This window comes from Stenella coeruleoalba (genome assembly GCF_951394435.1).
Source record: "Stenella coeruleoalba genome assembly, chromosome: 19".
Taxonomy (NCBI): Eukaryota; Metazoa; Chordata; class Mammalia; order Artiodactyla; family Delphinidae; genus Stenella; species Stenella coeruleoalba.
The window spans coordinates 39,578,898-39,639,845 of NC_137165.1; the positions used below are offsets into that span (position 1 = coordinate 39,578,898).

At 54.0% G+C, this 60,948-nt stretch overlaps 2 protein-coding genes across 4 annotated transcripts; one reads left to right on the forward strand and one right to left on the reverse strand.

Annotated features, from left to right (window-relative positions):
* Positions 1 to 15,476: 15,476 nt before the first annotated feature.
* EPOP (elongin BC and polycomb repressive complex 2 associated protein) lies at positions 15,477 to 17,024 on the reverse strand. The gene has a single exon (XM_079904689.1). It carries the CDS (start codon positions 17,007 to 17,009, stop codon positions 15,870 to 15,872), a length of 1,140 nt encoding a protein of 379 aa, XP_079760815.1. The 5' UTR covers positions 17,010 to 17,024; the 3' UTR covers positions 15,477 to 15,869.
* Positions 17,025 to 40,318: 23,294 nt separating this feature from the next.
* On the forward strand, positions 40,319 to 60,715 carry MLLT6 (MLLT6, PHD finger containing). Of its 3 annotated transcripts, none has more exons than XM_079904440.1 (20): positions 40,319 to 40,664; positions 41,878 to 41,957; positions 42,446 to 42,500; positions 42,751 to 42,860; positions 43,851 to 43,954; positions 44,198 to 44,291; positions 46,531 to 46,686; positions 47,339 to 47,437; positions 50,145 to 50,283; positions 50,903 to 51,517; positions 51,974 to 52,155; positions 52,389 to 52,497; positions 53,715 to 53,781; positions 53,987 to 54,126; positions 54,618 to 54,815; positions 54,920 to 55,008; positions 56,139 to 56,488; positions 56,920 to 57,010; positions 58,029 to 58,385; positions 58,988 to 60,715. In XM_079904440.1, exons 1-20 carry the CDS (start codon positions 40,556 to 40,558, stop codon positions 59,027 to 59,029), a joined length of 3,186 nt encoding a protein of 1,061 aa, XP_079760566.1. In that variant the 5' UTR covers positions 40,319 to 40,555; the 3' UTR covers positions 59,030 to 60,715. The 3 variants fall into 3 exon arrangements, with proteins under 3 accessions (XP_079760566.1, XP_079760565.1, XP_079760564.1); XM_079904439.1 differs by having other exon boundaries at positions 46,534 to 46,686; positions 50,145 to 50,364; XM_079904438.1 differs by having other exon boundaries at positions 40,320 to 40,664; positions 50,145 to 50,364.
* The last annotated feature ends 233 nt before the right edge of the window (positions 60,716 to 60,948 follow it).

Below are 60,948 nucleotides of genomic sequence, written 5' to 3' on the forward strand. Positions count from 1 at the left end.
CTCCTGGACCACCAGGGAAGTCCCTGGGCAGTTCTTTATCGAGGGGGACTGTCCTGTGCATTATAGGATGTTTAGCAGAATCCCCGGTCTCTCTCTATCCTTTAGATGCCAGTAGCATCCTCTCCCCAGTTGTGACAACCAAAAATGTCCGCAGACGTTGCCAAATGTTCCCTGGGATTGGGGGGACCAAAATCACCCTAGCTGAGAACCACTGCTATGAGGTCTTTGAATGAGTCAACATATTCAGTAAGCTCAGGGTTCATCTTCAAGGACCCACGTTGTTCCATATTTTTGTATTTTAACCATGGTGAGGGCAGAAATCTCTCATCTAATTCCTTTCCAGCAAGCATAACCTTCCCTTGATGCCCCAGGTCCCCACTCTGAGCATGAGTCCAGCCCCTGGAGATTCTTGAGGAGTAATCAAGGTCACCCCCAAACTAAATGGCCCCAGCCTTGAACCCTTCGGGCTGGCATGTCTGCTTTTAAGCATCATTCTACCTCTCCTTCCCTTGTCATCAAGTTGTCACCTGTGGGACTGTCACTTACACTCCTAACTCTGCCGCCCCCCATTCCCTTTGATTGGCAGCTTCCAGGAGTTAAGAAACTAGATTTTGCAGATCAGTGTTTTTCTAACTGTGCTCTGCCAGGCGCTGGGAGCCCTGCAGGGTCTCTCAGAAGCCCCTAGGGGATGGTGGGAGGGATTGGAAAGGTTTCCAAGGAGCACAGCAGACAGATACCCTGGCCCTCCACCCCGGCTTCCACCACAGCAACTGGACTTTTCTCAGTTTTATTTCTTTCTGCTTCTGCATGATATCCTTTGGACCAAAAGTCCCAGGGGTAAAAAGCGTTTGCAAACTGCTGACCTAGATGGGGGGTATTGTGAGAGCAGAGGGCTGCCTAACATGTAAAATGTCTATGCTTTGGTGTGCAACTTGGTGGTGTCCATCGTGGTTGTTTGGAGGTCCTTTAAGCTTCTTTTCCAGCTTCTTATTAGTGGGTGGATGGTGGGGATGCCGATAGGAGGGCATCACTTTACATAGCGGCCAAGCCCTCTAGGTATGTGGGCAGGAGAATGGACCAGAGAGGCAGACCAGGCCTCCAGGCTTCCATATCAGGTCAGGATGCCTCTTCCTGGGTCGAGGAGGCAGCACAAACCCCAGGAAATGAGGGCTCTAATCCCCTACCTGCCCCCAGGGAGCAAAACAGAGAGTAATCACACAGAAGTGGAGGCAGAAAGAACTGAGGCGAGACACCAGGAAGAACTTTCCAGTGCAGCCCTGGGAGAGGAGCGGCCGTGCAGCAGCCAGCTCTGGGGCAGTGGGGTGTCCCAGTTGCAGGCTGGGGGATAATCGCATGCACACACACGCGCGCGCGCGCGCGCGCGCGCACACACACGCACACACACACACTCCTTCCTGGCCCCTGCCCCCAACCAGCGCTGAGTCCTGCACAGATAAAACTCCAGGCCCTGAAACTTGGCAAGGGGTATGGGAGCAGGGTCTGGGGCCATGCCCCATCCTCCCGTCTCTAAGAAGCCCTTTCTATCAGAGCCTCGCCAGACTGCGGCAGAATGTGTGGGGATCTTGTTCCCGAGGGGCTTAGGGGATGGAGCAGCCTCTCCCTCCCCTCCCCCCTACCTCCTGACCTCCAGGCCCCACTGAACCCTCAGGACACAGGCACAATCAGGCATTTCATGCCTCGCAAGGGTCAGAATGAAAGGCCTGTGTCTGTCTGCTCTCCCCTCCCCCTCTTCCATCTTCAGATTTTTCCATCTGCCCTAGGGCCAGAGCCTCGTCTTTCTCCCTCCTCTCCCCCTCCTGCCCACTAAGTTCTTTACAAATATCTGGGAACAGAAGGGATTGCTGTCAATATTCTGCACTGCTTGCCGCTAACTCAGATCTCCAACATGCCAGAGAGGGAAGGAAGATGCTGATTCTTCCCTGTCACTCACAGAAACCAGCCATCTCAATGGCACCCCAAGGTCACACAGCACTGGCTGTTCTCCTGCCCACCTCCTGCCTCCCACTCTGTCCTCCTCTTATCTGGGGGAAACCAGATAAGAGGATGAGCTCCTCGCCACTTCCCCATGGAGCCAAAGGGCTTCTCCCCACTGGAAAATCCCCAGGCACTGATGTTGACTGAGACCTGGAGGAGTCGCTGAACCTAAAAAGCAAGTTCACATCAGAGGTCAATGGCTGTGCCCCAAGAAGGGGGGCTCTCTGTGCAGGCTGGGGCTGCGGAACTCTGATGTGTTCTCCCCACCCCCACCCTGATACTGACGTCTAGACCAGCAGCCAGGAACTGGCGTCACCATTCTCCTGTCCCCCAGACATTCGTCCCACCGCCACCACCCGTGAGCAACCATTCCGAGGCCTGACATTCTGTCAGCTTCACACCAGCTCCCAGGGCCCCAGCCAGGAGCGCTTCCTGGATAAAATATTAAACATGCAAATCTGAGACAGTGCCTTAACGAGCGACAGACTGCACGACCACAGCCTGGCAAAGGAGACGCACGCCGTCCGGGGGTGGGGGGGTGAGAAGTATATATAGATATAGACTTTGGATCTATCTGTGCAACGTGTGTATAAGGCAGAGAACAGCAGGGATGGAAAACTACAGCAGCGGCCTCCAGCTCGGGTGGCCTGAGGTCGGTAGGAGGCTGGTGGGGAGGGAGGGTCAGGAGGGAGGATCCCCAAAGCCCAGCCCAGAGTGGAGGATGACAAAAGCCCTTTGTGCTTGGATTCTGTGCAGAGGGGGCCAGAGACTCAGGGCAGGGGAATGAGCATTTGGTTTTGGAGAAGGAAGTTGGTTAGAGGCAAGGTCTCAGGGAGGAAGTAAGGAAAGGTGAGAGACAGAGGAGGCAGAGGCCTGGGGGGTCACAGGGAGAACACCTCAACTCCCATGTGGCATTGGGCCGTCTTTCCTATGACACCCACGCTGGCCCGGGGTGTCGTGGAGCTCATATGGCATTGGGTCAGTGTGGTTCCACCTTGATCCAGATTGACATGAACTTGACAATGGTGCTGCTCAAACTTTAACGTGCACGTGCATCAAAGTTCTTGTTAACGATGCAGGTTCTGATTCAGAAGGTCTGGGTGGGGCCTGAGATTTTGCATTTCCAGCACGTCTCAGTGATGCCAGTGCTATTTGTCCACTGACCCCAAATGAGCAGCCATGATCTACGAGGAATTAGAACCTGGAGCTCACTTTGGCTCAGATGGGACAAAGAACCCACGGGATTCCTGAGGGGCCCAGGGTGTTGATGAAGATGGTGTCCAGCGGATCAAGGAATTAGAACCATATGACACCTGCCTGGGCCCAAGCTGACATGGAACTCCCAGCCCAGAATGTCAGGGAGCCCACAGCAGCCCACACTGAGGCGCCCACAGGGCCTGGAGTTGACATGGAGCCACTCCATGTCAACTAACTAATACAGGGCCTGCATTGCTCAGAGTATCATGGCGTCCACGAGGAATTCGACTGAAGTGGAGCCTGCTTTGGCCCAGAGTGAGATGGAATCCACAGTAGCCACGGGGGTCTGCACTGACTTGGAACCCTAAAGGACTAAGGTGACGCCACCTTGGTACCCAGGGCGACACGGAGCTCACAAGGGCTTGGGCTGATGTGGCCCTGGAAACAAAGCCCCTGAGCTAAAGAGGGCTGCAGTGGGGGCCCCAGACAGAGCAGGGGGCTCTCCACAGCCTCTCCAGGATGCAGAAGGCAGGAAGGGAGGGGCCGAAGAAGGCAACAGAGGGGAGGGGCAGGAGTCAAGGAGTGTGCCAGCTCTGGGGCTGCCGTGAGCCTGCTTGCCGTGGGCTGGGTGGTACTTGGCTGGGCCCCGGGTTGGAAGGCGTTGGAGAGAAGGTGCTGCTGCCACAGCAACAGCTCAGCTGGAAGAGGAAGTGGGAAGCCGGAGGCAGGGCAGGCACGGGGCCCTGACACGGGGGCACGTCTTTGCTAGAAAGGCCTGGTTTAGGGACGGGCCCACTGCCCTCTCCAGGACCCTGGCATTCAGACTCCCTGCTCCCATTATACACGAGGACGTGGGGGTTATGGGCTTAGGGCTTAGGGATCCCAGATCAAGGAGTCGCTAGCACTAGGGGAGCAGACAAAAGAACATCTCCCTGGTTGGGGGGAACTCAGGTCCCAGAGGAGTAAGGATTCTCACTCCCTGGGATAAGAGACCCTTCCCATGCAGCCAGACGCCAGGGAAGGGAGCCCTGACACCTTTGTGTCCTTCCCCAGGGGAAAAAATGCAGGTCCCCAAAGACGCCCCAACCGTATCTGGAGACAGATGGCCTCCATCTTTTTCTTAACCAAATCTAACCCTCGCTCTCCGACCTGATCACACATCCCTCAGCACTCTTCCCCACCCAGGTGAAGGGCTGCTTGGGGTCCACCTGCAGCTTCTCTTTATGCCCAGGTGGAGATAGAGGAGGACGGGATGGATGGAGGGGTGTTGCTATGGGATCTTGCTACAGCTGACCTGGTGGTATCAGGCAGGAGGAACGCCAGCCCTTTTAACAAGGTTTTAGAGACATTTTTCTTAACCAAAGCCCCAGACAGCTGGCTACTCCAGGCAACATCTGGCCCCCATCCCACCAGCCCCAGGCCAAGAGACCAAGAACACCTCCGCCCCTCTGCCTGCCTCCCCACCCCCATTCCTGGTCCCCGGGTGTTAAGGTTCTCCACATCTCCCACTCCCTTCTTTGGCTCCCTCCCTCAAGGGCAGGTGTTCTGAAGAGGCTAGGGGGCTCCCAGGTCCAAGGGTATCTTTCCCTGCCCTCTCCCCCTCCTCCACCCCGCCCCCTTTCCCCGCTCAGCCTGTCACTGCTGGAGAATCAATCCCTAGCTCCACCCCCGCCTGCACGCTGACCTCGTTTCTGCCTCGATGCAGAAGGGACACGTCCTTACACGCTCCTAGACACAGAGTGGTGCATGGCCCAGAGACGCATGCTCCACGCACTCAGGATAGCCTGAGGCAGGAACTTCGGCGCTCATTCCCAAATACGCTCAGACTCACGCGCGCACACACACGCAGGTCCATAGATACCTCCCCAACTCCGGAACCTGTCAGGGACCCAGTCACAAGCACACACACAGGACCAACGGACACATGTGGACAGACATATGGGCCCTCATAAGCCATAGACAATTCCCCACAGGGGCACCCCACTGTCTCCAGCTCCTGCTGCCAGGTCCTCTAGGCCAAAACAACATCAAAGGCGGCTCATGGCTGCCTCAGGCATGGGATCGGGGTCACCCCCAACCCAGGAATGTATCCTCAGTCTCCCCTCCTCTCTCCAGGGTGTCCACCTTTCATAACTGTAGGTGAATTATTTCCCTGTGACAGGACCCTATACCTCCATGAGAGGGACCAAAGGTGGGGGACACTCCACGTCTGTTTTCATGGCAACAAACAAGGTCCTGTGACCTCCGTCTGTGGCTATGACAAGAAGTGGGTAAGGCAACCCCACTGTGGGGCCGCTAGAATCTTTTTTTTTTTTTTTTTTTCGGTATGCGGGCCTCTCACTGCTGCGGCCTCTCCCGTTGTGGAGCACAGGCTCCGGACGCGCAGGCTCAGTGGCCATGGCTCACGGGCCCAGCCGCTCCGCGGCACGTGGGATCCTCCGGACCGGGGCACGAACCCGCGTCCCCCGCATCGGCAGGCGGACCCCCCAACCACTGAGCCACCAGGGAAGACCCCCGCTAGAGTCTTAATCCCTCTCAGCTGTTCCTCTGTTAAAACAAATGCTGAATTGCACAGGTAGGGAAATGAAAGGCTTTGTAAATTGTCAAGCTCCATGCCATAAATGTAAGAGATCACTGTTTATTCGGCCTGCTGATGTCTGTGCGGTGGACAGAGGGAAGATTCGGGCCACTGTCCGCCCTGCTTTTTCTGGGAGATCGCCCTGCCCACATCCCTCGTATTTCAAAGACTCTGGCCCTTGACTCCTAGAAAGCCTCTCTGACCCAAGTCTTGCTGTCATCTTGGGCAGCCTCGGGGTCCCGGCAAAACCCAAAAAGTAGGCAGCCTCCGCTGGCCAACCTCCCCTCCTCCCAGGCCTCTGCCTCCCTGCTTCCGCCGCAGCTGCTCTGTGCTCTCCTGACACCTTCACCCTCTCACACTTCTCAGTTTTCTACTGAGATCTTGCCCCGACCCCACCTTCAACTTCGGTCCCCATCCAACCCCTGGATCCATCACGTCATACCCTCACTCTCGTGGTCCCGGACTTCCTCTGCTTGCAGTGGGAAGAACTCCCGCCCTGGGCCCACCCATGTGCCTGCTGCACTCCTGGACCCCAGCCCTAGAGGCTAAGCTCAGCTGGAAAAAGCCCCGCACCCCAGAAGTTTGGCACCTCCACCGATTCCCAGTTTGCAACTGTCTCTGTATTGTTGGCAGATTCCTTCTGTCAGCTTGACATTCTCCGATCTCCTCAAGCTTCCAGCCAACTCTTCCCTGTCCCGCCCTGTACCCCTCAACCTAGTCCTGTTTCTCAGAGAAAATGGAAGCTCTCTAGAAAGTACTCCCTCCTCTCCCACAATTGCCAACGTGCCTTGAGTGTGTGTTTATGTTTGGGAACGCACATTTCCCGCCCTGTCCACCTAGCTCTGGGTCCCAGCCCCTCCCCCCCCACAGAGGCCTAACTCCCTCACTCATCATTTTTCCAGCATCTTCAACCCCTCCCTCTCCCCCAGCTCCACTGCAATCAGGCTTGATCCTAAGTCCCCTTCTAGATCATTCCCCAACTCTTTCCTTTCCTTCACATCCAACTTCCTCAAAAGAGATGCTTGCACTTGCTGAATCTACTTCTTTACCGCCCGGTTCATGCATCCACCCCCCGGCCCACCCCCCCACCGCTGCCCTTGCAGGGCCATTAGAGTCACCAGTCACCTCCTAGTTGCCAAGGCTGGTGGAGGTTCTTCATCCCCTATTTTATCTGATCCTTTTGCAACATTCAACACGGTTCCCCACTTTCTCTTTCTTTTTTTTTTTTTTTTTTGCGGTACGCGGGCCTCTCACTGCTGCGGCCTCTCCCGTTGCGAAGCACAGGCTCCGGACGCTCAGGCTCAGTGGCCATGGCTCACGGGCCCAGCCGCTCTGCGGCATGTGGGATCTTCCTGGACCGGGGCACGAACCCGTGTCCCCTGCATCGGCAGGCGGACTCTCAACCACTGCGCCACCAGGGAAGCCCCCCACTTTCTCTTTCTTGATACACTCTCCTCCCTTGGTTCTCGTGTTAGTTAGGATAAGTGATATTGTATTCATTAGGCCAACTTTTTATTTCATTGTGTTTTCATTTTATGTTGTACTAGTTATGTTAATAACTTTTATTAGGCTAATTAGTTACATTAGTTGGGTTAGGCTAAATTGTATTAGCTTAGTTAAGTTGTATTAGTTAGGCTAAACTCCGGTAACAGAGAGATCCAAAGAAGACAGCTGCTCAAAGAATGTAAAGTTTCTTACATTCCAGGTCCGTGAGGAACTCCCCTGCAGTCATTCGGAGACCCAGGTTCCCTCTGTGGTGTTGCTGCAGTGCCCCCTAGGGCTTATCGGTGACTCAAGACCAAAGATAGGGGACTGCCCTGTGGGGCTCCAGCCTCGGGAAGGGGGAAAGGGAGTGTACAGAGGGTTTACCTGGGGTCTTAAAGCCCAGGCGGAGAAGGGCTCACACCACTTCCCCTTGGCCTCCCACTGGTGGGGATGCAATCACACGCCCACACCTGGCAGCGGGGAGCTAGCTGGGAAGCGAGTCCACCAGGGCAGCCACTGGAGCGCAGACATTGATGGACGACTGGCAGGGGTCGCCAGAGTTTCCATGGCATCTCTCCTACCTCCTGGCCCTTCCTCTCATCTTACTTAATGTCCCTCAGGGTTCTATTCTTGGATCTCTTCCCACTGGACACACATTCCCTGATCATTCTTGTCCAGTCATATGCTGATGACTCCAAACATTTCTATCCCCAGCCCAAATCTCCCTCTTGAACAGCAGACCCACCAGGATACCAGGGCCAAAAGCTGGATTCAACCTAGACTCCTCCCTGCCCTCACCTCACACTCCATCCCTCACCAAGCCCTGGCAATTCTGCTTTATAAAGGCCCCTCCTCTCCTTCTCCCTGCAGATTCCCTCATTTTTGCTCACAGCCTCCAAACTCATCTCCCTGCCTCCACCCACCCCACAATACTTCACACCATCCTCCAGTGACACATGGGGCTTCAAGGTCCAATCCTGAGCCCTCGTCTCTTCCCACTTTTAAGTCTTTCCCTGAGCCCCACATCCAGCCTCCCAACCTCCATCCCCAAGGATGCCCAGGTGACTCACACGAGTACATCTCCGGCCCTCCCCGCTTCTCTGATCATCAGACATATCCCCTTGGACGCCTCAAGGGCACTTGGACTCTACATGCCCAAATCTGAGCTCAGGATGTTCCCCCTGCTCCCACCCAGCACAGTGTTTCCTGTCTCATTGCCTATCCAGGTCTAAAGCCAGAGTCCCAAGACTTGCTCTTGTCACCTCCCTCTCCCTTATCCCCCGGAACTAACCCTCGCTACATCCAGTCAATTGTACCTGCGTCCACTTCACTCCACATCTACATCCCCCCACCCCACCGCATCCATCCTCCCAGCCAGGCCACCATCACCTCTTGCCTGGACTCTGACTCCTCACCAATCTCCCTACATCTGCCTTTGTCCCCATTGTCCACACGGATGCCACAGAGATCCTTTCCAAATGCCACAAATCTTATTGTCACAGCCTTACTTAAAACCCATCTCTGTCTTCCAGTGTTGTCAGGACGGGCCCTGATCCTTCCCTTGGCCTACGAGACCATACAGGACCTGGCCCCACCCTGCCTCTGTGCAATCTCTCCTCTGACTGGGCTCCGGCCACACTCGGTTCTTTGACGTGCCTCCTTCTCTCCAGCCCCGGAACCATTATCCACACGGTTCCATCTGCCGGGAACACTCTTCCTCCCCTCTCCTTGTTGTTAACTGATAGCCATCATTCCAAGCTCATCTCAAGGATCATTTCCCCAGAGAAGCCTCTTCTGCTCTCCCTGACCAGGGTGAACCCTTCTGGCCCAGCCCCCGGCCCCTTACACTCGTCTCCTTCACAACACTTGTCTCAGCTGCGTGAGATTATTATTATTGATGATGACCAGTCCCACACACACTGGGAGAGGGCCAGGACCCTGCCTGATCTGCTCACCATTGTCCTCATCTCCTGTCACGTGCGCCCTGTGCTCCATGCAATATGATCTGTTCAGGAGGCCCACTCACTCAAGCCACAGATTCCTCCCTACCCTTCAAGGCTCCGCTCACGTATCTCCTCCTCTGGGAAGTCCTCCCTGACTTGCTCCACTGTCCCCTCAGTCGCAAGGATCTCCGTCTCCACGCTGGTCATGCTGTCCTGTGACTGCTTGCTCATTTGTCTCTTTCCCGTACTAAGCTGTGAGCTCTGGGGAGAGAAATATGTGGGTTTTGTCATTTCTTATCTCTAGCCCTTAGCCCATTGTCCAGAACAGTTAATGCCTGAGTAAATGTTAGCTCTCTTCACTGCCCCTCCCAACTCCTTTAAAACGATGCCTCACAGCTTGATACTTAAAGCTAAAAACTGGAAATGACCCAAACATCCATCAACAGAATACATTAACTGTAGAATATTCATACAGTGAAACACTACTACACGGCAATGAAAAGAATAACACACAACAGCATGATGAAGCCAACACGCATAAGGTTGAACAAAAGAAGCCAGAACCAGAAAGTACCTTCCATGTCTATGAAGGTGAAAGACAGGCAAAATAAACCTGTGGTGACAGAGGCAGCGTGGCGGGTATCTCAGGGGGTGGCGGGGGATTGCCTGGGAGTGGGCCTGGCGAAGTGTCCCAGAGGGCTGCAAACATTGCTCACCTAGACCTGGGTGGTGCTCACACAGCTACGTCCATGAGTAAATGTTAATCAAGCTGGATTTTTTGTGCGCTTTAAAGCAGATAATTTTCCCTTTTTTTTTTTTAAGTTCTATAATTGTGCAACAAATCATGGAGAACAGACCTCTTGTGTCTCAGAGCTACTTCCTGCTACCGAGTCCCCTGATTTTAGGTGATGATAACTGAAGCCCAGAGAGGGTAAACCACTCAGGTGGAGTTGCCCAGCACGTCTGTGGAAAGCCCACATCCTAAGGAGGGGACTGCCCATGCAACTAAAGGCTCTTCAGGGGCAGGCTCTGTGTCTTGGTGTTTCTGGCACAGAGCTCTGTGGTCTCCAGATATTGGAGGGGGCTACCCCCAGTCTGTAACTCGTTGCTACTGGGGTGGTGAAACGTGGCAGCAGTGTGGCCATTAAGAGCACTAACTCTAAGGGCACAATTCTGTAACTGTGTGGACTTAACCTTTCTGTACCTCAGTTTCCTCATCTGCAAAATGGAGATTATAATAGTACCTACCTCATCACGTTCTAAGGATTAGATGAGTGACTAAACATAAAGCCCTTAGAACAGTGCCTGGCCCCAAGCCATGTAAGTGTTTGCTATGATAACCTCTGTTGGGGAAAACCCAGGCAGACAGCCCAGAGTTAAACTTTGCTCTGCCACTGGCTGTGCCACCTCAGGCAAGTTGATTAACCTCTCTGAGCCTCCATTTCCTCATCTATTAAACAGAGCTAATAATACTTTTCTTTTGTTATAAAAGCAAAATAATGCATGCAAAGCCCCCGGCTAAGTTCCTTGTGTGCAGGGACCACGTCTTACTCATCCCTCTTCCCAAGCCCCAGCACTGGAAGGTACTCAATGGTCTGTAAGAATTATGCCTTTCCCACCCACCCTCGTCCAGCGTCCATCCTCCTTCTGGTGCTAGCAGACAGCTGCATCTAGCGGACAACTCTGTAACTGCATGCTGGCCAAGTTCCACTCTCCAAGCTGGGTGCAGTCCTTTAAATAAACCTTTTAAAATAGGCACTCTGCATTGGACAAGTATTTGTTAGGTGCCTGCTGTGTACAGGACATGGATCCAGGACCTAAATAAAATGAAGCAAGAGATACAAGATGACTGCAGAGGGGTGCAAGAAAAAAATCACAAACAATTATAACCGTATCATCAATACCCTACTTTTTTATCTTAAAGAAAATACATAGGGGGACTTGACACACTGAACAGTGTCTTCTTGGGAAGTTGTTTTTTTTTTTTTTTTTAACATCTTTATTGGAGTATAATTGCAGGAAGTTTTTACAATTGCAGGAATGATTTCCAAGTGGCCGTTTCATGTCAATGACTCTCAGTTAAGAACAAAGCAATGAAATGAAAGCTTAGGTCAGAAAGGTGATTCCCTTAGGATAGCCAGACTAGCTTCCCAGGTTCTTCATGGAGAGGAGGACTGGGGGTGTCCCAAAGCCCATATTCTTCCACCACACTTTACTACCCCTCCCCCAGACATAAGAGTGAAGAGGGTCTAGCGGTAGCACAGATCACATACAACTGGGGGGAATCAAAGAAGACTTCGTGGAGGAGACTGCATCTCACATGGGGAATGAAGGTAGAGAAAGAGTGGGTGGCTGGGGCAGGAAGGGCGTTCCGGTGTGATGGACCATACAGTGTACAAAGTGAAGTAACAGGGAAAGCCTGGACAGGAGAGTTAGGGCCAAGTCATAGAGGGCCCCAAAGGACAGGCCAAGGAGGCTGCATTTAATAGAATCAGGGGACCCACTGAGTAAGAAGGTAACCTAATCCGAGGAAGTCAGAGAAAAATCTGAGATCCAGAAACTAGTTAGGTGGCTACTGCAAGAGTCCAGACCACACCTGTGGGAGTTGCACCATGACGGAGACAGTAAGAGATACTGGCGAGGCTAGAAGCAGGGGGAGGTTCAGAAATTGGTAGCAGTGGGTCAAATGGGAGAACCCAAGGGAGAATTCAAGGTGCCGAGTCTTGGGGATATGATAAGGAAAAAGGCAGAGCTATAACCAGAACGTGGACTTGACCAGGAAGGGACTGATGTGAGCAGGGGGTGGAGACAATGAGCTGGGTCTTCAACAGGGAGAGTGTGAGTTGCCAGCGTCCACAGGAGACCTGGTACCAAAGCTCAGGAGAGGGGCTGGGCTGGAGGGAGAGGAGGCAGGTACCTATGCCTGTGATTTGGGAGTCACTTACCTCTGCCTGTGCCAGCTGAAGACTTGGAAGAAGACAAAAGAAATCACGTGGGGAGACATGGGGGCAGAGGGTAGATGTCACCTGGACATCATCAGTCTGCCTCTTTTTAAAGCTTCCTAGGGACAGAGGAAGCTGAGGAGGGACAGAAGACAGAGGGAACTTTGGAGAGAGAAAACCAGGAGACCTTGGTGCACGTCCAGCAGCGTCACAGGTCATAGAGTGATTCAGGGGTCAGGGAGGCCGGGAGGCAACCACTGGATTTGTGGTTGAGGGTTGTCCTGGGTGACCCTGGAAAGAGCAGAAGTCAAGCCACAAAGATTTAAAAGGCAAGAGGCAGAGGGTGTGGGGCAGCTGAGGATCCCAGGAGGAGGGAGGTGATGGTGAGCAGAGGTGGATTAGGGGGAGGCAGGAAAGGTGCCTTGGGAACAAAACTTAAGGAAGGCTCTCCCTCTCAGGGTCGTGCAGGTGGCCCTGATGAGGAGGGGCAGACACCTGGTCCCAGAGCTGTTGAGAGATAGAGACCCTCTGAGACTAAAGGAACTGAGATAACCCAGGAAGGGAACTTAGAGACCCAGACAGAAGCTAAGGCCCTTCGACCTCCACATCTAGGCAAAAACACAGTGGCCAGTGGTAGAGCCTCGGAGGACATGAAGGCTGGGGGAGGGGAGGGATGGAAAGAGGATGCACCGATAATCTGGGAGCAGGGGTAGGGGACTCCGAGAGAAACACAGAGAGAGAGTGGAGGAAACCAGGGAGGGAGGGAGAGCTTCCTCCGGACCCTCCTGGGGAGATCCTCCCCACCCCGCCTCAGTGAGTGTTAGGAGGAGGGAGAGTCCCAGGATCCTTGTGTCAGCCTGAGGAAAGCAAGGGGTCCAACTCTGCCTTTCCCCAGGCTGCTCCAACTCAGGGAGGCTTGTGGTCCCAACCCAAGAAGGTCTGTACCCCACACCGACCCAGCACACCACAGTACATGCTTCCTTCCTCCAGGAAGCCTGAGCAAGTTTTTCCATCCTGGGACTTAGTTTCTGTAGTGAGCTAAATGGTGGTACCCAAAAAGATAAGTCCCCGCCCTAACTCCACTGCCCTCAGAACTGTGAATGTGACCTTATTTGGAGAAAGGGTCTTTGCAGATGTAATTTAATTAAGGTTTTCATGATGAGATCATCCTGGATTATCCAGGTGGGCCCTAAATCCAATGACAAATGTCCTTATAAGAGACAGAAGAGGGGGAGGCCACGTGAAGCTGGAAGCGCAGGTTGGAGTAAGGCAGCCACAACCCAAGAAACACCTGGAGCCACCAGAAGCTGGAGGAGGCGAGGAGGGATTCTCCCCTAGAGCCTCTGGGGGGAGCACAGCCCCGCAGTCACCTTGATTTCGGACTTCTAGCCTTTAGAATTGTGGGAGAACAAACTTCTATTGTTTCAAGCCACCAAGGTTTTGGCAATTTGTCGTGGCAGCCCTAGGAGACCAACATAGTACCGTATTCCGTAAAATAACTAGAAAGATTCTAGGGATGCTTCCAGCCCTAAGATTCTCCAAATTAAACCGTTCAGCAAGGAGAGGAGTTCCAGGTCTGGCCAAAAGGTGTTTTTTAACTCACTGCCCAGCCCCCTTCCAGGTTGAGGATTAATACTTTGACTTGAAAGAGGAGGAAAGCCAAAGGAAAGGCATCCCCTCCCACTCCTCAGAGAAGAAGGAAGAGTCCCAAAAGGGTATTTCATGACCCACCACTCCTCTCCTTCGCCCAGAGCTCATGCCACCCCGCCCAGGCTGGTCGAATGGGCCCAAACTGACCTGACTAAAAGCAAGGAGCTCTTTGAAAGCAGGAGTCTGCCTGTCTGAATTTCTCCTTGCAAACCTCGCCCCCTCTTCACAGCGCCTCTCTCCCCACCCCTCACATTTGCGTTCTTCCTTGGCCTTCCCCATTCTTGGGGGGCAAGATAAGATGGATACCCCTGAAGCCCAGGAATGGAAGGCACTCCCCCACCCTCCTCCCTCCTCCCCACAACACAGCTGGAGGGGGAGGGGAGGTCAGCAGGGTTCATAAAGGCCAGATGTTGAGGAGAAAGAGAGCAGTGCCCGACCCACACCCACCCACCCCACCCCCACCCCCAGCAAAAGAAAAATTAAAAGAGACAGCTTTTAAAACAAACAAAACTTTTGTGGTCCAAAACAGTTTTTCTCGAGAATCTGCTCTATGCAAACATTAACAACTTTTTACAAAGCATTTTCACAGAAAAGGAGACAAGTCCTTCCCCAGTATCATATGTGGGAATTGTTCCTCCCTTGTCCCGTCTTGGGGGAAAAGGGGGTGATATTCACTAGTGTGGGCAGAAGGGTCACTGGGTCCCTCAGTTGTTGGGAAGATCGGCAACCCCCAGGTTCCCCTCACACCTAAACTTGGAATTTCCCTAAGAGCTAAACTCCCCAGACCTCACCTGGGTGGAGGAGAAAGCAATTCCACTCCCCTCTGACTCACTCCCCTCCCCCAGGAAAACAGAACTTCTGACCTCAAAACTAATCCCCTGGCCCTGCCCCTTTCGGATCCATCAGGTCCCTGACAACTCCCGAAATGCCTGAAGTTGGGTGGGGGGAGGATGCTAAAGGTTCCTCAGCCCAGTTCCCTTCAAAACCCACTGGACCTTGTGGTTAGGCCAAGAGTCCTTTCATTTACCCCCTCCACAAAGAGCAGCTTGTCTTCTTTCTAGCCTTGAAGGGGTCTCAGTTTGGGTGTTCAAAGAATGGACCCTGGCCTGCCCTCTGCCTCCACACCCTCCATCCTTAAACCGGTGGCGAGGACCTGGAAAGGCAACTTGTTTGGTCTGATTTTATTGATTTCTTCCACCTTCCATTACTTTCCCTGGGATGGTCTCTGGCCCCTTCCCCAGACAAAGTCTGCACTTTTGAAGGGGAGGAGGTCCCTCAGCCCTGCGCCTCCAAATATAAGGAGTAAACTGGCAGAGGGGGCTGACTTATGGGGCGGATGAAAGAAAAGACCTTATAACCTGAAAGCAAACGGGGAATACTGGAGAGGCAAACCCCAAAACTGGACAAAGGGGAAAGGTTGGTGGCTGAGAATGAATATCTCGGTAACTAGGGGTCACTTGACTTGGGGGTCCCTAGGAAAAGAACCGGAAGGGGGTGATCTCCCCCTTGCCTAAGCTGCTCCCTCCCCCATGGAGGATGCAGTGGTGCCCGGAGACTAGGGAAGGCCCGAGGGGAGTGAAGGGTTAAAGGCCTGGATGGTGCGGGTGGGGGATGCCCCCGGGAGCTGCCAATCATCTCCCCACCCCCACCAGGGCCCCCCCCACCCCAATCCCCAGGCTCGCCCACAGAAACAACCGGTTTGTCCATCACCAAGGTCTCTCTCCCTCTTTTTTTTTCCTTGTCTTTGAGCTGTAGCCTCCTCGGCTCCCCCTGGGGTGAAGGCCCTGCCCCCAGAGATCCGAGATGGAAGAGGCGAGGGATTGGAATCTATGTCTTTAAGCCTTTTTCGATTAAGCCTTCTCCTGACTCCAGCCCTTGGTTCGTCTCCAAAGGATGAGGGGGAGGGGGTGTCACCCCAACCAGTTAGGTGCTTGAAGATCACTGTCATTTGAGGTCCCTCTGACCACAGCCCATAAAACCTGAAGAGGACAGGCAAAGGTGAGAAATGAGGCTCTGTCCTCAAGCCCGCAGTTTGGCTGTGGCCCCCACTTTTCCCCTTTGGCAGAAGAGGTCTCACGCTCAGAGCTGCTCCAGGTTGATCCCCCAGAATTTGAGGCCGGGGGGCTCAGGGACAGCGGGACCCCCAATCTGCCACCTCCACAGCGGGTGGGCAGGCGGGGGCTTAGAGTCTCCCTGGAGACGAAGCGAGGATGCCGGCCCTAAGTCTCCGTCCTCCCCCACCACCAGGGCCGGGGGGCAGGGGAAGCAGTCGAGGAGGCTGAAGGTGCTCGTGGTGGGGAGCGTCGGTGCAGGACGGCGGGGCTGTGCGCTGCGTTGGGGGGGCGTCGGCCGCCGGCGTTTCTTGGCGGCTCCCCGGGAGGGCCCTTTGGCTGGGGGCCGCTCGGGCCCCCGGCGCAAACTCGGAGTGTCGAGGGCGAAGCCCTTCGCGTAACACCAAAGTTTCGAGCGGCGGATCAGACGATCGAAATGTTCCTGGCGGAGATCGCCGGGCGCCGCCGGAGCTTCGCTGGCCGTCGAGGGGCTGGCGGCCGTTGCCTCGGGGGCGGCCTTCGGGGGGTTTCCATCGACTGCGGCAGTCTGGCTCGGCGGGGGCGGCTCCGGCGCTGTCCCGGGCCCCGCGGGCTCAGAGGAGAGGCCCGCAGGTGGCGGCGGAGGCCGGGAACCCGGTTCCTGATGCGGGCTGGCGGCGGGGCCCGGCTGGGAGTCGAGACCGGGGGCTGGCCTAGGCGGAGCCGAGACGGAGCTGGTCGGAGATTCCCGAGGGCGCCGGGGCGCCGGGCAGCGGCCGGGAGGTACGCCGGAGCGAGCGCCGAAGTGCGGGAAACTGCCTCCGCCCTCTTCCTCCTCGCCGCGGCCCCGGCACACAGCGGCGTCGGCATCCTGGCTGGCCGGGGAGTTGGGATCGCTGTAACGCCAGGCCTGTCCCGCGAGGTGCTTCAGGCCATCCGGGGCCCAGCCGCCGGTGCACAGGGGGGCATGAGGGTCCAGCAGCACCGGAGCCCGCGGCGCCAGCTCCCCAGGCCCCAGGTCCAGAGAGGACGCCCGGGGTTTGGCAAGGGCGCAGAAGGCAAGGGCACGCAGGCACAGCGGAGAGAACTCCTGGGTCCCCCGACGCGTCTTCCGGGGTGTGGGGGAGCAGGGCGACCCTCGCGGGGACGCCGGCACTGCGAGGCGGGGAGCGGGGCACAGAGTCTCCATGGAACCACCCGGGGGGGTGCCCACTGCGGGGGCCCTGGTCCCAGCGGCGGGATGCCCTGGCTGCCCGAAGAGCCCACGGGCGAGGGGAACATCGCCCCCCCTCGACGGGGAGGTCTCTGCTCACGGGCGCCCCCGGCCCGCACCCCTGGGCCGTGGGGCTCCGGCTCCCTCTTCGATCTCGTCACGCGGCCCTCCTGGCGGCCGGACTCCTGGGTCCCTGCGAGTCCCGGCGCGGTCTGCCGCCCTTCCTGCCGCCGCGATCCCTGTGCAGCCCAGGCGCGAGCCCCTCTTGAGTTGCCCAGAGCGCAGAGGCTGGGGAAACAAAGCGGCCGGCGGCCGCGGGAGGCGGGAAGGACCCCGGGCCCGGCACCCGGTGCCCGGGCCCAGGCGGCAGGGAGGGCGCCTTCCGCCCGCTCGGCTTCTTTCTTCCCCGCTGGCTCCCGGAGACCGCGTTATAGAGAACTGCCCCCTCGCTGCCCCAATACCAGCGCCGGGGCCGCGAGCCCGCCGCTGATTGGGCGGCACTGCCAGTGACGTTAGCCCGGACCCCACCCCTCCAGCGGCACCGCCCCCGTCCCCATTCCGCACACAGACACACACACGTGGACCCGGCGCGGCGGCGGCTGGGAGGGAGGAAAGGAGGGTGCGTGCGCGGGTGGGATCGCGACTGGCGAAACGCGCCACTAAACGTGGCGCGGTGGCGTCCTGGTGTTCAGTCGCCGCAAAGCACTTCATTTTTTCCTTAGCAGTCATGGTTTTCGCATCCGGAAAATGGGAATGTTCATATCTACCCTCTTGGGACAACGTGAATCAACATAGGTGAATCTCAAAGGCGAAGATGAAAGAAAAGATGAAAAGAGGTTGTTTAGAAACTTTGCACAGCAGGGACTCCTGCAAGCAGAGAATGTTCCCAACCTCTCTGTTTCGGTCACCTAGAACAGTGCCTGGCACACAGTGGGCTCAAAAAATGTTGAATGAATAGTTAGGAATTCAGTGAGTGTGTGCAAGATGATAAAAGTAAGAAATAAATTCGGAGAGGAGGAGTATTATTACACCCACGAAAGATGATAAATAGACTTTCTCAGTACCTGTTTCCATTTCTGACTTAGCTTCTAAATGGCCCCTTGAACAAATTCGGAGGAGCTGGCTCTGCAGCCCCCCTCAAATCCCAAGACTCTGCCCTGTGAGGCATGAACTGCCAAAATGGGTTGAGGAGACCAAAGGAGGGGACACACACACCCTCACTCTTATCTCCCCCAGGCAGAGTAAAGCAAAGAAAAAGTGAATTCCAATAAAAATCCTGATAATGGAGGACCACGTCCCCGCAGCACGTTCCATCCTCTTACCCTTATTTAGTTTCTGTAGATCCTTCTATTATATGAAAATCTGTGAATGTTCTTTGTTGTCTGTTCTTCTTTGTTGTTGTTGTTGTCTGTTTCTCCCGTTTGGAAATGAGCTGATGAGAACTTTGTTTTAATCACTTCTGCATCCTCAGTGCCTACAACAGTGCCCAGACTTAATAAGTGCTCAATATATATTTGTAAGTGAATGAATGAATCCCTGAAATATTTCTCTCTTAATAAAAATCAGGTTATTGGAATATAGCGACTTCCCATCCCCAGAAATATACAGAGAGATTGATATGATGACATGGAGTAAGGATGTGTTCGTATGTGGGGGGGTGGTCACAGAGAGAAATATCTTACTCTGAGGCAGGGATAAGAGAGGGTTTCTGTAAGGGGACAAATAATGCAGCTTGCATCCTGGTCCTCCTGGTGATGACAACAGAAGTATTGTTTCCCTACACGTCATCACATAACATTTGGGAGGAAAGGGATCAGGAAGCTCTGTCGTCCCTACATCCCTTTTGCAGAGGCCAGAGGTAAAGACCCCAAGGTGGGGCTAGGGTTTGAGGAACAAGGAGGTGTTGTGTTCTGTTGCTCAAAACACTCACCCCCTAGCATCTTCTGCAGAAGAAGTCTTCAGGGAAGTTGTCATGAAGGGGGATCCTGGGGTCCTGCCAGGTCTAGACTCCAGGGTTCCCGAGTGCCAAGAGCCCTGCTCCCCTGCCACTCACACACACACAGATGGGAGGAAAGTTCTGGAAGGATGATGATCTTCACAGCTGTCTCTCCTGGTGGACAGTGCTGAGAACTTTTACCCTAGTACCAGATTTCTTTTGCTTATGGGGCAGGGGGCATGTTTTTCAGTCTGACCCTACTCCAGACTCTTTGCAACTAAGATACCTGGGGAGTGGGCTTGGGCCCCACATGCGGGAAGCTAGACTGGAAAACTCTTTTCATCCTCTAGAGTCTCCCTCATCTTTGTATCCTCGTACCTAGCACAGTGTTGACACAAGGAGAGAACACGCAAAAAAATTTTTGGCATGAATAAATGAATGAATCACATATATCAATGCAGAAAGGGGCTCCTCTTTCTCCCACCCCAAAAGCCACCAGTCCCACAAATCTGCGTTTAGGGGCTTTATTGGGTCTATTACTACTGAGAGTCCTTCCCTGGAGGAGGAATTCTCTCCACCTCCATTTTCCCTTTTTTCCCCTTCCTTGAATCAGGCATCCCAGAATACAGCCCAGGTGTGAAAACTCTTTGTGGGCACAGAAGCACTATACAAACAGTAGGGGTTAGTGTGAGTAACTCTCCAGCTGAAAGGGCCTAGAGTCATTGAACCTCCACTGTCAGAGGGCTTGGACCAGGGGTGTCTGCTGTGAGACCCTGGGCAGATCACTTGGACACTCTGAGTCTCAGCATATCAGTGAAAAGGCAAGACAGTGGCTTCCTCACAACGTTATCAAGAGGGTGGAGACGATGTGAGCGGGCTGACCCAGCTGTTGCAATTCCTGTTGCCTACAGTAGAGGACACTCGAGGACACTCGACCCCATCCTCAGCCTGTGGGATGAGGAGGTAGCACCCTTCGCAGAAACCTCTCCTCCTCCCCAGAGGAGAAAAATAGGGACAAGCCTGGATGCCGGGTCCCACCTGACTCCTCCGGGATAAGGGATAGGAAAGGCCCCTCAAGACCTGGAAGCTAGGCTTCCCTTTCTGTGGCCCATCTGAGTCTCACCCAAAGGCCTGTGTTCAAGGATTTGGGAACAGGGGACCAGCCCACTTTCCCCAGAAGAAGGCACAGCAGGGAACTGGACCTAGCGTCCAGTTCAATAATCATTTCTATAGTACTGACAGCATTCCAGTCTCTGTTCTAAGAACTTTATGTTATTTAATCCCCATAATAATCCTGAGGTACTTTTTTTTTCATTGAAGTATTGTTGATTTACAATGTTGTGTTAGTTTCTGGTGTACATCAAAGTGATTCAGTTATACATATATATACATATTCTTTTTCATAGTCTTTTTCATTATGGTTTATTACAGGATATTGAATATACTTCCCTGTGTTATACGGTAGGACCTTGTTGTTTATCTATTTTATATATAGTGGTTTGTATCTGCTAATACCATACTCTTAATTTATCCCTCTCCTACCTCCTTTCCCCTTTGGTAACCATAAGTCTGTTTTTAATTTAATTTAATTTTTTATACAGAAGGTTCTTATTGGTTATCTATTTTATACATATTAGTGTATATATGTCAATCTCAATCTCCCAATTCATCCCACCACCACCACCCCCACCCTGCTTTCCCCGCTTGGTGTCCATACGTTTGTTCTCTCCATTTGTGTCTCTGTTTCCGCCTTGCAAACTGGTTCATCTGTACCATTTTTCTGGATTCCACATATATGCATTAATATACGATATTTGTTTTTCTCTTTCTGACTTACTTCACTGTGTATGACAGTCTCTAGGTCCATACACGTCTCTACGTAATGACCCAACTTTGTTCTTTTTTACCATGTCTGTTTTCTATGTCTATGAATCTGTTTCTGCTTCGTAAATAAGTTCATTTGTGTCATATTTTAGATTCCACATGTAAGTGATATCATATGGTATTTGTCTTTCTCTTTCTGACTTACTTCACTTAGTATGATGATTTCTAGGCCCATCCATGTTGCTGCAAATGGCATTATTTCATTCCTTTTTATGGCTGAGTAGTATTCCATTGTGTATATATACCACATCTTCTTTATCCATTCATCTGTCAATGGACATTTAAGCTGCTTCCATGTCCTGGCTATTGTAAACAGTGCTGCTGTGAACATTGGGGTCCGTGTATCTTTGCGAATTATAGTTTTCTCTGGATATATGCCCAGGAGTGGGATTGCTGGATCATACGGCAACTCTATTTTTAGTTTTTTAATGAGCCTCCATACTGTTCTCCATAGTGGCTGCACCAATTTACATTCCCACCCACAGTGTAGGAGGGCTCCCTTTTCTCCTCACTCGCTGCAGCTTTTGTTATTTGTAGACTTTTTAAGGATGGCCATTCTGACCAGTGTGAGGTAGTACCTATGAGGTAGATGCTTTTAATTTTTAAAAATTTACATACTATCCAGAGCCCATTTTAAGGTGTCTCAGTGATTTTTAGTAAATTTACAGAGTTATACAACCATCACCACAATTCAGTCTTAGAACATTTCCTAAGGACCCCTCATGCCTACTTGCAGTAAATCCCTGTTCCCTCCCCAGGTGACTAAACTACTTTCTGTCTCTATAGATCTGCCTTTTCTAGACATTTCATGGAAATGGAAAGGCCATATGCAGTCTTTTGCATCTGACATCTTTTACAAAAAGATAATGTTTTGAGGTTTATCAGTGTTGTAGCATATATTATAGTAGTCCGTTCCTTTTTATCTCAAGTATCCCGTAGTATGGATATACCCCATTTGGTTTATCCAATCACATTTGGCTTTTTTCCACTTTTTTTTTTTTTTTTTTTTGCGGTACGCAGGGCTCTCACCGCTGTGGCCTCTCCCATTGCGGAGCACAGGCTTCGCACGCGCAGGCTCAGCGGCCATGGCTCACGGGCCCAGCCGCTCCGCGGCACGTGGGATCTTCCTGGACCGCGGCACGAACCCGCGTCCCCTGCATCGGCAGGCGGACTCCCAACCACTGCGCCACCAGGGAAGCCCTCCACTTTTTGATTATTATAAATAATAATGTTATGAACGTTGGCATACAAGTCTTTGCGTTGACATGTTTTCATTTCTCTTGAATAGATAGCAAAGAGTGGGATTGCAAGGTCATAGGGTAAATTTATGTTCAACTTTTAAAGAGACTGCCAAACTGTCTATTAATATCCATGCCACAAATGAGGAAAGTGAGGGACAGAGATTTTAAGTGACTTGCCCAAGTTCACACTGCCAGCAAGTGTCAGGGGCAGCTGGGTCCCAAGTCCATGCTCATAACCATGGGTCTACCCCGAGACGATGAATCTAAGAGGGAAGCCATTTCTTGGCCGCCGCACCACAGCCACCACCATTTTTATCCATCTTGCTTCCAGAATTCCCTAAGTCAACCTGTGTCAACCAAGAAGTCTGTATCATCCCTTAGCCAACATCCACTTTGGTCTGGAAATTTGCTGAGGTTAACAGCTTAAGTTCTGAACTCAAATGGGTCTCTTCATATTCCAGACTCCTCATTTTACCAGCGGTGTGACTGGGGGCAAGTTACTTAACCTCTGCTTTAGCTTCCTCATCTATAAAATAGAAATGACATCTTCTTTCATGCAGTTTTTAAAAATGGCTTCTGGGCTTCCCTGGTGGCGCAGTGGTTGGGAGTCCGCGTGCCGATGCAGGGGACGTGGGTTCGTGCCCCGGTCCGGGAGGATCCCACATGCCGCGGAGCGGCTGGGCCCGTGAGCCACGGCCGCTGAGCCTGTGCGTCCAGAGCCTGTGCTCTGCAACGGGAGAGGCCACAACAGTGAGAGGCCCGCGTACCGCAAAAAAAAAAAGATTTAAAAATGGCTTCTTATGGAAACTTTCAAACCTATACAAAAGTAAACAGAGAAGTATAATGAACCTTCATGTACCCAACACTCAACTTCAAAACTTGTTAACTCATGGCCAATCTCATTTCATCCTTCTCTTCCTCCATTTCCTTCTCTACTCCCATTTTTAAAAAACCAACTTTACTGAGGTACAATTTACATACAATAAAACGCACGTTTTAAGTGTACAGTTTTCACAAATGAATATACCCATACTAACCACAATTAAGATAGAGAACATACCCTATATTATCTTGAAGCAAATCCCAGGTATCATATCATTTCATTCCAAACTATTTCAATACATATTGTTACAGGATAAGGACTCTTGAAAATGAACATAACCCCAATGCTATTATCAAACCTAAACAGAATTGTCATCCTTTAACTTCATCAAATAGCCAGTCTTCAAATTTCTAATTATCTTAAAATATTTTTTCTCTACAATTTATTTAGCTTATTTGAATTAGGATCCAAGGAAGGGTTTCAAGGGATTGATATGTTTCTTAACTCTCTTTTAATCTATAAATTCCTCCTTTTTCTCTTTTTATTTTCTCTTTGCAACTTATTCATTCATTGAAGATACCCAACTGTCGTCTAGATTTCCCACAGTCTAGAATTTACTGGTTGCAATCCCACAGTGTTACGTAATCAAGCCACGTAAAAATTACTTCTCTGTAATTCAAATTTAACTGAACAACCTATGTTTCATCTGGCAGCCTTATCTATGTGCCTATGTCACGTTGGAGGCACAGTGGTGAGCAAGACAGACAAACTCCACCCCACCTCGAGAGTGTACGTTCTAGTAAACTAGGGGAAGCCAGGTAATGTACCAGCAGACAACATTCCTTCTGGGAATATTGTGAGGATTAAAAGAGAAACCCGTATATTTAGCACACAGTCCGTAGAAGACCTTGATAAATGCAAGTGTCCTTGGCAGTAGCTTAGCCTTGTCCCCTTTTCCTGTTTCTTCCCTTTGCCATCCCTGCTCCACACACCCCACCCCATCCCCAGGGATTACTCTGGGTTTGCCCTCCTCCCTGCAGGTCTGTAGTTAGTTCATTTATCTGTTCACCCAACATTCCCTAAGCACCTCCCTTGCGGCAAGCCCCAGACCAGACCCTGGGGACTCAGAGGCAAAGGGGACACGGTCTGGTGGGAGAGCTGGACATTCTAGGCTAATCTGAGAAGTGACAATAGAAGGATGACCATGGTCCCTGGAACGGTAGAGGCGGGATGACGGTAGAAGAGGGAAGTCTTCACAGAAGGTAGTCTTCCACTTAGGCTCTAAAGGATAGGCAAAAGTACACAAAGGAGACATGGGAGAAGAATTCCAGCTGAGGAAACAGTATGGGCAAGGAACAGAGGCAAGAAAGTGCCTGCCCTTGTGCTGCCAGATACCAGCCGTCACCATCTTTCCCTCCTGCGAAGTAGAGGGGGCCCTGGCATTGGTCCCGTGCCATCTGCCCTCGGAGAGTCATCCCTCATCATTTCCCTTACCAACTCCATCCGCGTGTCTCTCCCATTAAAAAGCCACATCTTCCCTTGACCCCACAGGCTCTAGCCCCATCCCTGTCTCCTCCCCCTCCCAGCCAAACTTCCCCCAAGAGCTGTCTACACACTGTCTTCCTTTTCGCACTTCCCACTTCCTCCTCAACCCACTTCCATCTGCTTCCACCTCCACCTGCCACTGAAATAGCTCCTGCTGTGTTTCCAGTGGCCTCCATCTCATCAAAACTGGCAGGCTCTCATCAGCCCTCCTGTCTTGACCTCTCAGCGGTATCCCACACGATTGGCCACTTCCTCTTTCTAGGAACTTTCCAGTCCCTCGCATTCTGGGCATTGCACTTTCCTGGTGTCCTCCTGCCTCACCAGCTGCTCCCTCTTGGTCTGCAGCCCAGGCTCATTCTTCCCTCCTCTGCCCAGACAAACATCAGGGTTCCTTAAGTCTCATCCAGAACTTCCCTCTTCTCTCTCTGGACACTCTTCTGTGTCCACTGCACAGGTACCATCTGGCCTCTTGGCCTCCACCTCAGGCATTTCAAAAGCCCCACAAACGCAACCTGTCTCAAACCATCAGCGACCTGCCTCCTCTGCGACATGTTCCTGGTTCAGGGAAAACTGTTCCAAGGCATGGCTCCTCCATCTACCCCCTTCCACAGCCAGAAACCCAGGCGTCATCTTGGCACCTCCTAGCCAATGCCTCAGTCGGTCACGTGGTCATTACATCCCAGGTCTTCTTCTCCCCACCTCCATTCTGGCCAACCCGGCCATGCCCTCTATCTAAGCCACAAACTGGATTGTGTTACCCCCTACTCAAAACCTTTTGGTGGCTTCCAATTGCCTTCAGGATGAAGAATGAAACCATCAACTTGGCTCACAGGTAGGTTACAGCAGTAGCCAGACAACCTCCCACAGGTTCTCCTGGGGCGGGGGGACAGGTTCCCTCACCTTCCACCTCCCCTGTGCTGTCCTCTCTCCCTTCAACCACTCAGGCCCCCTTTTAGCACCCAAGCATCCAGCTCCCTCCTCTCCCTCCCTTAGAACATACTGTTTCCTCTGACCGTACACTTTTCCCCCACCTCCCTTCCCCTGTGCCTGGCCCACGCCTGCTTCTATTCGGAGCTCCACTGATTCATTCCTTCCTGGGATAAAGCCGTTCCCCACCCCTCCAGACTGACCAGGTCAGCTTCCACCATCATCCCCCATCAAGATCTGTGTATCTTTCCTTCAAAGCGCTCTCATCCGCTTGTCACTGTCCATTTGTTAGTGCAGTTAACTGATTATTCACCTCTCCCCCTGAAACATACCACACTCTGTGTTTCAAGGGCCACATCAGATTTTGCCTTAGCTCTGTGACTAGCACATAACTGGCACTCAAATACATTTTTTAAACTCTTTTTTATTATGCATATTTCAACCTAAAGAGAAGTAGGGAATAGTATAAAATGAACTCCCATATACCCATTACCTAGATAATTAATTATGTTAGTAATTAGTTTAAAGTTTTTTTAGTTGAAGTATAGTTAATTTACAATGTTGTGTTAGTTTCAAGTGTACAGCAAAGAGATTCAGATATATATATACACATGTATTCTTTTTTCAGATTCTTTTCCATTACCGGTTATTACAAGATACTGAGTATAGTTCCCTGTATTGTACAGTGGGTCCTTGTGGTTTACCTATTTTATATGTGGTACTTTATATATGTTAACCCCAAACTCCTAATTTATCTCTCCCCCCTCCTCCCACTATCTCCTTTTGAAACAGTAAGTTTGTTTTCTATGTCTGTGCGTCTATTTCTGTTTTGTAAATAAGTTCATTTCTATCATTTTTTTAGATTCCACATATAAGTGATATCATATGGTATTTGTCTTTCTCTGTCTGACTTACTTCACTTAGGATGATAATCTCTAGGTCCATCTATGCTGCTGCAAGTGGCATCATTTCATTCTTTTTTATGGCTGAGTAATATTCCATTGTGTGTGTGTGTGTGTGTGTGTGTGTGTGTGTGTGTATACACACACACACACAAACACACACACATCTTCTTTATCCATTCATCTGTCGATGGACACTGACGTTGTTTCCATGTCTTGTCTATTGTAAATAGGGCTGCTGTGAACATCGGGGTACATGTATCTTTTTGAATTTGTTTTTTCCAGATATATGCCCAGGAGTAGGATTGCAGAATCATATGGTAACTCTATTTTTAGTTTTTTAGGGAAACTCCATAGTGGTCTCCATAGTGGCTGCTGTAATTATTAACATTTTACTATATTTATCATTTTTGCTGAAATATTTTAAAGTGGTTTCAAGTTTGCATGACAGTTTAATCCTTAAATACTTCAGGAAGTTTTCTTAGTACCATATTATAATCACCCCTTACAAAATTATAATAATTCCATATATCATCTAATACCCAGCCCATATTCAATTTTCCTTAATTGTCCCCCCAAAATGCTTTTTGGTTTGTTCCAACCAGAATCTAAATAAGGTCCGCACGTTGCATTTGGTTATGTCTCTTCCGTCTCATTTAAATCTAGAATAATCTTTTTTCCCCTTATGCCATTGAGTTGTTGAATTGCTAAAGCATTTTACGTAAATTATAGACATCATGTCCCACCTTCTAGATTTCTCTGATTGCTTCCTCGTGGTGGTGTTTACCCTGTGTTTCCTGTAAACTGGAAATTAGATGTACAGGCTCCATTGGATTCAGGTTGACTACACTGGCAAAAACACTTCCTGGGCCATGATGCTTCCTCCCTCGGCCACTACATCAGGGTGTCCCCAGTGCCTGAGCTCCTCTCTTGCTGATGGAATGCTGCTGATTGGTAGATCCCACTGGGGACAGCCGATCCCTTTATGGAGAAGTTGCATTTTCTTCCTTTAGAGCCAGAAAGTAATCTATGGGACAATATTTTGGAATGATTGCGTTTTTAATCATTGAAGTAGGTCAGTGTGGCTGAACAGTGGTGAATACAGGAACCAGAATGCAAAGGGCCAAAGGCCTTGATAAGAAATTTGGACTCTATCCTGTAGGACAGGCAATTATGGACCACTTTCAAGAAAAGGAAATCACATGATCAGACTTGGCAACAGGGAGGGGTGAGGAGGCATAAAGGGAATAGGGAACTAGCACTTCCTGAATGCTCAGCTTGAACTGACACTATGCTAGGTGCTTGGCATACTTGACACAAGTGAAACCTTCCCTGTTTTTAAAAGAAAAAGGTTATTTTACAGATGAGGAAAACGGAGGCTCTGACTCATTCAGTCACTCACCCAAGTTCGCAGCAAAGAACTAGTAAAGACCTAAAGGAAGGCAGTGACCATGAGCGTGGACAGGGCTTGAAGGAGAATCATCGGTACTTATAACTAGCTGGGTGTGGGGAGGAGAGGAACTGGGAGCCCTGGCTGAAGCTGAGACTTCCTGCAGGTTGTGGGTGGGATGCCAGAGGGGATGGAGCAGGTTGGAGGGGAAGTTAAGGAGCTCAGACTCCCAGCTGCCCAGAGGTCTCCAAGCCGCTCTCTTGAGAAATGGTGTTTATAACAGGACAATGTCTATATTTGGCTTCCAGCATGACTCGATAATTAGCTTAAGATAGCCCTCATTGGCGTTTCATTCAAAGTAAGGAGACTCTTCCATTCCTTCTGACACGGTCTGTTTTCCGTGAGTGTTACACGGTGAGTGTGAATGCGGAGCTCTTCCCTCTCTCTCTCTCTCTCTCTCTCTCTCTCTGTCTCTGTCTGTCAGTCCAAATGGGCCAGAGACTGATGTCAGGGTGTGTGGGGGCTGTCTGCTCTCTCAGCTACAGTTTATCTGTCTCTGGTGCTGGGGAGTGTGGGCTCCCCCTGGATAGGGAGCTGCTTTAGGGTGGGGTCCTGGGACCTGCACATTCAATGCCCAGCAGGGGTGTGGTCCAGAGGTTGGTTCCAGGAACCATGTGGAGGGTGCAGTGACAAGGAAGATGGTTCTCAGAGGTCAGTTGGGAGGAGGCTGCCAAGGTTGGCTACAAGGATGCTCAGGGCAGAAAAAGGGCTGTGTTTAGGGGAAACAGGGAAACTCTTCCATTTAAGAGGTGTAGACAAGGTAGATTTTATGGGACTTAGTGGCTGACTCAGAGAAGGAGGAAGAGAAAGAACTGAGAAGGACCCTCGGGGTTTTGTCTCAGGAGAGAAGGTGGAGGCTTTTGACTAAGGGGGGACCTACAAGAGGAGGGGCGGGTCCAGGGATGGTGAGACGTCGACTGAACCAGGAACCAACTCAAAGTGGGTGTGGTCTGAGGAGACCTGAGAAAGGCCGGCTGGGACTGGAGAGCCGTCACAGACCCACGGGGCCAAAGGAGAAACTACAGGCATGAATAAGCATTTCCAGGGAAAGTCATGTGGAACCAGAAGAGGACCCCCTGCCCCTGTCCCTGCCTCGGGAAAGGACCCCAACAAAAGCGGCTGAGAAACATGAGAGAGCGAGACATGCAGGGCGGTCATGGGGACCACATGCCATGGAGAGGTTTCACAGGACAGTGATGGAGGAGCTAACGGCCTTTGTGATTCTCAGATGAACCAGTCAAGGGTCTGGGAAACCGACTTCGGCTTCTTAGCAAAAACGAAGTGGGAGGGATCACCTAGAGATGGAGCCCGAGAAGCAAAAAGCAGAGCTGGCTCTCAGCAGGAACGGACACAGGACATGTCACCTACTGGGCACCAGGAGCAAAGCCACCAAGAGGGGACCACCCACTGCCCGCGCCAGCAGCCTCTGTTCTGGTCACTTGCTGCTCAGAGCAGAGCGTGAAGGCCTTAGACTGGCGAGGCTGTATCACATGCCCACATCTCAGTTCCCAGGGCACCAAGACGGAGGCTCAGAATTCCTTCCTTCAGTTCCTCCAGTAAATATTTACTGAGTGCCTGGTATGTGCCAGGCCCAGCTCTAGGCCCCTGAATACAGCAACAAAATCCACAAAGATCTTTGTCTTCACAGCACTGACATTAGAGGGGAAAGACTGACAACAACAACAGACATAAATATGTGAATAATGTAGAAGGTTAAGGACAAAGAAAAAGTATAAGGAAGATTGGGAGTGGTGGGGGAGGGTGCGGATCGCAGTGTACATAAGGTGGCCACGGAAAGCCTAACTGAGGAGGCAGGACATGCCTGGCGTGCACAGGAACCAGCAAGGAAGCGATGCGGCCTCAGCACGTGAGCCAGAGGAAGAGTGGAGATGAGGCCAGAGGCATGGGGGCAACAGACCGGTTAGGACCTTGTCGGCCCCTGTAAGGACTTCGGCTTCCCTCTGAGCACAGTGGGAACTCCTGGAGGACTTGAAGCCCAGGAGTGACCTGGTACAGTTTAAGGGGATCACTCTGGCCACTGTGTAGGGAACAGATGGCAGGAGCGAGGATGGAGGCAGGGAGACTGCTTAGGAAGCTACCACGAGAATCCCGGGGAGAGAATCATGGTGGCGTGGTGGGAAGTCATGGCATTCTGCGTGTACTGTGAAGGTAGAGCATCAGGACCTGCTGACAGAGTGGATGTGGGAGAGGAACCAGAACCGACCCCAGGCTTTGGGCCTGAACAACTAGAAAGATCGAGTTGCCATCAATCGAGATGGAGAAGGCTGTGGGTGAAGCAGCTGGCATGGGTGGGGTCGCTGGAGAGGTCTAGGGTGGATCACCCAGTGGGGCGTTCCCCTGAAATAGACAGGGGGACACTGGGCAGCCACAGCCTCCAGGAAACATCCGCAACAGGTGGTTGCTGGTGACCTTTGGCAGAGCAATGTCAGCAGGGGCGAGGGGAAGCCAGAGCGTAAATGTGAGTTGTGTAGTGGAGACCGAGCTTTCGGTCCGGCCTCCTGATTTACAAAGCAGAGCACGGATGGGAGACAGAGGGATGGAGAGACAAGGCCAAGGGAGTGGCCTTTCGGATGGAGGTGGCCTGAGCCCATTTGGACGCTGAGGGGAAAGAGGCAGCTGAAGGAGAGCTTGTAGATCAGGATAAAGAATCTCCACAAGGGACTTCCCCGCTGGTGCAGTGGATAAGACTTAGCTCTCCCAATGCAGGGGGCCTGGGTTCGATCCCTGGTCAGGAAACTAGATCTCACATGCATGCCGCAACTAAGAGTTCACATGCCACAACTAAGGAGCTGGTGAGCCCCAACCAAAGAGCCCGCCTGACGCAACTAAGACCCGGTGCAACCAAAAAAAAAAAAAAGAATCTCTACAAGAAGGAGAGCAGAGGTTCAAGCTCAAGGGGCTAAGGGTCTGGACCAGGGTCAGGAAACAGGGAAGATTCCAGAGACGTCAAAAGAAGAGGTGGCTGGCCAACAGCAGATGAGAGAGAAGGCGGCGATAAGCATGACTCCAGGATTTTGAATCCCAACTCCCGCCATCCTAAAGGCCTTCCGTGTCTATCTCTGAGTCCAGGCTTCCTCATCTTCACACCACTACAGCCCCCAGACCTCACACTGCCCCTGCTATGACCAAGGTCTGCTGCATCCCCAAATCCTCAGCGCCCTGAGCATAGCCTCGTATCTGAACCCAAATACACGTGGCTGCTTTCCCCAATTCTGCCACATTTGGGGGACACTGCCCACTTGCTGGCCCCCTCCCCGCCTAGCCCTTCCATCCCCCAGACCCAAGGGGCTCCTCTCCTGCTTTCCACCTGAGCCCCCATCTCAGCAGTGGCTTTGCTTCCTGTTTCAGAAAGCAAATACAGTGGTGATCGAGAGAAGCTGAACACAGAAGAGAACAGTCTAAGGTTCCACTTTTATGAAGTTCTAGAATCCGCAAAATGAATCTATCAAGATCTATTAGTGATAGAAATCGGATCAGTGTCGCCTGGGGCTGGGGGAATGACTGCCATGGGATATGAAGGCACTTTCTAGGGAGATGGAAATGTTCTATATTTTTATTGGGGTGGTGGTTACATGGCTCTATACATTTGTCAAAGGTCATCACTTGCACACTTAAGATGTGTGCATTTGACTACATGTAAATTATACCATAAAAAGCTGATTAAAAAAACAGAAAACTAAAAAAATTTTTTTAAGGAAAAAATACATGCTATCAAGCAGAAAAATCCCACACACACACACTCATCTGTCCCCATCCTTCACTTCCTCCCTTCTCTGGGGGAAGCAATGTGCCCCCTCTCGTCCACCTGAGCCCTTGTGCTGGAGACTGTCCAGTAAGCGGCAGGCCACCCCTCCCTGACCTTGCATCCTCCTCCCCTGCTGTCCTGTCTCTCTCTCGCTCCCAGCCCAGCCCCTAGGAAGGATGTCTACGCTCACACTCTCTCTCTCCCTCCTCACCCAATCTGCTGACACCTCCTCCACCATGCTGGACCCGTTGCCCCTCTCTGAGATACCTGCCCTGCGGGCCACTCCCTCCCTCCTTCCTCTCTCCTCCCTGGTTCCTATGACACCACTTTTTCTGGAGGTCCTCCTCCATCTCTGGACATTCCTTCTCATGCTCCTTGCCTGATTCCCCCCGTCTACCCCCTCCTAAATACAGGCGTTCCCTGAACCTCTGGCCTTGGCTTTCTGCTCTCTGTACCTGCGCAGATTCCCAGCGTGATCTCACCCATGCCAGGGCTTCAGTTACCATCTATTGCTGACAACGCTCAAAGATATCTCTGAATATTTTTTCAGACTATCAAGGATATGGCAGAAGAGGTAGGCAGAATATTACATATGCTTCAACAGCATTTTACAATTTTTAAAGTGATAAACGTATCCAACCCTCTTCTGGGATGGTCCACTAGACCTCAAATTCAGCAAGCTCAATCTGAACTCATCAACTCTCTCCCAATTCTGCTCCTCCTCCCTTCTTCAGGAGTCCAGTTGTTTGAGACAGAAACCTGGGAGTCACCTTCCCACTCCATGATCACCAACTGTCAATTACCCGCTTCTCTCAATTTTACTCCCTACACATTCCCTCTCGCCATCCCCACCAACACTCCAGTCCAGGACCTCTTCCTCACTCTCAGACACGTTCAAGCACTCATCCATTCACTCATTTGTTCATTCAACAAGTATTAACTGAGCACCTACTATGTGCCAGACACCGATCCAGGTGCTTGAGTTACATCAGTAAACGTAACAGGTAAAAATCACTGCCCTATAGAAGACCTAAGTAGACATTTCTCCAAAAAAGATGTACAGATGTGCCAACAGGCACATGAAAAAATGCTAATTATTAGAGAAATGCAAATCAAAATCACCATGAGGTATCACCTCACACAGGTCAGAATGGCTATCATCAAAAAGTCTACAAATAATTTATAGAGGGAGAGGGTGTGGAGAAAAGGGAACCCTCCTACACTGTTAGTGGGAATGTAAATTGGTGTAGCCACTATGGAGAACAGTATGATGGTTCCTTAAAAAACTAAAAATAGAGCTACTAAATGATCCAGCTACCCCACTCCTGGGCATATATCCAGAAAAGACGAAAACTCTAATTCAAAAAGATACATGCACCCCAAAGTTCACAGCAGCACTATTTACAATAGCTAAGACATGGAAACAACCCAAGTGCCCATCAACAGATGACTGGTTTAAGGAGATGTGGCATAGATAGATAGATAGATATAGATATTACTCAGCCATAAAAAAAGAAATATTGCCATTTGCAGCGACATGGATGGACCTAGAGAATACCACACTTAATGAAGTAAGTCAGAGAAAGACAAATATTATATGATATCACTTATATGTGGAATATAAAATAGGACACAAATGAACTTATTTACGAAACAGAAACAGACTCACAGACATAGAAAACAAACTTATGGTTACCAAGTGGGAAAGGACCTGGGAGGGATAAATTAGGAGCATGATACAAACAGATATAAACTACTATGCATAAAATAGATAAGCAACAGGGATTTACTGTATAACACAGGGAACTATATTCATTATCATGCAATAAACTATAGTGGAAAATAATCTGAAAAAATATATATCACTTTGCTGTACACCTGAAACTAACACAATACTGGAAATCAGCTCACTTTAATAGAAGAAAATCACTGCCCCATGGAACTGATATTCTAGAGCTAGCAATAATTTCAGAAGTCACTCTGTTTTCCACCTTTACCCCTCTGACCACCAATTCTGTTGTGGCTACCGAACTTTGCAATATGTACATCTGCTCAGCATCTTCCATAGGACCTCATGTTCCTGAGGTCAAGTCTGGGCCACAGGTAACGTGTCTTGATCCCTTCCCTCCCACTCCCTTTCCCGCTCCTCCTTCATGGAACACTTGTACCCCTTGAACACAGCAGGGCTCTCACGCTAGCAGGTATATTCGCTCGTCCTTGGCCTGTGATACTCTCCCTCGCCTGGCTATCCAGCAAACTCCTGGTCACCTTCAAGTCACAGCTCAGACCCTGCCTCCTCCAAGGAGCCTTGCCTGATTTCCCCAGGCAGACGCTGGGGCTTCTTCTCCACGGCTCCCTCTGTAAATGGTCCACCCTCCATCATAACACATATCACACTGCATGGTGCAGTTTGCCTGCCCCCACCAGCCAGCTTTTCCTCTCCACCCTGGACGCCTTGCAGGGCTGCAACCCGCTTTGATCCCTTCTGCATCATCAGTGCCTGGCCCACTATCTGGCGCATAGCAGGGGTCAACAAATGGTGGTGGATTAAATAAATGACAGTGAATTCGTAGTAGTGTGACTACTACTAGGGAGATAGGGAGAGGCTTGGTGAGAAGGGGAGAGTGAGTTCTGAGCTAGCCCCAGAGCAGCCCCCTTACTGATCATCTGGACCGCGACCCCATGGTTAAAAGCAGGATTCAGATCCCACTTCTGCACCTTCTGCTTGTGGTGCTCTTTGTGCTCTGAGCTTATTTCCTTCCCTGTAAAATGAGAACAGGAGTCAAATCTATCTCAGGGTTGTTGCAAGGAGGACGGTAGATGCTTAGCACAGTACCTGGCACATCAGCTCTCATCAGAAGTAAGCTGCTGCTGTTATCATTGCAATCGTCATCATCATCACCACCATCACCATAGGTGTCCATCCTTGCCTCCTGACCCACCCATCCCCCTAGTGCTGTTCTCTACTATTTCCTCCCTTCTCACCCCCCAGTCCATGTTTGACCCACTGTGGTCACCTTCCACTCCCACTACTGCCTGGAACTTTCCAGGCGGAAAGTCACCAAGGAGGGACCTCCTCCTCATAGAACACTTTCCTCCCTTGACCTCTCAGTGGCATCACTTCTTCCTTCTTAAATGTCCCTCCCTGACTTGCATGACATGAACTCCCTGCTTTTCAGGACACCCTTCTGGCCTGCTCACTCTGGTTCTCTCCAGCCCAGACTGCTGATCCAGACCCAATCAACTGCCTGCCGAGCATCACCACCCCATGTGTCACAAACACCCGATGTCGATGGCGATGGTACGTCCAAAGCGGCTCCTTGCCAGCTTTACCACCCCACCCTCACTCCTGAGTTCTACTGTGAGTGCAGAGATGAGCTCCAACCAGCAAATCCTCCAGGCTGCACCTCTGGGAGGCATCCTCCCGATCTTGCCTTACAAAACAGTCCCTGTCGTGGTCTTAACATCCCACTTCTTTACATCCTCATACCCTGCCCTTCTCTCATCCCCTCTGCTTCTGCCAGAGTCAAACCCTCATCTCTCAGCTGGGCCCTAACAAGTCTCCTACCACTTGCTATTCAAGTGTGCTCTTTGGAGCAGCAACACAGCATCACCTGGGAGTTTCTAAAAATGCTGGGTCTCAGACCGCCACCCCAGACCTACTGAATCACACCCTGCATTTTAACAAGACTCTCAGGGGATTCACATGCACTTTAAAGGTTGAGAATTGCTGTCCTACTAATCTAGAATCCCCCCACCCTAACCAATCCCAGACTTGGCAACCAGTGTGCAAATAAGGCTATGCACCGCTTACTTAAAAGCCCTTACTGGCTCCCCACTGCCCTCAGGATTAAATCCAAACTTCTTAGCAAAATATCGTAGGTCCCCTTAATCTGGTTTTTGGTCATCCCTCTCACCCTCCCTCCTGTTCTCCTACTACACATACCATCATGGGGTGTCCACAGTGTACAACATCGATACACACTTTGCTGGTTCCTACCTCTGTGCCTTTGAACAAGCTGTCCCCCCTGCCTGGAAAGCTCTACTGCCCCTTATCTGCCTGCAAACCCTCCTTCACTCATCTGGTCCCAGCTCAGGCTATCCCTGATCCCGTAAACATGGTTACTTCCTTCCTGCCAGTGTCAGCACTCTTCTTAGCACTGTCACAGCCCTTACGATCTTGAAGTCATTTCTCTATAGATCTGTCATTCCCACCATCCCAGGGACTATCTGTGTATCTCCTATGGCCTACCCATGATGATTCAATGAAGTGTTTGCTGAAAGATGGAATAATACAGCTTTTTGCAATTCTGTCCTGATGGCAACTGTAACAGGAGGGATGATTAGACTTCAGGAGGAACTAGTGGAAAAGAAGAACACAGCAGGGCGAATGTGCTATTCATCTGTCATCCCTCAGCCTGGAAATTTCCCCAAGAGCAAAATCATCAACCACAGAATGTTAACTCCAAGGGGATTTTCAAGATCCAGTCACCCAACCAAATGCCAGAGAGGGCAACTGCTTTGCCCAAGGTCACACAGCTGGTTAGGGGCAGGGCTGGGACTTGATTCCAAGTAGCTCTGGAAAAAGTTTGGGCAGATGGCTACCTCACCCCATGGACCTCTTCCCTTCCTACCCATTTTAACTCCCTAAAGGAAGTCCCTTATGTCCTAACATGGTCAAAGGGACCATGTGGGCTCAGTCACAGCTCTTAAAACACCTGCTGGGAGCTTGGCTGGCTGGAGTTGCCAAATGGAGGAGGGGATCCAATTATCTCCATTCTCCAGATTGGCAAACAGAGGCAGTGAGACTCTGTGTTACACTGCTAGCTAATTTGACACTAAGCACTGTGCTCTTCCTGTAGAAGGACCTGAAAAGCCAAAAATCCCACCGGGGCAGAGTCACTATTTACAATAATCATGACGACGGGCCTCCTAATGCTTGGGGGAATCCCCTCACTCCCACCAGTTCCTCTTTAAATCGAGCCTCTATCCCTCTTGCACAGGATGTCTGACTTAGGAAAGAACCTGTTCACCCACCCTCGCACCCCAACCAAGCCTACTGTAGAGACCACTGCAGAGTCATAACCTTTGACGGGGAAACCACCCCTCCCGCTGTACCAGGTACCTGACAGTGTCACTGCTCACATCAACCCTGAAGGTGGTACTACGTCCACATTCTGAGATGGGGAAATTGAGGGTCCCTGATAAGGCATTACTAATCCATGGTCAAAGCCAGTAAATGAGTAGGCTGGGTATCAAACCTAGGTCTTTCTGACTCTAGTGCCCGCGCTTTCCATTTGGCCATGCCAGACTCTCCCAGCCGGCAGGTAAACCACCTGAAGCCTCTTACTGGCTGGGCTACCTCGGGAAAGTAACTTAACCTCTCTGAACTCCCCCAAGGTCAGAATCTTTGCTTTCGGGGGAGAAAGTGATATGCAAACGAGACGCAAATAAAATGCAAACCCGCGGGCGCCGGCGTAGTCCTTTACCGGAGCCCGGGGCTTTCTAATGCGGAGGGCGCGCCCCCGGGGCCGGCGAAGCGCCCGGCCAGCTAGCAGAAGCGAAACCTCAACACTCTTCAGCCTCCCCCGCTCAGTTCCGGGAACCAGTGAGCAAGGTTTCGTGGAAATGCGATCGGCGGCAGCCGCCTCGGATCCCGGGACCACCCAGACCACAGCCCACAGTCCCGGGCCGGGAGGTGCGGGGGCCGGCGCGGTCGGGCCCGAGCAGCAGCGCGATGCGCGCTTCCGCCCCGCTCCGCTCCGGCGGCGGCCGCGGCGGCCCCACAATCCCCTTCTGGCTCCGGGGACGGGCGGGGCGGGGCGGGGCGGGCCGAGCGGGCGGAAATAATTTTCTGTTTGGTCCTCTCTGCCCCAGTCCCTTAGCCGCGGGACGCGCAAGGCGGGCGAGCGTGCCGGAGGCGGGAAGCGGGAGCGGGAAGGCGCTGCCCTGGCACGCTTAGAGGGGCGGAGAGGGGACGAGCAGGGGTTGAGCGCCTACTGTGTGCCCTAGTGCTTTACAAAAGGGTTTTCGTTAGATCTTCACTGCAGCCCTTGCTGGAGGGGGTTAACGCCCCATTTAAGAGGGACAAGCTGAGCCTCTGAGAGGTGAAGTCACCCGCCGAAAACTGCACAGCCAGGATCAGCCTGACACCCCAGATCAGTGCTCCGTTACACCAAGGAGAGCGCGATGAACTTGAACCACTTATTGGCCGAGTCCTGCTCTTGCTTGTTTTTCGTGGATCGGCACATAGTAGGTGCTCAGGAAGGTGTTGGAAGATGGAGAAGGAGCTTGACAGTTCAGCCCTGGGAGTACCCCTGCGAATCCAGCCCAGCCTGCGGGGCACCGGGTTTCCCCAGACCTCGGAAGGGAACACTTGCGATGGGCGGACATCCCAGTTCGACGCAGGCATTCAGCGAACACGTGGTGGCGGAGCCCCAGCCCTAGCGGAGGACGGACTGGGTTCAAATCCCCGCTCTGCCGGTTTCAGACAGTGTAGGTTTGGGCAAGTCACTTCACTTGCCCGGACCTGAGTTGCTCCATCAATAAAATGGAGGATATTAACATACACCCCAAAGGGTTGTGGGTGGCTTAAACGAAACAATGTTCCTAGTACACTTAACTAAACGCACAGGTGTAGCTACCCGTCCATCCCAGAAGCTTCGGGCGGTACACCTGTACGCGGTGAGAACCCGAACAAAAGTTCCTCTGCCCTTGTCCGCAAGTCGCCCACTCCTGGACGGAGGGACGGACGGGTCTTCGAGTGACCCTCGTCCAGCGAAACCCGAAACTACGGTCGGTCACCTCGGCCAAGGTCGGTCGCGAAAGCAAATATTCCAAAACTGGCGCATGGCTAGGGCTGACATGTTTGCGTTTAATTTCCTTGATGTTTTACTCTTGTCAGTAAAGGTTATTCGTTAGAAACTCCTAAGTGAGACTTCTCGTCTGTGTCTTGTTTAACTTTTCGTATGAGCGAAGTTCACAAAGCAGACCAAGTTGCCGGCGCGTGGCAGTCCTTACGGGGATCCTGGCCCTCGGACCGGCCCCCAGCAATACCCTGCTTCTCGGCCCCCTACCCCAGGCACGGAAGCGGCAGAGACAGGCCTCCCCCACCCCCGGCCCAGCCAGTTTATACAGAGCCTCTACGACCTGGCGGCCCTCCGGATTCTTGTGTCCCTACAGGAGCAAGGGGAGTTGGGGACTGCAGCCTAGAACTTAGCTTCCCCGACCTCCCCAAACTCCAGTCTCGTCGGGATTAAGGGAGTAAATCCCTGATGCCACAGACCAGGTCAAGGACAAGTTCTCCCCCGCCCTACTCCCCCCTCCTGGGTGGGAATTCACCCCCCTTCGCGGATGAAAGGTACTAAATAGACGCGAAGGGAGGGGTGGTGGCGGGCCCCGGCCCCTTGATGTTCCGGTTGAACAGGTGCTGGTGAAAAGGAGGCGGACCCGGCGGAAGAGTCGGCCAGGGGGGCCTGCGCCGAAGTGGGGGTAGCCTCTTCCACGCCTCAGTCCTCCGGCCGGTTTCCCCCCCTCCTCTCGGTCAGCCCCTCCCCCGCAGGAAGCGTTCCCGGCCCCGACGCCTTTGAAGTGTCGCTGAAGCCCCCAGGGCTGCTTCTCCCCTCCGCCACCCCGTCTTACTCTGCGGGAGTGTGACCTTTGGTCCCTGCGGGTGTCCACCCCCCTTTAGGAAGTAGGGGGGTCAGGTTTTGTCCCCCTTGCCCACACCGGCCTTGGGGATGAAGCCTTCGGGTTGACGACGCCCCCTCACTTCTTCCCCAGACCCAATTTCAGGGACTTTAATACTTTGGGGTGCTGTGTGTGAGTCTATGTTTTGTGTTTGTGTACATGTATCGAGCTCAAGTGTAAATGCGTTGTTCGTGAGCACTTCCGCAGTAGTGGCTCTCTAACTCGCGTGGGTCTCTAAGCGCGCCTGAATGGCTGGACCTGGGGTGTGCCCCTCTGGGAGGGTAGGGTAGTGTGGCTGGATGAAGCTAAGAGTGAGTCTGTGTGTCTGTGGGTGCCTCGGCGTGCTTCTGAGGAGTCTGAGTCCCTGTGCGTGCGTGCGTGCCTGTGAGCTGGACCGGAAGCTCCCCGAGGGCAGGAACACCCGTTTGTTCACTGCTCTATCTCAACGACTGCACATAGTAAGCATTCAATAAATATTTGTTGAATGAACAAATGTCTGCGTGTAACACTGTCTACCCTCCAGACAGGCCTCCGAGGGAAGAGCCCTCGAGCGGCCACCCAAAAAGACCCCCGCACACCGAGGGGTGAGCAGCCCACGTCGCTCCGTTGCTTCTAGCTCCCCTTCCCCTGATCTCCACCTCCAAGTTTCCTTGGGGTTGAAGAACAGTCGCAGACGAAGACCTGGGCGGAAGGGGCTGGCGAATCGGAGACCCGGGGCCGAGACCGAAGGGCAAGCAGATGGAGGGCTCAGGAGCGCCAACCGAGAGCCATAGAAAGAAAAAGGAAGAGGGAGAATGAGCGCGATGCGAGCGAGAGAAAAGCTCCCTACCAAGCCAGGCTTTGTTCCCTGAACCTAAGACTTTACCCGGCGGCGGGCGGCGGGCGGGCCGGGAGCGAGCGAGCGGAGGCGCGCGGCCATGGCTGCCGCGGCCGGGCAGGGGGGCCGGGGAGGCGGCGCGTGAGCGGGCGGCGCGGGGCGGGCGGGCGCCCGCGATGTGCCACTCGGCACCTCCCCCGCCGGGCCCGGGCTGCGCGGCGGCCGGGCGGCCCTGGTAGCTGGGCGTGCGGCGCGGAGGGGGCGAGCCCGGCGCGCGGGTCTCATTGTTGGGGGGGGGGGCCCGTCGGGGCATGAGGGCGAGAGCACGGCGGGGGGGGCGGCCAGACAGAGCGAGCGAGGAGGAGGAGGAGGAGGACGCCGAGGAGGAGGAAGGAGGAGGCAAAGAAAAGAAGCGGCGGCGGCGGAGGAGGAGGAGGAGGGAGCGAGGAGGCGCGCGGCCCCCCGCTCCCTCCCTCCCCCCCTGACCCCCGACCCCCGCCGGCCGGCCCCCCGCCCCAGCCCCGGAGGGAGCTCATGGGAGTATGAAGGAGATGGTAGGAGGCTGCTGCGTATGTTCGGACGAGAGGGGCTGGGCCGAGAATCCGCTGGTCTACTGTGATGGGCACGCGTGCAGCGTGGCTGTCCACCAAGGTATGGGGGTGGCCCTCGGGGGGGCGGAGGGACCCAGGGGGCGGCGTGGGCAGGGAGCCCCCGGCCGCGCCCTCTGGAGACCTCCCGGGGCTCGGGCGCCCCTCCCCCACCCCACCTGAAGAGAAGGGAGGAGTCGGGGGGCTGCCCCCGCCCGGTCCTGGAGGACCGGGTCAGGCATTGTTTTCTTGCCTATTGTTCCAGTCCCGCGCCCCCCACCCCAAGTTGAGGGAGTTTGGGGACAGTCTAGGGGCCAATGAGTGCACTCAACGCGCCCCACACCGTCAGTGTCGGGGCTGCTTGGAGAATGTTTACCTGCGAGGTGTACCCTCCCGCCCGGTTATTTTGGTCCCGGCTCTCGGAGGGAGAGGTCAAGGGGGGGGGGTCATCCTCCCCTCCAGCTTCCGGATACTGGGAGGAGCGGAATTGGGAAGGGAGGAGAAGGGTCCCAGGGGAGAGGGGACTCCTAAAATCCTCCGGGAAAGAGTTGCGGATAGGAGAGAGGTTGCGCAGGGGGCCGGGAATAGAGAAGAGGGAGGTTTGGAGTTTCCCCCAGCAGCACATGGTTCGGGAGTTAACTCCTTGAGGAATCTTACCGAGGGCGCAGACTGGCATCTCCCGCCTGTCTGGCACAGCCAGCTGCCCCCCCCCTTCCTGGGACAGCCCTTAATCCTGTCGCTGTCGGGTCTTCCCGCCACTCTCCTATTGGTTACCTGCACTGCACCTGCTCTCGGCCTTGACTTTTGAGCTGTACCTATTATAGTTAGTGGCAGAAGATGAGCTCCCTAGACCCCCGACTTCCCCGCCTCTAACATTACTGGCCCTTTAAGAAATGCCCCCCCCCAATAACAACAAAACGCGTTTGTCTATCGTAAATGTTGTTCCGCTGATTTTCTCTTCCTGATGATGAGGACTGGTCCTGGCAGGAGCTGGGAAACAGAAAGCTGGGTACAGAAAGGGCATGAGGGGAGGATCTTCTAGAAGTTTAAGGTCAAGGACTCAGACTTCCCACCTCTGCTTGGAGGACTTGGTTGTGTGGTTGAAAGCTGGCTGCGTGCTGTTGGGCATTCCTTGTGGTCCTGCTGTCTAGTGAGTGCCCCCCAGGCTGGGAACAGCCCCCTGGCCTAGTTCCTTAGAGTCACCCCCTTCCCCCAGTTATTCTGGGAACAGCCCCTGGTGACAGATTTGTTTGGTGATTCTCCTCCCTCATCCCCAGCTTGCTATGGCATCGTCCAGGTGCCAACAGGACCCTGGTTCTGCAGGAAATGTGAATCTCAGGAGCGAGCAGCCAGGGTGGTGAGTTTGAGACTCCTCTCTCCCCTCTGTACACCTGAGCATCCCCCCCCACTCCCCACCGAGCTAGGGGACTCTGAGGCTGAGGCTGGGGTGGGACTGTCACACAGGATTTCCTGTTTCCTGCACACCTATCACCAACCCCATCTGTCCCTCAGCTTATCCCTCACTCTGCGTCACCTCAGGCACCGGGCCTTTTATTTTTGTTTGCTTGTTTGTTTGAGCTTTTTATTATGGGAAGTTTCCAACCTGTACAAAAGTAGAGGGAATGCTCTAATGAACCTCACGTTGATGTGGATCACCCGTCTTCAACAATGATCACTCGTGGTCAATCCTGTTTTCTCTGTACCCCCACCAGTTCCTCCTTAGACATCTTATCATTACATCCTGGGGCCCTCTGAATGTGTTCAGGGAGGGCCCAGCTCAGCAGATCCCCCACCCGCTTTGGGAAAGCCCACCTCCCAAACCCCTGTGCCCCCTTTTATTGGCAGAGGTGTGAGCTGTGCCCACACAAAGATGGGGCATTGAAGAGGACTGACAATGGAGGTGAGAGGGGTGCTGAGCCTCAGGGCTCATCTACTGAGGTCAGCAAGGCCCCTTGAGCAGGGTCTGGGAAGGCAGGAGTGGTCTGTGGGTGGGGGTGGAATGCAGAGGCTGGTTTCCTTTCCCTTCCCTGGCTGGCAGTGGAGTCTGATGGGAAGGCCGTGGAGGAGGGGACCGTCTGCAGTATGGGGTTGTGAGAGGTGGGGGTCTTGGGCTCGCCATCGCAGCTGAGGCCAGCCCCACACTGCCCCAGGCTGGGCCCACGTGGTGTGTGCCCTCTACATCCCTGAGGTGCAGTTTGCCAACGTGCTCACCATGGAGCCCATCGTGCTGCAGTACGTGCCTCATGATCGCTTCAACAAGGTCAGCGGCCCCTACCGTGCCCCATACCAGTCCCTTCCCTAGCCAACCATTCTTGGGTCCCTCCAGCCCTTCCTTCATCCAGTGTAATTTGATTCTGTCCAACCTACACTTTCGGGGAACTCACGAGGAGGGTAGGCACCTTCCACTGATAGATTCACGCTCGTGCTCTGGAACTCAAGTGAAATAGTAGGCTCCCTTGCAGAAGTACTGCCTGAAGGTAGACCTTAGCGAGCAGTTCACTTATTCATTCACTGAGCACATTTTACTGAGTGCCTACTATGTGCCAAAACTGGGGCAAGATGCTAGACACACAGTGTTTAGATTGATCAAGACAGGTGTGCTCCCTGCCCCACGGAACTCACACTTCTGGGTGGGAAGACTATAGATATCAATAAACAGGCAAATAAAGTAAATGCAACTTGTGTTAAGTGCTGTAAAGAAAACAAACAAGGTACTGAAATAAAGGATACCTTGCGGGGGGGCGGGGGGGGCTTACTTTAGATAAAGTAGTCAAGGAAAGAGACATTTTGGTTGAGACCTGGGGGATGAGAAGGAGCCATCCTTGATGAGGGGGGAGAGTTCCAGGTACCAGGCAGAAGGCATAGCATGTGCAAAGGCCCAGAGGTGGGGATGAGCTCACCGGTGAGGAAGGCAGACACAGTCCCTGGCCTTATCGGGCTCACCGTCCAAGGACTGCACTGTCCAGTATAGTAGCCACTGGCCACATGTGGTTATGTAAATTAATTAAAATCAAATAGAATTTAAAATTCAGGTCCTCAGTCACACTAGCCACATTTCCGGTGCTCAGGAACCTTACGTGGTCTGTGACTGCTGCATCAGACAGTGCGGTAGAGAACAGTTCCATCACCACCAACAGTGCTGTTGGATAGCCCTGACTTAGGATCACGTGGAGAGGATGGAATTGAGGGGGGAGGCCAAAGGATCCCTCAGGTGGAAGGGAAGAGGGCACGATTTTACTGTATCCTGCAGACATGTTACATCTGTGAGGAGCAGGGCCGGGAAAGCAAGGCAGCCTCAGGAGCTTGCATGACCTGTAACCGCCACGGATGTCGACAAGCTTTCCATGTCACCTGGTGAGAGCCCCGCCTGCCCTGCACCCACCCTGAACGTTCTCTAGCCAGCTGTACCAACCCCCTCCGAGCTTTGCCATGGGGGGCTGCTAAAGAGGTTCATCCTAGCTGCTGTGTCTTTGGAGATGAGGGCAGTGCTTTCCTTGGGTGGTCTTGGCTTCACCCCCGCAGGGATCTAGGAGGGTGCAGGGGAGGTGGCCGGTCTGGTTTGTGGCCACGCTTCTCAGGCTGACCTTTCTCGGTTAGTGCCCAAATGGCAGGCCTGCTGTGTGAGGAGGAAGTGCTGGAGGTCGACAATGTCAAGTACTGTGGTTATTGCAAATACCACTTCAGCAAAATGGTGAGTTTCATCTGGGCATGAATGGGTCAGTCAGCCATGGTTTAGAGGGTATGGGCTCCAGGCCAGGCCAGTGCCTGGGGCTGGGAGGACAGACGTGGAAGGAACTATGTCCCTGCCCTTGAGGAGCTCGCCACTGGATGACGAATAATTGAAGCACAGTTGAGGGGTGTGAATCAGAGCCGAACCAGGCTCCATCCAGAGGATGGAGCTCAGGCCCTGCCTGTCAGAGTCTGGGAGGCTTCAAGGAAGAGGCAGCATTTAAGCTGAGCCAACATTTGTGGGGCTCGCTGTGTCCCAGCCTCTGTACTAATCTCTTTATGTGTGTTTTTTTGTGTGATCGTCCCCCAAACCCTAAGAACTAGGTGTACTGCATTTCCCCGTTTCTATGGATGAGTAAGCTCAGACCCACTAAGATTCTGTTATTTATCTCCCAGCTGGTGTGTGGGATTCAGAACAGACAGTCTGAAGCTCCTCAGCAGCCTGCTAAGCAGAGACAGAGAGAAAGGAATCCCAGGCAGAGGGACTGGCGTGGGTAAAGTCCCGAGATGAGAAAGCATTCATAAGCGGCAGAACAGGGTGTGGGGGAGGGACAAGGCAGGAGATGAGGCGAAAAAGCCCAAGGAGGGCCAGAGCTGGACTTGCTTCTGCCCCAGGTTCAGGGGCCCAAGGAGAGGTGGGAGAAGGGGTGTTAACCCATGTTTGTGGAGAGACGTGCATTTCCAGAAGCTGTGGGGTGTCCTGGAGAGGTATGCCGTGGCCTGACTGGGAAGGCAGCTTGGACCTCACCCCCAGGCTACAGGCTTATAAGGCTGCTTGAAAGCAAGAGGGTAACACGATCAGATTTGTGTTTTGGGAAGATTACCCTGGCAGCCACTGTGAAGCCAGATTTGAAGGGCCAGGGCGCGGCTGGGAGACAGCTGTGAGAAAGGGGGGATGGAGGGATGAAGCTGGGTTCTAGAACCATTTCTAGATAGACTTGCCTACATGTCAGGGTAGCTGAGAAGGAGGAGTTGAGGGTGGCACATAGGATTCAGGCTCTCAATGCTGGGTGGATGAGTCTTGAGCACCTGAGGGCGCTGTGAACAGGTGGTGCAGTACGCTTCTGTAGGGCTAGCGTATGTCCTGGTCTGCCCCGGAGAGTCCCAGTTTGTGCCTTTTGCCCTGGTGTAATTATTAATAGCTCCCCCTTTCATTTTCAGAAGTGTCCTACTTTGGATCATAAGTCATAGGGTCATCTAGGTGCAGGGTTTGATATCAACTTAAGACAACGTAGGGAGCTCGGTTTGGTTCATAGGAGGTGCCAAGTGGGGATGTTCAGATTTGGTGGCTGTGAGGCCCCCAGGCAGGGTGGTAGTGGCAGCCCCAGGTGTATAAGGCTGGGGCTGGAATCCCCGGGTGCCCATCAGGTAGGGGGCTCAAGTGTGAAGAGAACCATGAGGTGGGGAGTTCAGAGCTCAGCAGAGTAGAAGCAGTGCCCACCGCTGGGGAGGGATGGGGTCAGACGAGGCCTGAAATTAGTGCTTGCATTTGACGGTTGGGAGGTAGTGGGTGGCCTTAGAGGGAACAGCTATAAGTCTAGGACAGGTGAAGCCATCAGCCCAGGCAGTGGGGAGTCCAAGGCTCTGGCGGGGGGGGGGGGGGGGGGCGGGGGGGGGAATGGCAGCACAAGTGTTGTCTGGGTTTTTCTTATGGATGTTTACTCCCCCCCGCCTCCGCTTCTTAAGGGCAGCAGGTCCTTTGGGACAAAAGGAACCACTGTGTTTGGTGGAGGGCCAGGAACAAAGGAGAAGGGGTGATGGCTGGAGCAAAGTGTCTGGAGGAGAGGATGGGGTATGGAGTACAGGGGAGCAGGGGCTCCCATGAGGGCTGTCCCGTATGTCCTCCACCCCAGGGAAGGAGGTGGTAGTGGGCCGTGGCCCAGGGCCTGAGAGGGGCCGAGAGGGCACCGTGAGAAGAGGTGGGCGGAGAGTGAGAGGCCGCCTCCATCCGTGCGTTGCTGGGCCGAGACGCCCCACCTCTCTGGGCCTCAGTTGCTGCTGAATCTTGTGCACTGGACAAGCCAGCGGGGAAACCAGGATTCCAGTCTAGGGAAGGCACTTCCATTGAGCAGAGTATCATTAAGGACACAGGGTCCTCTTAGTGACGGGCAGTGTGGGGGTGGGGGGTCCCTGATCTTCAGGAACCTTTTCCTAGGCTAGTGGGAGGAGGTTATGGCAGTTCCTCTCGGTTCTCTCCCCAGAAGACATCCCGGCACGCGAGCGGGGCAGGCAGCGGAGGAGGGGGAGGCACAGGGGCAGGCGGCAGCGGCTTTATCGCTGGCCGGAGGAGCAGGTCGGCCTCGCCGTCCACGCAGCAGGAGAAGCACCCTTCCCACCACGAGAGGGGCCAGAAGAAGGTAAAAGTCTTCTCCCTCCACCCCTCCTGCCCACTCACAAACACCTGTTTCTTTCAAGAAGCCACCCAGGTCTCCGGAAGGCCATAGGGCCTACCCCCTTCCTTCCTCTGAGGCCACTGAGGGCAGAGAGGGGGCTGAGGAAGTGACATGTGAGGGTCGCGGAGGGTGAGGTGAAGGCTTGGCTTCCCTGGGGCTCTTTGTATCTGTGTAGTTCCTCCGTGTCCTCCCCATGACATGACAGTGTCCCCAACATTTGCACACACGCCACAGTCTAGCCATGTGTCGGTCCAGTTTGTAAGTGCACACGCCTGCGTCCCCGCCACACGTCACGGTGTGCCCGGCCCCCGTCCCTCCGCACAGCTCGGTGTCCCGGGTGTGTGCTCACATGAGCGGTGCTCTGTGTCGCTGGCATGATAATGGGACGGGCTATTTTTAGCAGGCAGTGAGGAGGAGGGGGAAGGGCTGTCGGCTCTCAGAGGAACCTGCCTGGGCCACTCCTGTCCCGCCAAAGTCCCCCAGTCCCTCCATAGGGGGAGATGGTGCCCACAAAGCCTTGTCCTTGAAAGGACCCCACTCCCCACACGCATGTGCTGTGTTTATCCTGACCCAGACTGTTCCCCAACATCAGTTCCAGTCCCTTCTTCCTCCCCAGAGTCGAAAGGACAAAGAACGCCTTAAACAGAAGCACAAGAAGCGGCCTGAGTCACCCCCCAGCATCCTCACCCCACCTGTGGTCCCCACTGCTGACAAGGTACTGCTGCCTACACCCAGGAGGGATGGCCACCGCAGCGGGAGGGAGGCACGGGGCGAGGGGTCAGGGTGAGCACCCCTGGGAACCTCCTCAGCTTCATGTTAATATGCCTCTGCTCCCCACCCCGCCCCGCTCTACTCCTCTTCTAGCCCAGGAGGGGCCTCTGCTCCTCAGCCCAACCAGGAGAGGTAGGGGTGGGGTGGGGGGCACCACCCTGCCTGCTGGCTGCCAGATGTTCACATCTGCCTCTGTCCAGACAGAGGGCCTCGGCACTGGGCTCCTGTCTGCAGGTACGGTACTCACGGTGCTTCTCTGATTTTCTGGGGCCCATTTCCCCAAAGAGAGGCAGAGAGGACCCCTTCACTCTCATCCCTCCTCCGCATCAGGAGGCTGCCCAGAGCCTGTCGCCTAACCAAAAGCCCGCTCCATGCAGGCCGGAGGGACTGAAAGTGTGGCCCCTGATGGCTTGCGGGGCAGGCCTGTGGACCACACCCTGAAACCCTCACCGAGCCCACCTTCCCGGTAGGGGCATGGCATGTCAGGCCTGACTCCAGAAACTGGCAACATCTGGATAAGCAACCAGCAGGCCCTATCCGAGGCCAGGGAATGGCTAATCCAAGCCAGAGCAGCCCTCCCTGCCCCTCCTTCCAGCCCGTCCTCCCCATGGAAGGAGAACAGGGGCCTGGAGACGCTGCCTCCTCCTGTCACCATTACTGCCCCATTCACCTCCACTGGCCTCAGGAGGTTGGCAGAGCTCTGGGCATCTTAGCAGGAGGCTCAGGTATCAGGTTTCCAGGGTGATGTTGCTGTGGCAACTGTCCCAGTAACCCTCTCCCCTCCCTGCTGCCCAGGGCTCACCTGGAAAAGCTTGATGTCTGCGCCCTCTGGTCTTTCCCTGGGGTTTGCAGGCAGGGGGAAAGAGAGGGCCAGAGATCTAGGAGTTATCCCAGTGGCTGGGCATCCCTTTGGATGTGTTGGAGCATTCTGCCCATCCCCCTCCACCCACCCCAGCATTTCAGCCACCCCTCCCCCTGGGCCCTCTCCTCCCTTGCTCTCATAACCACATCTGGCTCCCTTCAGAACTCCAGCTGTTGAAAAGAACAAAGAAAAAGACAAGAGACCAGGGCTCCGCCCAGGAAGGGGCAGCACGGGGTGGCTCTCATTCTCCCATCCATCCTCCCTCTGGCATTTGTTCATTTACTGAATACCTGGTCTCCACCAGGAGGAAAAGCCATCCCTGGTAGTAATACAAAGCCCTAACTCACTCACCACATGCCAGGCTCCCTTCTGGAACAGGGGGATGGAGGGGATGCCTGGGGGATTTGCTCATTTAATCCTCAAAATAATCCAATGAAGTAGGTATTTTATTAACCCCATTTAATAAATGAAGAAACTGAGGCACAGAGAAGTTAAGTCATTTGCCTAAAAGCACACAGCTAGGGAGTGGTGGAGTCAAGATTTGAACCCAGGCAGTCGGGCTTGAAGGCCTGTTATCTTAACCACCACAGGACACTGTCTCTGCAGTGTATCACTAGCAGCCATGCCATCAGAATCATCCTCATTATTGACCCCATACTATGTGTCTGGCATTGTGGTCCTCATAATTCTCCAAATAGGCATAATTAGCCCCATAAGGACACTGAAGCTCGGTGAGGTTGAGAGACCACACAACATAACACGGTGGTAACCGGCAGAACCCACCAGGCTAACAGACCCCAGAGACCCCGCTCTTCCAGCCACTGCTGCCACCCTCAGACGTGGGGGACCGTATCTTGCAGTACAGTGTGGCACCTGATGGCTGACGTGGGTGGGTACACGATACCCGGAAATAAGAGGACAGAAAGATTTGTTCCACCCAGGTAGCTATAGGGTGACTTCACGGAAGAGGGGGCTCTCGAGCTGGCTTTGGAAGGAGAAGATGTTTCCCGGGAAGAGGAAGGCTAGGCTCTCCGGGCAGAGGGCTGGGCATGGAAGCTCAGGTTGTCTAGGAAGGGCATGGAGTGGCCGGGGAGCAGGCTGTCGGCCAGGTGGCTGCTTCTGGGGGTGAGCATGGAGGGAGTGGTGGGGACTGGAGGGCCCAGGAATGAGGCCATTCTCCTTGAAGTTCCTCTTCCCTGCGTACACCAGTTCCCAACACAAGTCCAGCCCTTTAGGCCTAAGTATTTCTTTTTTTTTTTCTTTTTTTGCGGTACGCGGGCCTCTCACTGTTGTGGCCTCTCCCGTTGCGGAGCACAGGCTCCGGACGCGTAGGCTCAGCGGCCATGGCTCACGGGCCCAGCCGCTCCGCGGCATGTGGGATCTTCCCGGACCGGGGCACGAACCCGTGTCCCCTGCATCGGCAGGTGGACTCTCAACCACTGCGCCACCAGGGAAGCCCCTAAGTATTTCTTAAATGAGTGACTAAGAAGATACGTGCATCAGTACAGACTCTGAGACTGTTTTCATCTCTCGCCTGCCCGAGGTGAAGGACAGACAGTTTCTTGGGTTCAGAGCTCCCAACTCTTCACACCCAGAAGTTACAGAGCTGCCCCCCATCTCCCCGGTCTAGGAGCTCCTGCCACTATCCCCTTGCCCGAAAATCCTTCCTGAAGCTAACTCTGGGCTCCCCCAGTAGAGCCCTAGGTCCTGTGTCCTGCTCCGCTCCCAAGTCAGGGTGAGCCCAGACCCTGGGGGCCGGCCTCGAGCCTTCCTCTCCTCCTTCCCTCAGGTCTCCTCCTCAGCTTCCTCCTCCTCCCACCACGAGGCCAGCACTCAGGAGACTTCTGAAAGCAGCAGGGACTCAAAGGGGAAAAAGTCTTCCAGCCATGGCCTGAGTCACAAGGGGAAGAAGCTGAGCAGTGGGAAAGGTGTGAGCAGCTTTACCTCCGCCTCCTCCTCTTCTTCCTCCTCCTCTTCCTCCTCCTCTGGGGGGCCCTTCCAGCCTGCAGGTGAGTGTGGGCGTCCCGGAGGAGGCTGGGAGCGGGACGGTCTTTGGCCCTGAGCTTTTCTACCAAGGGCCTTTTTATGTTGGTTTGCGTCTCATTTGCTTCCTAAAGTGGTTGGGGTCGGGGGGATCCCCACCAAGTGACTCCCATCCACACCCTCCCCTCAGCCCTCTCCTCTCGAGGTGGAACTCCCCTCCGGTCTCCCTCAGGGCCCACCTCTCCAACCCCCATAACCATATTCATTATCCCCTGCACTTACGCTGTCAGGTACCACGTTTAAAGCACCAACTCTAATCTCCTGTAATCTCTGTAGTCATCGAGTGAGCTCACTAGGGTGGGAGTTATTCTCCTCCTACTTTATCACAGGTGGGAAAGCTGGAGGGCGGGGACACTGTCCCAGGACACAGACACAGTGGCCGAGCTGGGACAGGAAACTCAGCTTCCCCATCCCCTGACCAGAGTTCTCTCTACTAGTGCACACTGAGTGGGAGGGAGGCAGGGGATCTGGGGTCCATCTGTAATTCCGTTTCCCCCTCTGCAGTTTCGTCCCTGCAGAGCTCCCCTGACTTCTCTGCATTCCCCAAGTTGGAGCAGCCAGAGGAGGACAAGTACTCCAAGCCCGCAGCGCGCCCCCCTTCAGCTCCTCCCTCTCCCTCAGCCCCCGAGCCCCCCAAGGCTGACCTCTTTGAGCAGAAGGTGGTCTTCTCTGGCTTTGGGCCCATCATGCGCTTCTCCACCACCACCTCCAGCTCGGGCCGGGCCCGGGCCCCGTCCCCTGGGGACTATAAGTCACCCCACGTCTCGGGGTCCGGGACCTCAGCAGGCACCCACAAGCGGATGCCCACACTGAGCGCCGCCCCTGTGCCTGTTGAGGAGGCCCCTGAGACAGGCCTGAAGGAGAAGAAGCACAAAGCCAGCAAGAGGAGCCGACACGGGCCAGGCCGTCCCAAGGGCAGCCGCAACAAGGAGGGCACCGGGGGCCCGGCCCTTCCCTCCCTGCCTGGTGCCCAGCTGGCTGGCTTTACCGCCACTGCTGCCTCACCCTTCTCCGGAGGTTCCCTTGTCAGCTCTGGCCTGGGTGGTCTGGCCTCCCGTACCTTTGGGCCTTCCGGGAGCCTGCCCAGCCTGAGCCTGGAGTCCCCACTGCTGGGGGCAGGTTAGTGACCCTTGGGGATGGAGGGTATCTCAGGGCCCAGCCAGTCTAGTGAGGGGACAGAGGCACAAACATGCAGTTAGAAGGAAATGCGATAGAAACTGCTCCAGAAGACAAAGGATGCAGGTGACAGTCACCTCTGAGACACTCCCCCATACCCATTTTCTGCATGGTTGTAGCGGGAGAGATTGCCAACAGGACTTAACCAAGTTTGGGTTGGGGGATTAGAAAAACTGGGAATTCTCCAGGTTTAGCAGGGCAGTGGAATAAGCAGGCATGGCAAGCAGATGTCACCCAAGCAAGAAGTGACATCTTTGCAGCAAGAGGGTGAGACTGGTGTGTGGCCAGATCCAGGGGAGTGTTCTCCTTGGGGAGAGGCTGCTCTAGCCACCTGACTAAGGTGGGGCGTGGGGGAGGGGTGACTCTAAGCTTCCCTCTGTGTCTGTCTTGTGCCTGTAGGCATCTACACCAGTAATAAGGACCCCATCTCCCACGGTGGTGGAATGCTGCGGGCTGTCTGCAGCACCCCCCTCTCCTCCAGCCTTCTGGGGCCCCCAGGGACCTCGGCCTTGCCCCGCCTCAGCCGCTCCCCATTCACCAGCACCCTCCCTTCCTCCTCTGCTTCTATCTCCACCACTCAGGTGAGGCCTTACTCCTGGGCTCCGCCATCCCTGGGCAGGTGGGGGACAGCCTGCTGAGGACCCCAGCTTCCCATGGGAATTTGAGAGATTGGGCTTGCTCACCACCAGAACTTCTCCCTCTCTCTGGTCCTCTCTCCTCCCCAGCACGCCTGGTCCCCTCCACCCCGGTGCACACAGTTGTGCTCTAGATCCAAGAATAACCACCAGGCTGGACTCTACCTCCTTTCCCTCAGGTGTTTTCTCTGGCTGGCTCCACCTTTAGTCTCCCTTCTACCCACATCTTTGGAACCCCCATGGGTGCCGTTAACCCCCTCCTCACCCAAGCCGAGAGCAGCCACACAGGTATGTGAGTCTCTGACCCCATTCCCCTTTCTTCCCAAAGGCCTGAGGGGCCCCTGTCACCTGCTTGTCACCCCAGAAAGGATGGGAGGGCTTTCTGGCTGCCCGCACCCTCTGGCCATTGCCCACCCTGCAAAAAAACATTCCACACACGACAAACCTACACTTTCACATTAAAACCCCCGTGAGGAGGCGGGACAGGACAGGGCAGAATAAATACTGCTCCATCTCACAAAACAAAAAGGCAGAGAGATGAATGACTTGCTCAAGGCAGTTGGGGTAGGGAAAGGCAGCGCAGCAGCTGAAATTCTGGTACCCTGGCTCCAAGCCTCGTTCTCCTACCGGTGTAGCCTAGCTCCCTGCTGGCCTCTTAGTGAGTTCTTGGGATCAGAGTTTACAGAGATCCCACCAGCTGGACAGCAGCCTCTCTGGGTATTTAGGAGTTAAGGGGGCGGATCACAAGTGCCCCTCCCTCTCCCTGGAGAGTCAACCCAGCCCCAGAGAGCTGATTGGTGCAGCGGTACCACCTGGCCGGCTGGAGGGCGGGGCTTACCAGTTCAGGTAAGCCTTAAGGGGACCAATCTGATTCCAGAATTAAGAACCCTACAGAGTAGGTGACTGTATTTTGCCAAAACGCAAAGTGGAATTCAGTGGCCCAACAGAGGGTTTTGACGTCTAATGTTTTAGTTTATTAATATAAAGGTCATATAAAACTGATTATAATAGCTACAGTAATTAAGGCCTTGCTGCATGCCAGCTAAGCCGTTCAGATTAACGCTTCACATTTACTACCTCATTTTAATCCTCGTAACAATCACTTCAGAGAGGTTAGTTTCAAGCCCACGGTCACACAGCAGGTAAGTATCATATCCAAGTTCAACTCAGGACTGTGTAGGCCCCAAGTTTCTATGACTCTGAAGTTGTAAGTTTTCCAGGAAAAAAATTAGGAGGTGGATCTGAAAGTAGCCAGGCTGCAGGAGCCTTTCTGCCTAGAGAAGGAGGAAGGGACGAGATCTCATGGCTTTGCCTCCCACGGCGCTGGGTTTCCAAGCCAGGGCTCCCAGCGCCTTAAGAACTAGAACTGGCTATCTGGGGTTGGGAGATCCTGGGGAAAGGGGTCTGCGGTACGGTCCCAGATCCCGCACCCACTTCCCAGGCGGGGACTGTGAGGCCGACGGCACCTCTTCCTCGCTGATCCCTGCCCTCCTTCTCCTTCCAAGAGCCAGACCTGGAGGACTGCAGCTTCCGATGTCGGGGGACCTCCCCCCAGGAGAGTCTGTCTTCCATGTGAGGGAGAGAGTGGCGGCTTGGGGGAGGGGCTGGGAGCGGGGTGGAGGGACTGTCAGGGAGGAGAGAGCGGAGAGGCGGGCGCGGGGAAGAGGTTGGGATCCAGAGGGGATGACTGAAACCCCTAAGGCGGGAGGAGGAGGGCAGGGAGACAGGAGTGGGGGAGTGAGGTAAGCCTGAGCTCGGTTTTCCCTTCTGACCCCAGGTCCCCAATCAGCAGTCTCCCAGCACTCTTCGACCAGACAGCACCCTGCGGGGGCGGCCAGTTGGACCCAGCGGCCCCCGGAACGACCAACATGGAGCAGCTGCTGGAGAAGCAGGGCGATGGCGAGGCCGGAGTCAACAGTGAGAAGGGGTGACGTCGGGCTGGGTGACCTGTCCTAGGACACCCCCAGACTCGGTCACCTTTCTCTCCCAGGTCCCCAAACGTCTTTACGGTTCCGCCTGCGGCCCCGCCCCTGCCTTAACTCTGGCCAACCGCTGGCCTTGCCTTTAACCCTCGCTGGGTCCTGCTCCTGGGCCCGCCCCCTCTTCGCAGGGCTTTTGGCGCTCACGACCTCCTGGCCCTTATTTTACTAAGCCCCAACTTCCGCCCGCCCCTTCCCTCCCAAGCACTTGGACTCCACCCCAAGCCTCAGGCCCCACCCGTGGTCCTCGCACCTCTAGCTCCCCAGGACTCACCTGAGTCCCTCGCTAGCCGGCGCCTTCTCTGCTAGGTCTCAGTCCTATTTCCTCTGTCAGGCCCCGCCCCTCCAGGCCCCGCCCCCGGTCACCTGGCCCCGCCCCCAGCCTTTCCAGGCCCGCGGGGCTCAGGCGCTCTCGCCTTCTGTCTGCAGTCGTGGAGATGCTGAAGGCGCTGCATGCACTGCAGAAGGAAAACCAGAGGCTTCAGGAGCAGATCCTGAGCCTTACGGCTAAGAAAGAGCGACTGCAGATTCTCAACGTGCAACTCTCTGTGCCCTTCGCCGCCCTGCCTGCCGCCCTGCCTGCCACCAACGGCCCTGTCCCTGGGCCCTATGGCCTGCCTCCCCAAGGTAAGGGGAATCCCACCCAGCCCGGGGATGGGGGCTTCTGCTGTGCGGTCGGAACTGGCCCTGACTCCAGCCCCTGACCTCCTTCCGTGATCTCCCTCCCTCAGCCGGCAGCAGCGATTCCTTGAGCACCAGCAAGAGCCCTCCGGGGAAGAACAGTCTGGGCCTGGACAACTCGCTGTCCACGTCTTCCGAGGTGGGCGCCACGGGGAGGGGCACCAGGGACGGGCAGGAGTGGGGAGGTGCAAGGGCCTTCTAGTTGCATCTCTACCTTGCGGCTATTGGAGGCTGGACAATGGAGTGATTGGCTGAGTAATTGGTTGACTGACCCATTCATTCTTTCATTAAATAAGTAATCATTATGAGGTGCCTACTTAGCTCCAGGCATTGGCTAAGCAATGAGTGAGCAAATCGGACAGTCTTGCTCCTGGAGACAGGCTCAATCCAAGAAAATCAATAATTACAAATCAGGAAAATTACTAAGATGGAAATAATTTGAGGGCTATGAGAAAGAATGGAGGGTGGGGTTCTTCTCTGAATATAAGGTGGTTAGGGAAGGCCTCTTTGAGAAGTGTTTGTGAAGAGTTTATTATAGTTTGTTGTAGCTGCACACAAAATAATCCCCGTGTAATTGCTGGCGGTTGGGGGAGCCGTTGCTATTGTTATATTGTGGTTGTTTCTGGAAATCAAACAAAGTGGGTTCTTGTTCTCCCTGCTACTTTCTAAATGTGTGACTTGGGCAACAATAGTCATAATAGTAACCGACATTAATTGCATACTTGCCCTTTGTCACGTCTTGTGCTGAGACTTTTAAAGGGTGTGTGTGTTTTGTCTTCACAATAGTTTTATGGAATAGGTTCTCCTCTTACCCCCGTGTTATGAGTGAGGAAACTAAAACAGAGAAGCCACTCAAGCCATTAAATTGTGGACATGGGATTTGAGCCTGAATCTTTCACTCCAGCTGCCTGCAGAGTTGTTTAGCCTGTTTAAGAACCAGTGGTTTCACCCATAAAAAGGCAGTAACGAGTTAGTACAGGTCAGGCACTGAACCCTGGGTCTGGTTCACCAGGTGGTCACTACCGTCATCACTGTTCAGTGTTAAACAAGCATCGTGAGGGGTGCTGGGCCCCTAGGAAGTGACTTGTGAAGACTGTTTGGATTCTTATCCTTTATCCCGGGCCTTGCTTCTTCCTGGGTGGCTCTGCCTGGGGGAAGGGGGGGGTGGCTGTGCTCTGTGAGAATGCTGGTGGGTGCCGGGCCGGGGGGCCAGAAAGGTCATGCTGGCCCCCTGCCCCTCTGACCCCTCCCTTCCCCCTCCCTCCCCAGGACCCACACTCAGGCTGCCCAAGCCGCAGCAGCTCGTCGCTGTCCTTCCACAGCACGCCCCCACCGCTGCCCCTGCTCCAGCAGAGCCCTGCTACTCTGCCCCTGGCCCTGCCTGGGGGCCCTGCCCCGCTCCCGCCCCAGCCACAGAATGGGCTAGGCCGGGCACCCGGGGCAGCGGGGCTGGGGGCTATGCCCCTGGCTGAGGGGCTGCTGGGGGGGCTGGCGGGCAGCGGGGCCCTGCCCCTCAATGGGCTCCTGGGGGGGTTGAATGGGGCTGCCGCCCCCAACCCCGCGGGCTTGAGCCAGGCTGGCGGGGCCCCTGCGCTGCAGCTGCCAGGTTGTCTCAACAGGTGAGGGAGAGCTCAGTCTGGGGAAGGGAAGGGGGAGGCTGGCTCTGGGAGGGAATCCCCCCAAACACCCACAGTTCCTCAGAAGGAAAGCTGTCCTCTGATCTTACAGGGTCTAGAATCTAGTCACCCCAGGTTCTCCTTAGATGTTAGATGTGAGTGCCCTCCAGATGGTAGCTCTCCGTGGACAAAGTCGTCTGTTTATGCCTTGTACCCTAGCTAGCCTAGGTTTTCCTTCTGGGAAAGTTCTTCCCTCTGATGTGCCTCCCTCCCACTGTCCTCTCTGAGCTCAGTCCGTTTCGCTCTAGTCCTCTAATATCTCACATCCCTGCCTCTCCCCACCTGGGTCTGAGGGAGTCTGGGAAGTTAGGGGAGCAGGCGAGGAGGGTTCCGCTGTCCCTTCCCATGGTCTGTGATTTGTCCCCCTGCCTCAGCCTCACCGAGCAGCAGCGACACCTCCTGCAGCAGCAAGAGCAGCAGCTCCAGCAGCTCCAGCAGCTCCTGGCGTCCCCACAGCTGACCCCGGTAATGCCCCTCCCTTCCTGGGCCACCTCCCCTCCCCCAGCTCTGCTGGAAGGGCCCTCTCAGAGGGTCTGGGCCAGCCCAGGGAGGGCAGCCCCAGGCTGGGTGGAGGTTGCCCCTAAGGGTCCTGTGGGGTCAGAGGGCATAAGTGTTCCTCTCGGGGGGGCCCCTGGGCACTGGGGAAGGGATGCTGTAGTGGCCCCAGATCACATCCTAGCGAAAGGTTCTGGAGGGTGGTGAGTCCTCAGTTACTGAGCATTTCCAATTCCAGCCCCAAGGCTCTTCAGTGGGGAACTTCGGGGTCTGCGTAGAGCGGTGGCCAAGCGGGTGACAGACACCGCTTCAACCAGAGCAGCCCCTTTTGGGTCTTTCTTGTGTGTTGAGTTCTGCTAAAAATTCCTTTGGAGGAAAGGAATTCTTCCTTTTAAAAAGGAGGGAGTTGAAAAAATAGAAAAATATTCATTTTCATATAAAGAAATATGAGAAAGATACATAAGAAACCAATTCAATTGGTTATCTACAGAGGCCAGATGGCAGCAGGGGTAAAAGCAAGATTTCTGAAGATAAGCCTTAATAAATCACTTTGGGTTTTGGAACACTGAAAATGCTTTGCCTATTCAAAGCAAAAATAAATGACTCTTAAGGGAAAAAACAAATGAAAAAGAGGGGAGTTGAAAACTATTGACCTCATTCAGTGTTTCTCAACTTGGGGTCATACCATCCCTGGGGACATTTGTGGTTGTCATAGCAACTGAGGAATTGATTTAGTGAGGGGGGGGGTGGGGCCAGGGATGTTAAACCCCCTGCACTTGGCCCCGGCTGTGCCAAGTGCTGACGGTGTGCAACCACTTTCTGGTCTGGGTGGGGAGACTGAGGCCCAGAGGAGGGAGTTAGACAGAACCTTGAGTGTCTCCCAGGTCTTTTGCCTCATGGTCCTAGTGTGATAGGATGGTGCCCAGGCCAGTGAGAGCAAGATGACCCTGGGGACCACTGGCCAGTAAGCAATCTGGGCCCCTTGCAGGAACACCAGACTGTTGTCTACCAGATGATCCAGCAGATCCAGCAGAAGCGGGAGCTGCAGCGGCTGCAGATGGCCGGGGGCTCCCAGTTGCCCATGGCCAGCCTGCTGGCCGGGAGCTCCACCCCGCTGCTGTCCGCGGGCACTCCTGGCCTGCTGCCCACAGCATCTGCCCCACCTCTGCTGCCCGCCGGAGCCCTGGTGGCTCCCTCGCTCGGCAACAACACAAGTCTCATGGCCGCAGCAGCTGCGGCCGCAGCAGTAGCAGCAGCAGGCGGACCTCCAGTCCTCACTGCCCAGACCAACCCCTTCCTCAGCCTGTCGGGGGCGGATGGCAGTGGCAGTGGCCCCAAAGGAGGGGTAAGTAAGGGGTCCGGCTTGGGGGAGGGGCCGGGAGTGGGGCAGAGGGACCGTCCTGTCTCCCTTCTGGATGGGCAGCGAGGGAGCATTAGAAGGTACATCATCAGATGCATCATCAGAAGGAGGAAGGAAGCGACCCCTAGGGCAGCAGAGTGCCCTGCTCTAGACCCCAGGCCCTCTGCCAGCACATGGGTGCCCTCCTGCAGATCTAAGAAAGATACACTTTGCACATGGGCTAATAGCGAAAAGACCAATTAGAAAACGGCGTTCCTCTGGGGAGACCCATTAGGAAAGGCTGTTTCCTCTCTGATTGGACCATTTAGAAGAAGATGATGCTCTGGGTGGGCCATTTCAAGAAAGGCCCTCCCTTCTCCTTCTGAGGGCAAAGGGCCTCAGCTGGCGCGTGCCTGCTTAGCTGGGTGCCCTATGCAGGGCAACGCCCCCAAACACACACACACACAAGGTGACCCTGGTGTGCAGCCGCCAAAGCCCAGACCCTTACTGCACCCAACGTCAGCTTTCTTGACCCAGGAAGCTATTCTCAACTGGGTGTTAGGACCAGACACCTCCCAAAGCCCCAGTCTTCCTTCCTCTTTTTCCAGACTGCTGACAAAGGAGCCTCAGCCAACCAGGAAAAAGGCTAAAGCCACCCAGGCTCCTGCTGACCCCCAAGTGGAGGGGCAGATCCTGGTCTGAGGGGTCCCAGCCTGGAGCAGGCACCTGCACCCAGACACTGGAGAGCCCCGGCCCAGAGCATGTGCTGAGGCCCGGGGAGTGTGGGGCGCTCCTGGTGCCGAGGACTGAGACCGAGAGGGGAGCCCCTTCCATCTGGCCCCCCTCCCCCTCTGCACTGGCCCCTTTGTGAGGGGCTCAGAAGGAGGACAGGCTCCAAGCCCGCCTAGGAGCCCCCACTCTCAGCGAATGTTTTGAGGTTCCCCAGAGAGCAAAGTGGGCCATGGCATAAGTGGGGGGTTGGTTGAACCCGCCACGTAAAATGGATTAGCACTTGAGTGGGATAAGTGGGGGGCTAGGCCCTGGGCCTGCCCCTGTGCGGAAGTCTTTTATGGAAGAAGGGGTGGCCCTACTTGACCTGCAGTTTCTTCCCAACTTGGGCAGATGGCAAGAGGGCTTCCTTGGACTGTTTCTCGCTGGGCCCCTTCCCCTGCCCCCGACAAGGGTCACAAGCTGAGCTTGTAAAAGCCCACAGACTGGGGGGCCGAAGGGGGGTAGGATGGCATCAAATTTGGCCCAAGCCTCCCTACCTCTGGGGGGTGGGCCCCAGTGATGGGCTGGGGGAAGGCAGGGGGTGGGTGGCCCAGCCCCCTCGATCCCCTGCCCCTTGTTTGCACTATTGGATTTAGGAGTGCCGAGGGTGGGGAGATGGAGCTGCCTGACTCAGAGAGCGTGTATGCGTGTGCGTGTGTCTGTCCGTCCGTCTGTCTGTCTGTCTACCGCTGGAGCCCGGGCAGCTGAGGGCAGGGATAGGAGCAGTGCTCTGACGAGGCCGTATCAGAGGGGCGCTCCCAGCTCTTGTTTGCACCCTCTCACCTCACCAACTTTGGTCTCTCTCTGGGGCCTGAATGGTTAACAAAAACCAGAACCATACTCCAATACTGGAGAGTAACTGGGGGCTGGGGGCTTTGAATCAGGGTAATATCCTGCCTTTCCTCCCCCAGACTCTACATGGTCTCAGTGCCCCCTCAGCGCTCCCCTTCCCCCACTGATACTTGGTCCTGCTTCCCTGGCAAAGGGGAGCCCCAGGGATTGGGGGATGAGGCAAGGGGGGTAAAGTGCCACTTCTTTTAGTGAAACCTTCCTCCCAGGATTAGCCAGCCTGCCTTCCCGCACCCCACCCCCACCCACCAGGGGAGACTTAAGCTTACGCTGACCTACAACTGTCCCTTCACCCACCAGCTATTTCCCCAGGGTGTAGTGGGCAATTCTCACCTTAAAGAGTCCCCACCTGCCCAGAGCTTTTGGTGGCCAAGGTTGAGGGCCGGTGGGACAGCCAGGAGAGGGGCGAGGTTGAAGCCTGTGTCTGTGTCGGGTGCACTGGGGTCGGAGCCAGGAGGAGCGTGGCCAGCTTCCCTGATGACCACGTCTAGTCAGTCTCTTTGCATGTGTGGATTTGTGTGTGTGTGTGTTTCTGTTTGGGTTTTTGTTGTTGTTGGTTTTGTTTTGTTTTTTAAATAAAGAAAAGAAGATGTGTATATTTTTGGCAATGACAGAAACGTAGTGCAGATATATTTTTGCCTGTGCTGCTCAACTGGTTTTTTTCTGATACTGAAAATAATATTAATATTCCTGTTGATAAGACTTTGTAAGATGTTAGGGAGCTGATAATGGAGGGGGTGGGTGGGATCCTTCAGAGGCAATTTCTTAGGCACTTGCAAGGGCTTGGGGGGGGAGGGGGGAGGCAGTTGTGATGACCTCAGAAATACTCACTTTTTATTAACGCTAAATATCAGTTAGAAAGAAATGATAGAATTCAGCATTTTATTCATCTTCATCTATTAAGCTGTCTAACTCCCTGCCCCCAAACCACTGAAAAGAAAAATAACCT

Excerpts from the sequence above, each read along its gene's own strand:
- EPOP (XM_079904689.1), bottom strand. The coding sequence starts at position 17,009 with ATGGAGACTCTGTGCCCCGCTCCCCGCCTCGCAGTGCCGGCGTCCCCG.
- MLLT6 (XM_079904438.1), top strand. The coding sequence starts at position 40,556 with ATGAAGGAGATGGTAGGAGGCTGCTGCGTATGTTCGGACGAGAGGGGC. Across the intron at positions 42,501-42,750 it reads GAAGAGGACTGACAATGGAG|GCTGGGCCCACGTGGTGTGT; the intron begins GTGAGAGGGGTG and ends ACACTGCCCCAG. Across the intron at positions 53,782-53,986 it reads CAGGAGAGTCTGTCTTCCAT|GTCCCCAATCAGCAGTCTCC; the intron begins GTGAGGGAGAGA and ends TTCTGACCCCAG.